This window comes from Hypanus sabinus, chromosome 4, assembly GCF_030144855.1.
Source record: "Hypanus sabinus isolate sHypSab1 chromosome 4, sHypSab1.hap1, whole genome shotgun sequence".
In the NCBI taxonomy this organism is placed as follows: domain Eukaryota; kingdom Metazoa; phylum Chordata; class Chondrichthyes; order Myliobatiformes; family Dasyatidae; genus Hypanus; species Hypanus sabinus.
This window is the reverse complement of record NC_082709.1, coordinates 88,081,338-88,143,408: the sequence shown is the minus strand read 5'-3', so window position 1 is coordinate 88,143,408 and position 62,071 is coordinate 88,081,338. Positions and strand designations below refer to the sequence as shown.

The 62,071-nt window shown below is 43.3% G+C and overlaps 1 protein-coding gene across 1 annotated transcript; it reads left to right on the top strand.

The window, feature by feature from the left end:
* Window positions 1–9,331: 9,331 nt before the first annotated feature.
* LOC132392143 (solute carrier family 23 member 3-like) lies at window positions 9,332–39,402 on the top strand. The gene is made up of 6 exons (XM_059965992.1): window positions 9,332–9,616; window positions 19,815–19,907; window positions 22,105–22,265; window positions 25,999–26,093; window positions 36,804–36,889; window positions 39,217–39,402. The coding sequence occupies exons 1-6, from the start codon at window positions 9,506–9,508 to the stop codon at window positions 39,400–39,402; spliced, it is 732 nt and encodes a 243-aa protein (XP_059821975.1). The 5' UTR covers window positions 9,332–9,505.
* The last annotated feature ends 22,669 nt before the right edge of the window (window positions 39,403–62,071 follow it).

The window sequence follows — 62,071 nt, the reverse complement described above, 5'->3', positions numbered from 1 at the left end:
AAGCATGGTAAAAACACAGACCCGGTGTCATCCAGAAGGGTCTCAGCATTAGTCAGTAGACTCTTTCACGTGCTTATGTTGGAGGCCTTGCTGACTGTGAAAAGAGGAGGAATTATGCACCGTTGCCTGGCTGAATGTCAGCCATTTTAGCAAACTCTTTTACGGGTGTATGAGTGAGGGCTATGCAAACTTGATCAGGCATTTGCTGCATAAAGATTTCTTTAAAAATAAAATGATGGCAGTTTCCCAGGGGAGACAGTATGTGGTCCATTAGCTCTGATGGCTTAGCATCACCGAGGCCAGGCACGGAGAGCAACTGTTTGGCATGTTCAGACCCTGAAAGTCCAAAAGTCCGTAAAAGGTGAGTTTTTAGTAATCAAATTTATTGTGTTCAGGTGGATGTTCTAGTAGACTCACCATTCTCACAGCCGTGGAGTTGCTGAGTGAAGCTACCACATAGAAATATTTGGTGTTGTGGGCAGTGATTTCTCACAAGGAGAAGTGGGCCCTGGCTTGTACAAACTAAGCAACAGTATTTGTTCCCAAAATTCTGGCAGTTTCAAAATCACTGTAGGCCGACATGTTCAATTTCTCTGGAATTGTCCTGAAGCATCAGGGTTACCAAAGTAGGTGTTCGCAAATAAAATAATGTGAGGCATTGTATATTTAAGAAAGATCGTGACAACTCATTTATTGTACTCCAAAACCTGAACACAAAAAGCACAGTAACAGAACTTTATGTAATAGTTGTCAGACCTGCCTCTTAAAGAATACCCTACCTCAATGTCGGTAGTTGTGAATTATGTACATTTCCCCCCAATTCCATTACCCTACAACAGAACTGGAATCAGAATCAGGTCTTTTATCACTGAAATAGGACATGAAATTTGTTGTTTTGTGGTAGTGTGATACATAAAAATTACTAAAAGTTACAATAAGAATTGGAAAAAAATATATCGTACAAAATAAAGCAAAAAGTGGTCCATTCAGAAATCTAATGGCGGAGAGGGAGAAGCTGTTCTTTAGACATTGAATGTCTCTCTTCAGACTCCTGTCCCTCCTCCCTGATGGTAGCAATGAGAAGAGGGTAAGTCCTGGATGGTTATTGATGGACGCTGTCTTCTTAAGCCATCGCCTTTTGAAGATGTCCTTGATGGTGGGGACCCCATGATGCAGTTGGCTGAGCTTGCAACTTCCTGCGGTTTTTCTGAACTTGTGCAGTGGCTCCTCCATACCGGACAGTGATGCAGCAGTTAGAATGCTCTCCACGGTACTTCAATAACAACTTAGTGAAGTTGTTGGTGGCATACCAAATCTCCTCAAACTTGAAGGAACTATAGACAATGTCCATCTGTAGAAATTTGATATGAAGTGCAGTGCAGGCAGACAATAAGGCCATAAGGAGGTAGACTGTCAGGTCAAGACCCAACAGAGAAAGAACCATGTAACAACAGTGGGGTAGAAGCTGTCCTTGTGCTTGGAGGTATGTGCTTTCAGGCTTTTGTATTTTGCCTGATAGAAGAGGGAAGGAGTGAGAATTTGGAGTGGGTGGGGTCTTTGATTATGATGCATGCTTTCCTGGGGCATCAACAGGCGTACTCAAAGACATAATGGGCAGATTGACCTGTTTCTATGCTATGAGACACCAGGAAAAGCCTCTGCGTGTAGTTATAATTAAGTTACACTTTTCCTGCCATGGCCCAACTTGATGATAGAATGGAAGATGCAAGGATATAATGCTGACACTTTATAAGACATTGCACAGACCTAGAGTACTGTGAGCAGCTTTGAGCTCCTTATCTGAGGAAGGACGTGTTGACATTAGAGAGGGTCTGGAGCAGGTTCACAATAATGATTCTGGGAATGAAAGGGTTAATCTATGAAGAGCATTTGATGGCTCCGAGTCTGTTCTCACTGAAGTTTAGAAGAATGAGTGGTGATTTCTTTGAAACCCTTCGCATATTGAAAGGCCCAGACAGAATGGAAGTGGAGAGGATGTTTCCTATAGTGGGAAGTCTAAGACTAGATGGCACAGCCTCAAAATATAAGGACATCCTTTAGAACAGAGATGAGGAGGAATTTCTTAAGCCAGAGGGTGGTGAATTTGTGGAATTTATTGCCACATACATTTGAAGAGTCATAGAAAAATACAGCACAGAAAAATTCAGCCCATTTACTCCATGCCAAACCATTTAAACTACCTACCACAACCAGTACCTTCCAGCTGCTACCATCCGGAAATGGTACTGCAGCATCAAAGCCAGGACCAACAGGCTCCAAGACAGCTTCTTCCGCCAGGCCATCAGACTGATTAACTCATGCTGACACAACTGTATTTCTAAGTTATACTGACTGTCCTGTTCTACATACTATTTATTACAAATCACTATAAATTGCACATTGCACACTTAGATGGAGATGCAACATAAAGATTTTTACTCTTCATGTGAGGATATAAGAAGGAAAGTCAATTCAATTCAATACTCACATTGATCTGTATCTCCATACCCCTACCATCCATGTAGGGGTATGTACCCAAACTTCTCTTAAATGTTGAAATTGAGCTTGAATGCACCACTGGCAGCTCATTCCACACTCTCCCAACTCCAAGTGGAGTCATGATGTTTTTTTTAGCCAGTTTTCTTGTTTTCACGAGGCTGAGTTGCTACCAGAATGCTACCAGCTCAGACGGAAAGTGTGCAAGGGAGGCGGCTGGATTCGAACTTGGGAACCTTCGCTCCAAAGTCCTGTGCTGATGCCATTACACCACCAGCAGGCTTCAGAGCGAAGAAATTCCCCCTTAAACATTTCACTTTTCATCCTTAACCCATGACCTCTAGTTACAGTCCCACCCAACCTAAGTGGAGAAAGCCTGTTTTCATTTACCCTATCTATACCCCTCAAAATTTTGTAAACCTCTATCAAATACGTTCCAAGGAATAAAATCCTAACATATTCAATCTTTACCTATTACTCAGGTCCTTGCGTCCCAGCAACATCCTTGTAAATTTTATTTGCACACTTTCAATCTTATTTACATCTTTCCTGTAGGTAAGTGACCAAAACCACACATAACATTCCTCACCAATGTCTTCAGAATAGTATCCCATCTCCTGAACTCAATGCATTGATCTTGACCAATGTGCCAAAAGCTTTCTTTACAACCCTATCTACCTGTGATGCCATTTTTAATGAATTATGATCAAATCCCTTGTCCTACCACACTCCTCACTGCCTTACCGTTCACTATGTTAGACCTACTCTGGTTGGTCCTACCGAAGTGCAACCCCTCACACTTGTCTGCATTAAATTCCATCTGCCATTTTTCAGCCTATTTTTCCGGCTGAGGTAGATCCCACTGCTAGTCTTCCTCGCTGTTCACTACACCCCCAATCTTGGTGTTATCCATAAATTTCCTACTCCAGTTAACCACATTATCATTCAGATTGTTGAAGACAAGCAACAATGGACGAGCACCAATCCCTGCGACACACCACTAGTCGCAGGTCTCCAGTCAGAGAGACAACATCTACAATTACTCTCTGGCTACTTCCATGAAGACAATGTTTAATCCAATTTACCACCTCATTTTCAATACCAAGTGACTGAACCTCCTTGACCAACTTCTCATCCGTTACTTTGCTAAAGGATTTTAGGTATATTTAAACAATATTTATATTTAATTATACCCAATAATGTACTTTGGCTATATTTACAGTGGAGTTTGATAGGTCAATAGACTTTTGATTAATAAAAGCCTCAAAGCTTACGGGACAATGCAGGAGATTGTGTTGATGGGGATAATACATCATCCAGAATGGAATGGTGGATCAGTCTCGATGGGCCAAATGACCCAATTCTGCTCCTCTGTCTTATGCTCAGGATGCTGTGCTAGCCTGTTAACCTACTCTAACCCTTCCCTCCCCCATATCTCTCCATTTCTCCTTCATCCATATGCCTATCTGAGATTCTCATAGATGTCCCTAATCTATCTGCCTCTACCTCCACCATTGGTAGCACATTCCATGCACACAGCACTCTCTGTGTAAGCACCTAACTCTGACATCCCCCTTAACTTTCTTTCAATCACCTTAATATTACACCCCGTCATATTTGCAGTATTAGCCCTGAGAAAACACCTCTGGCTGTCCACTCTGTCAATGCCTCTTATCATCTTGTACAACCCCATCTAGTTATCCTCCTTCCTCCTTCTCTCTAAAGAGAAAAGCCTCACCTATCAACCTATCTGCATTAAACTCTAATCCAAGCATCATCCTGGTAAATCTCCTCTTCTCCCTCTCTTAAGCTTCCAGATCCTTTCTATAATGAGGCACTAGAAATGAATGCAATCAAAGAATGCAAATAAGATGTAACAGCTACAAAGCAAGTGCTGTGCAGGTAAACAATAAGATACTTGCTTACTTACTGCCCGTCACACCACTGCCGTTTGGGCAGCAATGGAAGTCCACCATCTCTGTCTGTCCTTGGCCATACCAGTTTTGGTCTTGGTGTCAGTGGTGTTCAGGGCTTCCTTCATCCTCTTGGCTTTCATTACTGTCAGCCATTCAAGTCCCGGGTGGAGACTCAGGAATACCGTTGCACTCATATGTAGAAGGATTCTTCATTGTTGATTCCATAACAGTTTTGTTTGACTGGTCAGGGACATTAGCCCTGAGCTGAACCTCTGAAGCTGGAGGACTGGTTGACCACTTTTCATCTGACCTCGACCCTTTGACCTGTTTGGCATGAGTGACCCTACCAAGAGGCAAAGCATAAAGCCCTGACTCCAGCCAACATAGCTCTCTGGGTCATTGTGGCCCACGATCCTCCTAACATTGACAAGGTTGTGGTTCTCTTGTAGGAGACAATAAGGTGCAAGATTGTGATGTCAAGAGTCCATCTGACCATACTAGGGAACCATTCAATGTTCTCCAGGGCAGAAGCCACCCTGGAGCCTGGTGGTATGTGCTTTCAGGCTTTTTTTAAGCTACTGCCCAATGAGAGAGAAGAGAGAATGTTTGGAATGGGTGGGGTCTTTGATTATGTCAGCATCAAATGCAAACAAGTGGGACTAGCATAAATCTCTGTCAACATGAAGGAGTTGGGCCAATGGGCCGCTTTCTATGCTGTCTAGCTCTATGAATCTAAATAGCCAGACCAGTTTTTACAGGGCACTCAATTATTCTAATTTCTCTCTTACCCAATACTGTCCAATAATTGTCTATCAAGAAGAGAGATCTTATTCTGCTGTAATAAAACTGATTTAATTTCTGATAATTTATCTTTCCACATAAAATCATTTTGGAAAATCCACAGATCACAATATAGGATAAGCTAAAAAATAGATAAAGCAAAGAAAGGCAAAAATAAAACATTTCAGATGCTGAAAACCCCAGATAAAAACAAATTAAATGCTCAGCAGGTCAGGCAGTATCTGTGCAGTTACCAGACTGTCATCAGAGTTGGAAAAAATAAGTAATAAAACAGCACTACCTACCACCCCACCAGCACTCTTGTCCAGCACAAACTTCTCAGTAACTTCAACCATCTCCAACGGGATCCCACCATCAGGCACATCTTTCCCTCCCTCCCACTTTCTGCTTTCTACAGGGACCACTTCCTATGCAACTCCCTTGTCCAGTCGTCCCTCCCCACTGATCTCCCTCCTGGCACTTATCCTTGCAAGTGGAACAGCTGCTACACCTGCCCCTACACCTCCTCCCTCACTACCATTCAGGGCCTTAAACAGTCCTTTCAGGTGAGGTGATACTTTACCTGTGAGTCTGTTGGGGTCACCTGCTGTGTTTGGTGCTTCCAGAGTGGCTTCCTGTATATCGGTGGGACACAATGTGGATTGGGAGACTGCTTCACCGAGGACCTACTCTCTGCCCGTCAGAAAAACTAAGATCTCCCAGTGACCACCCATTTCAATTCTACTTCCCATTCCCATTCCAACATATCAATCCATGGCCTCCTATACTGCTGCGATGAGGCCACACTCAGGTTATATTCCGTCCGTGTAGCCTCCAACCTGATGGAATGAGTGTCAATTTCTCAAACTTCCGGTAATGCCCCTCCCTTCACCATTCCCCATTCCCATTTCCCTCTCTCACTTTATATTACCCGCCCGTCACCCCATTTGATGCTCCTCCCTCTTCCCTTTCTTCCATGGCCTTCTGTCCTCACCTATCAGGTTCTTCCTTCTCTAGCCCTTTATCTCTTTCACCAATCGACTTCCCAGTTCTTTACTTCACCCCTCCCCCTCTTCCTCTCCCGGTTTCACCTATCCTCTACTGCCTTGTATTTCTTCCTCCCTTCACCCCCCCCCCCACCTTCTTACTCTGACTTCGCATCTTCTTTCTCCAGTCTTGAAGAAGGGTCTCGGCCTGAAATGTTGACTGTTTATTCATTTCCATAGATGCTGCCTGACCTGCTGAGTTTCTCCGGCATTTTGTGTGTGTTGCTTGTATTTTCAGCATCTACAGATTTTCTCTTGTTTGCAATAAAACAACATTTAGGTTGAGGAGGAGGAGTGGAGGAGAGGATAGAGGAGGATTAACAAACAGATTAGAGAACATGACTTGTGAGGAAAGGTTGAGTGAGCTTGGAATGAAGCAGGATGAGAGCTGACTAAATAGAGGTGTATAAGATTACAAGAGGCACAGATAGTGTGTTCAGCCTGGGTCTTTCTCCCTGGCAGTACAGACTAATACCACAGAGCCTCCTTCTAAGGTGAATGGAGGAAAGTTTAGGGGAGATGTCAGAGGTAGGTAGGTTTTGTAACTCCAAATCATAAAAATTAATTGTAAGGAAAGTAAGACAGGCAGGAGATAGCTCATGCACTTTCGTTTTTACTTTAAGCGAGGAGTGCATGTATCACAGGGTGGTGTGATGACGTATGCCATTTACGTACTTTTACAGATAGCCCAAACTGCATTATGTAACCAATCAAGGCTGTTTAATCAAACTATATATTAACAATATCACTCACCTATTACTGAAATATTAAATACACAACACTCCTCCCTGTTTAGCTCAAAACTCCAACTCAGTATAGAATGCAACTCAACTATATACACAATATGCTATATAATACAAGTACTTATAGGCATCCACAGCATAGTGAACTTTAAATTGTCCCATTCAGGGCTAAAGATTTAATCGCTGTGCAGGAATTCTTGCTATTGACAAGGGAGGTCACTCTGCTCAGCTGGTGAGACGTGGCAGTGAAAGCAGTCCCAGGTTCTAGGGCCTCCTTTGTGCTGGTTCTAGGAGTTGACTCTGGGACTGCAGGAAATAATTCTGACAGCTCTCAACAACTTACTTCCTTTCTTTTTCTTTGGCTAGTTCTAATATTCTAAACCTCTCTTAAATGTTGCAATCAAACCCACATCGACCACTTCCACTTGCAGCTTGTTCCCCACTTACGCCACTCTCTGAGTAAAGAAGTTCCCCTTAAATATTTCACCTTTCACCCTTAACCTACGACCTCAACTTGTAGCTTCACGCACCATCCGTGGAGAAAGCCTGCTTGCATTTACCCTCTCTATACCTTAATAATCTTGCATGCCTCTATCCAATCTCCCCTCATTCATCAAATCATCCTGGGAATAAAGTCCTAGCCTATTCAGTCTTTCCCTATAACTCGGTGCTCAAATCCCAGCAACATCCTTGTAAATGTTCTCTGTACTCCTTCATTTTTATTGAAATGTTTATTGCATGAACTTCAGGTGGGAGATGGAAACTGCTCGTAAAAGCCCAGGTTGATGAATGGAAGGTGAAAGAAACCTCTGGCTAAAGAAATTCCTCCTCATTCCAGCTCTGGAACATCCTTGGTATTCTGAGGCTATGCCCTTTGGTTCTAGACTCACCCACTGTAGGAAACTTCCCCTCCCATCCACATGACCTAGGCCTTTCAGTATTCAAAAGGTTTCAATGAGATTTCCCTCTTATTCTTCTAAACTCCGGTGACTAGAGGCCCAGAGACATCAGGAAACACAGATAGGAGGGTTATGGTGCAGTGCAGGTTGATGGGACTAGCAGTTCAGCATGGACTGGATGGACAGAAGGGCCTGTTTTTGTGCTTTATGACTCAGTGACGGTGTCAGTGATTCTGATTGTCTCCCTGCACTGCACACTCTCTGAATGTTAGCGCTATATTCTGCATTCTGTTCCCCCTCCTCTCCTGTATAAGCTCAGGACACTGATTTGGAGAAATGATCTGTATGAGTGTCATGCAAATCAAAGACTTTCACTGAACCCCAGTACGGGTAACAATAATAAGCCAAATACCAATTAGACCATGGCCCACCCTTAACCACCTTGGTCCTAGATTCAGAACCAGGTTTACTATCACTGACAAATGTCATGAAATGTGTTGCTTTTTAGCAGCAGTACAGTGCAATACATAACACTTACTATAAATTACAATAGGAAAGATGAAAAATAACTAAGTAGTGCTGAAGGAGAGCAAGTTAGTGTCCGCGGGTTCAGATGGCGGACAGGAAGAAGTGTGTGTCTTCAAACTCCTGTACCTCCTCCCGTTCAGTAGGAATGAGGAGAAAGCCTATCCTGGGTGTTGGGGGTCCTTCACTATGCACAATGTCCTTTTGAGGCATCGCCTTTTGAAGATGTCCTCGATAATGTCAAAATGACGAATACAAGTCCTTGCTCACTGACAGTTGCCATGAAACTAGATAGGCCGGTAAAGAAGGCAACTTACATGTTTATATCATATGCATACATGCATATATGAACTTCTGCCATGGATGACATTGAGTATAAGTATCAGGAACTCATGTGCCGAACAGGTCACCCAATTACAGGATGTCGAGGATTTAGAGAGTGTGCAAATTCAAAGTCAAATTAGGTTTATGATCAAAGTACGTCCATGTCACCTTAGATTTTGCAGACATTTACAGGAAAATAAAGAAATACAAAAACAAAGACCACCAGACAGTCAATGCGCTCGATATCCAAGACAAATCTCGTGATGTAACGGACCCTGACCAAAAGCATCTTTCTGTGACAAGTATCTTGCAATTACTGACCTTCTCCCCAGCATTTCCCATCCAATTGCAGACTGGCAGATAATGTTAAGAAGCATGATAAGAAAAGTAAATTAACAACAGAACTGAGATGGGGACAATGTGATATAGTTAATCAGGCTGTCTAGTGCTTACTAGGACTGTAATCTTGATATAGTTAAGCAGACTGCCCAGAGAAAAGCAGAGAAGTCTCAATCTTCAGTGAAAAATGAAACGAGTTTAGATTACCCAGTCAGATCACCCAGGTTAATGGTAAATTTATTTGTGTCTTATCCCACACAAAGGGTGCAAAGGTAACTCAGAGTGTATAACGCTGCCCAGAAGATCAGCAAAGTCATCTCTCACCCCTTGTCCTCTCTCCCTCTCTTTTCTGCTCAAGCCCAGGCCTGTGTGTATCTGAGGTACGTTGGCCAGCTCAAACATCGTCTGTGGAAGCGGACCGATGATCACTGGGTGTAATGGAGGACACTCAGAGCTCAGAGCAAAGCCCGGCCAGGAAACCAGTGATCGCTCGCTACCCATTACACCAACAACCTCCCTGGATATTTAGTGCCTTGTTTGCAGTGCAGGTATGTAAGAATTGAGCAAGAAAAACCACAGGCATCGTACATTCCTATCGATTTACCCTCAATTTGGATTAAAGGGGAGCCTCTGCACTCAGAGGGTGGTGAGGGTGTGGAACAAGCTGCCAGTGGAATTGGTGGATGTGTTCGAATGCAATATTTAAGAGAAGGTTGAATAGGTATATGGACAGGAGGGGTGTGGAGAGCAGGTCAATGACACTGAGCAGTACAATAGTTTAGCATGGACTGGATGGGCCAAAGGGCCAGATTCTGAGATGTATGAGTCTACTGAGTTCCTAAACTGGACTTTCCGTTGAAAGGAGTGGCTCAGGTGGTAGGGCTGTTGCCTCACCACTCCAACAACATGGGTTCCAGCGCTGTCTATCTGGAGTTTACATCCCATCCCTCCCTCCTCACATCTTCCAGCTTTTCTCCCACATCCCATGGGTAGATGGATTGTTGTGTTAATTTACTTTTATTATTTGCGCGATTTCTCTTCCTGCACATTGGTTGTTTGCCAGTCTATGGAAGTGAATAAACAATCGACAGTTCGGGCTGAGACCCTTCTTCAGGACAAGTTTTTCGTAAATTTTATTTTATTTCTTATTTTCCTGTAAATGCCTGCAAAAAGATAAATCTCAAGGTAGTATGTGGTGACATATACTTGCTTTAATAATAAACCAGCTTTGAACTTTAAACTTAATTGGCTGCTGTTAATTGCCGACCTGGGGTAATAGTGAGTAAGAGAATCTGGGAAGAGTGAATGGCCATGTGTAGAGCTTAAAAATAACATTGGAGCTAACGTCAGCACAGATTCGATGGGCTAAAGGGCTTTTCTCCATGTTGTGAATTCTATAACCTTTTCACCAACTAAGATTGTCCTTAAAGCTTATTCCTTCATTCAATGTTCTCACAATGCCTCACACCATTTAGTATTAATCTATTGTATTTATTTTCCTGTAAATGCCTGCAAGAAGATGAATCTCACTCAGGGCAGTAAATATAAGCACATTGGTAACAAATTAACTTTGAATTTTGAACTTTGATAGCTTTTCTTTTATATTGAAGCTGTTATATATAGGTTGTGTTTTTAACGGAGAGGATACCTGTTTCATAGAAACATAGAAAATAAGTGCAGGAGTAGGCCATTTGGCCCTTTGAGCCTGCACGACCATTCGGTATGATCATGGCTGATCATCCAAACTCAAAACCCTGTACCTGCTTTCTCTCCATACCCTCTGATCCCTTTAGCCATATCTAACTTCCTCTTAAATATAGCCATTGAACAGGCCTCAAATGTTTCCTGTGGCAGAGAATTCCACAGATTCACCACTCTCTGTGTGAAGAAGTTTTTCCTCATCTCGGTCCTAAAAGGCTTCCCCTTTATCCTTAAACTGTAACCCCTCGTTCTGGACTTCCCCAACATCGGGAACAATCTTCCTGCATCTAGCCTGTCCAATCCCTTTAGAATTTTTTACGTTTCAATAAGATCCCTCCTCAATCTTCTAAATTCCAGGGAGTATAAGCCTAATCAGTCTTTCTTCATATGAAAGTCCTGCCATCCCAGGAATCAATCTGGTGAACTTTCTCTGTACTCCCTCTATGGCAAGAATGTCTTTCCTCAGATTAGGGGACCAAAACTGCACACAATATTCTAGGTGCGGTCTCACCAAGGCCTTGTACAACTGCAGTAGAACCTCCCTGCTCCTGTACTCAAATCCTTTTGCTATGAATGCCACCATACCATTTGCCTTTTTCACCGCCTGCTGTACCTGCATGCCCACCTTCAATGATTGGTGTACAATGACACCCAGGTCTTGTTGCATCTCCCCTTTTCTTAATTGGCCACCGTTCAGATAATAATCTGTTTCCCTGTTCTTGCAACCGAAGTGGATAACCTCACATTTATCCACATTAAATTGCATCTGCCATGAATTTGCCCACTCACCTAACCTATCCAAGTCACTGCCTGCTATTCTGAAAAAGTCCCATTTACTCCCACTCTTTGCTTCCTGTCTGCCAACCAATTCTCTATCCATATCAATACCATACCCCCAATACCGTGTGCTTTAAGTTTGTACACTAATCTCCTGTGTGGGACCTTGTCAAGAGCCTTTTGAAAATCTAAATATACCACATCCACTGGCTCTCCCCTATCCACTCTACTAGTTACATCTTCAAAAAATGCTATAAGATTCATCAGACATGATTTTCCTTTCACAAATCCATGCTGACTTTGTCCGATGATTTCACCTCTTTCCAATTGTGCTGTTATCACATCTTTGATAACCGACTCTAGCATTTTCCCTACCACTGGTGTCAGACTCACTGGTCTATAATTCCCCGGTTTCTCTCTCCCTGCTTTTTTAAAAAGTGGGGTTACATTAGCCACCCTCCAATCCTCAGGAACTAATCCAGAATCTAAGGAGTTTTGAAAAATTATCACTAATGCATCCACTATTTCTTGGGCTACTTCCTTAAGCACTCTGGGAGGCAGACCATCTGGCCCTGGGGATTTATCTGCCTTTAATCCCTTCAATTTACCTAACACCACTTCCCTACTAACATGTATTTCCCTCAGTTCCTCCATTTCACTAGACCATCGGTCCCTTACTATTTCCGGAAGATTATTTATGTCCTCCTTAGTGAAGACAGAACCAAAGTAGTTATTCAATTGGTCTGCCATGTCTTTGTTCCCTATGATCAATTCACCAGTTTCTGACTGTAAAGGACCTACATTTGTCTTGACCAATCTTTTTCTTTTCACATATCTATAAAAGCTTTTACAGTCAGTTTTTATGTTCCCTGCCAACTTTCTCTCATAATCTTTTTTCCCTTTCCTAATTAAGCCCTTTGTCCTCTTCTGCTGGTCTCTGAATTTCTCCCAGTCCTCAGGTGTGCCGCTTCTTCTTGCTAATTTATATGTTTCTTCTTTGGACTTGATACTATCCTTAATTTCCCTTGTCAGCCATGGGTGCACTACCTTCCCTGGTTTATTCTTTTGCCAAACTGGGATGAACAATTGTTGTAGTTCATCCATGTGATCTTTAAATGCTTGCCATTGTATATCCACCATCAACCCTTTAAGTATCATTTGCCAGTCTATCTTAGCTAATTCACATCTCATATCTTCAAAGTTACCCTTGTTTAAGTTCAGAACCTTTGTGTCTGAATTAACTATGTCACTCTCTATCTTAATGAAGAATTCCACCATATTATGGTCACTCTTACCCAAGGGGCCTCGCATGACAAGATTGCTAACTAAACCTTCCTCATTGCTCAATACCCAATCTAGAACGGCCTGCTCTCTAGTTGGTTCCTCCACATGTTGGTTCAGAAAACCATCCAGTATACGTTCCAAGAAATTCTCTTCCTCAGCACCCTTACCAGTTTGGTTCACCCAATCTATATGTAGCTTGAAGTCACCCATTATAACTACTGTTTCTTTATTGCACACATTTCTAATTTCCTGTTTAATGCCATCCCCAACCTCACTACTACTGTTAGGTGGCCTGTACACAACTCCCACCAGCGTTTTCTGCCCCTTAGTGTTATGCAGCTCTACCTATATCAATTCCACATCCTCCAGGCTAATGTCCTTTCTTTCTATTGCGTTATTCTCCTCTCTAACCAGCAATGCTACCCCACCTCCTTTTCTTTCCTGTCTATCCCTCCTGAATATTGAATATCCCTGGATGTTGAGCTCCCATCCTTGGTCACCCTGGAGCCATGTCTCTGTGATCCCAACTATATCATATTCATTAATAACTATCTGCACATTCAATTCATCCACTTTGTTACGAATGCTCCTCGCATTGACACACAAAGCCTTCAGGCTTGTTTTTACAACATTCTTAGCCCTTATACAATTATGTTGAAAAGCCGCTCTTTTTGCTTTTTGCCCTGGATTTGCCTGCCTGCCACTTTTACTTTTCACCTTACTACTTTTTGCTTCTACCCTCATTTTACACCCCTCTGTCTCTCTGCACTTGTTCCCATCCCCCTGCCACATTAGTTTAAAGCCTCCTGAACAGCAGTAGCAAATGTTCCCTCTAGGACATTGGTTCCAGTCCAGCCCAGGTGCAGACCATCCTGTTTATACCGGTCCCATCTCCCCCAGAACTGGTTCCAATGCCCCAGAAATTTGAATCCCTCCCCCTTGCACCATTTTTCAAGCCACGTATTCATCTGAAATATTCTCCTATTTCTACTCTGACTAACATGTGACACTGATAGTAATTACCTTTATGGTCCTACTTTTTAGTTTATCTCCTAACTCCCTAAATTCACCTTGTAGGATCTCATCCCATTTTTTTACCTATATCATTGGTACCTATGTGCACCATGACCACTGGCTGTTCACCCTCCCATTCCAGAATGTCCTGCAGCTGCTCAGAGACATCCTTGACTCTTGCACCATGGAGGCAACATACCATCCTAGAGTCTCGTTTGCGGCCACAGAAACGCCTATCTACAATCGAATCCCCTGTCGCTATAGCTCTCCCACTCCTTTGCCTTCCCTCCTGTGCGGCAGAGCCACCCACTTCCTTTGCATTCACACTTTCCCGAGGAGTCGTTACTGTGCTGCTGGGGAAGTCTGTAAAAATTTAACCTGCAATTACTGACTGGCATTTAACTTAATGCTTAGCTAGAGTCAGCAAGGAATGTTGGAATGCCTTGTCATAGAGTCATTGAGCACTACAGCACAGAAACGGGCTCTTTGGCCCTTCTAATCCATGCAGGACTGTTACTCTGCATAGTAGCCTCAAGCTACATCTGGACCATAGCCCTCCATACCCCTCCCATCCATGTACCTATACGATTTTCTCTTAAATGTTGAAATCAAAACCACATCCACCACTTCCACTGGCTGTTCATTCCACACTCTAACCCCCACTTTGAGTGAAGAGATTCTACCTCATGTTCCCCTTAAACACTTCACCTTTCACCCTTGACCCATGACCTCTAGTTCTAGTCTCACCCAACCTCGATGGAAAAGGTCTGTATGCATTTACCTTACTTATATCCTCATAATTTAGTATACCTCTCATTGTAGATCTCCCCTCATTCTCTTAAGCTCCACTGAATAAAGTCCTAACCTATTTAACCTTTTTCTATAACTCCAGTCCTCAAGTCCCAGCAACATCCCTGTAAATATTTAACTTTTGCCCCTCACCTATTTCTAGTCTCACCCAACCCGAGGAGAAAAGCCTACATACATTCACTCTGTAACCTCATAATTTGGTATACCTCTGTAAGATCTTCCCTCATTCTCCTATGCCCCAGTGAATAAAGCCCTGACCTCAGTTAGAATCAGAATCAGGTTTATTACAAGTTTATCACATTGGGACCAGTACATTTTGGTCCAATTAAGCGACTGCCCCAATTAGCCAAAGTTTCATGGAAATAGTTAAAAAGCATAAAAAAGACAAATTACATTTAACTGAGTAAGAATTTATGTATTTAAATGAAATAAAGAAAATAAGAACAAAACCTCTACAGAACTATAAAACAATGTATTAGTTTCTAACAGTTATCAATGGAGAAATTCATCCAGTGTATGCTGCCATGTTCCTGTGATTAATTGTAAATGAACAAAATCAGCGCAGATACTTAGTTCTGATAATGGTCTGCCTTTGTACAATTCTTTAAACAATTGCATCCTCTAAACCTTTATTCTCATCTGTCCACAGAACACGGTCCCAGAAGCACTGTGGAAAATAAAAATGGTCTTTTGCAGACTTGAGCTGTACGGCAATGTTTTTTTTGAGAACAGTGGTTTCCTCTGTGGTGTCCTTCCATGAACACCATTCTTGTTCAGATTTTCTCCTGATTGTCCACAGATCTCTGCAGGTCTTTTGTTCTTACTCCTGGGTTCTCTTCCATCCCCTTCTGCTTTGCTCTTGGTGTGATCTTTGCGGGACACCCACTCCTCGGGAGAGTAGTAACAGTACTGAATTTCCTCCATTTGTAGATAATTTCTCTTACTGTGGACTGATGAGCAGTCAGTCCTTTATAAATGTTTTTGTCGCCTTTTCCAGTTTCTTGAGAAGAGGAGGTTCTGTCAGTTACCTGACTTTATGTGCGTTTTTTATAGGGCAGGGCACCTCTACGACGCACACCTCCAATCTCATCTCATTGACTGGAACACCTGACTCCACATAGCTTTTGTCGAAGGCATGACCCCAAAGGTTCACGTACTTTTTTGAACCTAGATTGTGATTGTTTAAGTGGTGTACTCAGTATTGACGAGAAGATGTACAATTGTTTGTGTGTTATTAGTTTAGGCAGATTATGTTTGTCTATTATTGTGACTTAGATGAGATCAGACCATGTTTTATGAGTGATTTTATGAGTGAGTGTTTTATGATTAATGCAGAAAACCAGATAACTGCAAAGGGTTCAAAACTTTTTCCATATATATATATAAATTAATTAATGAAAAAAGAAAGGAAAAAAAGTGATGTGTTCATGGATTGAAATTGAAATCATATCTCCTAGTTGTGCTAGCAGCTCATTCCACACTCTCACTGCCCTCTGAGTGAAGACTTTTCCCCTCATATTCCCCTTAAACCATGATCTCTAGTTGTACTCCCACCCAACCTCAGTGGAAAAAGCCTGCTTGTATTTACCCTATCTATGCCTCTCATTATCTTGTATACTATCAAATCTCTCCTCAATTTTCTACGTTCCAAGGAATTAAGACCATAAGAGAGAGGAGCAGAAGTAGGCCATTCAGCCCATCGAGTCTACTCCACCATTCAATCAGGGCTGATCCAATTCTTCCAGTCATCCCCACTCCCCTGGTTTTACCATATACCCTTTGATGCCCAGCTAATCAAGAACCTATCTACAAACGTTTGTATCTCTGCCTTAAATACACCCAATGACTTGGTCTCCACATCCACTCATGGCAACAAATGCCACAGATTTACCATGGTGGCATCCGTCGGTCTCGAGGGACCATGGATCTGCGCCTGGAGTTTCCAGGGTGCAGGCCTGGGCAGGGTTGTATGGGAGACCGGCAGTTGCCCAAGCTGCAGGCCTTCCCCTCTCCACACCACCGATGTTGTCCAAGGGAAGGGCACTAGGACCCGTGCAGCTTGGCACCGGTGATGTCGCAGAGCAATGTGTTGTTAAGTGCCTTGCTCAAGGACACAAACACGCTGCCTCAACTGAGGCTCGAACCAGTGACTTTCAGGTTACTAGTCTGATGCCTTGCCCACTAGGCCACGTGCCAACACAGATTTACCACCCCCTGACTAAAGTAATTTCTCTGCATCTCTGTCCTAAATGAACATCCTTCACTCCTGAAGTTGTGTCCTCCTGTCCTAGACTCACCGACCATGGGAAATAACTTTGCCATATCTAAACTGTTCAGGCCTTTTAACATTCGGAATGTTTCTATGAGATCCCTCATTCTCCTGAACTCCAGGGAATACAGCCCAAGAGCTGCCAGACGTTCCTCTTACAGGAACCCTTTCATTCCTGGAATCATTCTCATGAATCTTCTCTGAACCCTCACCAATGTCCATATATCTTTTTTAAAATAAAGAACCCAAAACTGCACACAATACTCCAAGTGTGGTGTACTAACCTATTCATTTTTTCCCTTATAACTCAAGTCCTACAGTTCTGACAACCTTATTTACATTTTTCCTGCAGGTAGGTGACCAAAACTCCACACAGTAACCCTAATCAGGTCTCACCAATGTCTTATACAATTTCAACATAACATCCAATCTCCTGTACTCAATACATTGATTTAGGAAGGTCAATGTGCCAAAAGCTTTCCTTGTGACCCTCTCTACCTGTGCTGTCACTTTCAATGGATGATGGACCTGTATACCCAGACTCCTTTGTTTTACCACACTCCTCGATGCTGTACCTTTCATTGATTAGGACCTACCCTGGCAGGTCCTACCAAAGCACAACACCTCACACTTGTCTGCATTAAATTCCATCTGCCATTTTCAGCCCATTTTTCCAGCTGGTCAGATCCCGCTACAAGCCATAATGTTCTTCCTCGCTGTTCATTACACACCCAGTCTTGGTGTCATCTGCGAATTTGCTGATCCAGTTAACCACTTTATCCATTCAGAGAGGCAAGCATCTACTACCACTCTCTGGCTTCTCCCAAAAAGCCAGTGTCCAATTCAATTTATTACCTCATCTGAATGCAAAGTGACTGAACCTTCTTGACCAAACTTCCATGCGGGATTTTGTCAAGTGCCTTGCTAAAGTTCATGTAGGCAACTTCCACAGTCTTGCCTTCATCGACTTTCCTGATAACTTCCTTGAAAAACCTGTCTCCAACAGCAGAACAACATTAGCCATCCTCTAATCTTCCAGTACCTCATCTACCACTAAGGATGATTTAAATGTCTCTGCTAGGGCCCCTGCAATTTCTGCACTTACCTCCACTGGATCTGAAGGAACACCTGGGGATTTATCCACCCAAAGACAGCAAACGCCTCCTCCCCCATAATCTGTATGGGGTCCATGACTTCACCGCTGCTTTGCCTCATATCTACAGACTCTGTGACTGTTTTCTGGGTAAATCCATTTAAGATCTCCCCAGTCTCTTTTGGCTCCATACATGGATTACCAGAATCAAAATCAGGTCTATTATCACTAGCATGTGATGTGAAATTCGTTAACATGGCAGCAGCCATTCAATGCAATACATAATCGAGCAGAGAAAATAAATAAATAAATTAAATTTTACAAATAATAATTAATAAACAAGTAAATCAATTACATATATTGAGTAGATTAAAAAAATGCAAAAACAGAAATACAGTATATTAAAAAAAAAGTGAGGTAGTGTCCAAAGATTCAATCTCCATTGAGGAATCAGGTGGCAGAAGGGAAGAAGCTGTTCTTGAATCACTGAGTGTGTGCCTTCAGGCTTCTGTACCTCCTACCTGATGGTAACAGTGAGAAAAGGGTGCTGGAGGTCCTTAATAATAGATGCTGCCTTTCTGAGACACCGCTCCCTGAAGATGTCCTGGGTACTTTGCAGGCTAGTGCCCAAGATGGAGCTGACTAGATTTATAACCTTCTGCAGTTTCTTTCAGTCCTGTGCAGTAACCCACCCCCATACCAGACAGTGATGCAGCCTGTCAGAATGCTCTCCACGGTACAACTATGGAAGTTTTTGAATGTATTTCTTGACATGCCAAATCTTTTCAAACTCCTAATAAAGTATAGCTGCTGCCTTGCCTTCTTTATAACTACATCAATATGTTGGGGCCAGGTTAGATCCTCAGAGATCTTGACACCCGGGAACTTGAAGCTGCTCACTCTCTCCACTTCTGATCCCTCTATGAGGATTGGTATGTGTTCCTTTGTCTTACCCTTCCGGAAGTCCACAATCAGCTCTTTCGTCTTACTGACATTGAGTACCAGGCCAATTACAGAGGGAGGTACAGAGGCCCAGGTTCTGCAACTTCTCAATCAGGTTTTGTGGGAATGATGGTATTAAATGCTGAGCTATAGTCGATGAACAGCATCCTGATGTAGGTGTTTGTGTTGTCCAGGTGGTCTAAAGCCGTGTGGAGAACCATTGAGATTGCATCTGCCGTTGACCTATTTTGACGATAGGCAAATTGCAATGGGTCCAGGTCTTTGCTGAGACAGGAGTTCAGTCTAGTCATGACCAACCTCTCAAAGCATTTCATCACTGTCAATGTGGGTGCTACCGGGCAATAGTCATTAAGGCAGCCCACATTATTCTTCTTTGACACTGGTATAATTGTTGCCTTTTTGAAGCAAGTGGGAACTTGCACCTGTAGCAGTGAGAGGTTGAAAATGTCCTTGAATACTCCCACTAGATGGTTTGCACAGGTTTTCAGAGCCTTACCAGGTACTCCATTGGGACCTTCCACCTTGTGAGGGTTCACTCTAAAGACAGCCTGACATCGGCCTCTGAGACAGAGATCACAGGGTCATCAGGTGCAGCAGGGATCTTCACAGCTGTAGTTGTGTTCTTCCTTTCAAAGTGTGCATAGAAGGCGTTGAGTTCATCTGGTAGTGAAACATCGTTGCCATTCATGCTATTGAGTTTCGCTTTGTAGGAAGTAATGTCTTGCAGACCCTGCCAGAGTTCTCATGCATCCGATGTCACCTCCAACTTCATTCAAAATTGTCTCTTTACCCTTGAAATAGCCCTCCACAAATCACACCTTGTTTTCTGGTACAGGCCTGGGTCGCCAGACTTCAATGCCACAGATCTAGCATTCAGCAGACGATGTACCTCCTGGTTCATCCACAGCTGTTGGTTTGGGAATGTACGGTAAGTCTTTGTGGGCACACACTCATCCACACAGGTTTTAATGAAGTTGGTAACAACTGCAGCATACTCATCCAGGTTTGAAGATGAATCCCTGAATACAGTCCAGTCCACTGATTCAAAGCAGTCCTGTAGGTGTTCCTGTGCTTCCCTTGTCCATACCTTCCTGGTCCTCATTTCTGGTGCTGCAGTCTTCAGTCTCTGCCTGTACTCAGGGAGTAGAAGTACAGCCAGGTGATCAGACTTCCCAGAGTGAGAGTGTGGCATAGCATGATAGGCATTCTTGATGGTGCTGTAGCAATGGTCCAGCGTGTTGTTTCCTCTGGTATTGCAAGTGATCTACTGATGGTAGTTGCTTAGTGATTTTTTCAGACTGGCCTGGTTAAAATCTCCCAAAACTATGGTAAAGGCATTGGGGTGCACTGTTTTGTGCATGTTGATCCCAATGCTCAGATCATCTAAAGCCTGCTTGACATTGGCCTGAGGTGGAATGTAAACTGCTACCAGAATAACCCCAGAGAACTCCCGTGGTAGGCAAAAAGGATGTGATAACTCGGGCAATGGGTGAAATATCCCTCTAGTGTTTGTAGATCTCGTACTGGAGATGCAGTATCACTTCACCCTGCCACTTTGTTTTTGGCCCACGTTGTCATCACCTAGGTCCCTGACTTGTCTTTATTGAAATTGTCCTCCTCGTTAACCTCCATTCTGGAGTTTAAATTACAATGGTGTTATTGCTTATGGTTAGTGTTGGGGGCTGGCTGTTTATAGATGCTGTGATCTGGAGGTTGTGCATTAGCTATCAGCTGCTTCCAAAGTCAGTACTGTCAACAAAGATGTCTTAATGTGTTTAAACAAACTATTTGTCCTATCTATCAACCTCTCAGCCTCCTGAATGATCTGGAGTTCACCCATTTCCAGATCCAGCTCCTTGGAGTGCTTGAAGCTGCAGCTGGAGGCACTTCTTGCAGGCGTAGTCATCAGGGACACTGAAGGCAGGGAGCCTTCCTGCATCTTGCAAGAGGAGCATTCAGTTATCCTGCCTGACATCCATACTGTTCAAACTGTGTAAATATAAAGAAGGAACCAAAAACTAAACTGGGGAGAAAATAATCTACCTACAGCTTTTATGCCTTCTCTGACTCAAGTCTCTCTGTGCTGAAGCCTCAAAGAGTTAAAGCCTCAAATAACCACTCCCACACTATCCGTTCCCACAATGGCCGCTCTGCTTGCTCCTACCTTATTTTTATCTGTTCTTGCCAATCATTTCCGACTGGTGATTGACTGTTGCTCAAAACAGAAAACTATTGTGAATCAATGGCTTATGTACTCAATCTGCAAATCTGAGTGAGTTACGCCCTCTCTCATTTTCAATCACTGATTGGCTGCTGTTCAGAAGTAGGTTCTTGATTAGTAAGATCATCAAAGGTTTTGGGAAGAAGGCAGAAGTCTGCTCCTCTATTCCATCATGGCTGGTTATTATCCCTCTCCACCCCATTCTCCTGCCCGTATCCTTTAACACCCTTACTAATAAAGAACTTATCAATCTCTGCTTTAAATGACTTGGCCTCCGCAGACATCTGTGGCAACGAATTCCACATATTCACCACTCTGGCTAAAATAAGTTCTCCTCATCTCTATTTTAAAGGGACATTCTTGTACTCTGAGGCTATGCCCTCTGGTCCTAGACTCCCCCACTATTGGAAACATCCTCTCCACATCCACTCTATCTGTGCCCTCTGGTCCTAGACTCCCCCACTATAGGAAACATCCTCTCCACATCTACTCTATCTGTTCCCTCTGGTCCTAGACTCCCCCACTATTGGAAACATCCTTTCCACATCCATTCTATTTAGGCCTTTCAAAATTTGGTAGATACCCCCTCATTCTTCTAAACTCTATTGGTTACAGGACCAGCACCATCAAATGCTCCACATACATGAACTCTCTCATTCCTGGGGATCATTTTTATAAACCTCCTTTGGTTTAAAGCATCTAATACATGCTTTCTTAGATATGGGGCCTAAAACTGTTCACAATAGTTCAAGTGTGGTCTAACCAATGCCTTGTAAGACCTCAGGATTACATCGTTGCTTTCAGATTCTAGTTGTCTTTTCTTTGGGAAACAATGGTATGCATTCACTCTCACGGTTTGTTTAATCATACTCATCTGAAGGTTACTTTTCATCTCTCTCCACAGCATTTGCTGACACAGGCAGCCCTTCTCCAGATAGTTCATTGGCTACTGATCGAAGCTCTTCCAGCCAATCAGAGGGCACGGCAGCACGGCTACCAGTTTATGGCGACCAGCCTCTTCTCCACTGGCGTTTGCACACTGTTACAAACCACACTGGGCAACAGGTAAATCTGCCTACTGAATATTGAAAGACCTAGATAGAATGGATATGGACAGGATGCTTCCAATAGTGGAAGAGTTTAGCACCAGAAGGCACAGCCTCAGAATAGAAGGATGTCTCTTCAGAACAGAAATGAGGTGGAATTTCTTTAGCCAGAGGGTGGTGAATATGTGGAATTCATAGCCACAAATGTCTGTGAAGGCCAACTCATTGGGTATACTGTATATAAAGCAGAGTTTGATAGGTTCTTGATTAGTCAGGTCATCAAAGGTCATGAGGAAAAGGCAGGAGAATCTGGTTGAGGGGGATAATAAATCATCCATGATTGAATGGCAGAGCAGACTCAATGGGCCGAATGGCCTGATTCTTTATGGACTTGTGTACAAGGTGATCAATGATGGGGCTGTAGAAAGTGAGGAGCAGAGTCCTTAAAGAAAAAGTCAAAAGCCAATCTGAATTTATTATCAAAGAATCAAGATTCAAGATTGTTTCATGTCATTACCAGTACACACATAGAGGAGAACAAAAGAACTGTTACTCTGGATCTGATGCAGCACAAAAAAACACAATTTAATTAGGAACACCATAATAAAAACGCTTTGAATATAAATACATAAGATTGATTATATTTACATAAAGTGACGCTAGGTGCAGGAGTGTCTGCACACAAGGTGACTCTGGCAGTAATGATGAAGTGGTGGTGGTTGGGGGTCTGGAGTGCTGAGTTATGAGGTGAAGGTGTTAGTCAGCCTTACTGCTTGGGGACAATAACTGTTTTTGAGTCTGGTGGTCCTGACATGGATGCGATCTGGCTTCCTTCCTGATGAGAGTGGGACATGAGCAAGGCGAGTAGGATCCTTCATGATTTTGATGGCCTTTTTAATGGCACGTTTCTGTATCTAGGTCCTTGATGGTGGGTAGAATGGTGCCTGTGATGCGTTGGGCTGTTTTGGCTACCCATTATAAAAGCTTCCTGTCTGGTGGAGAGCTGTTTCTGTACCATGCAGTGATGCAGCAGGTTAGGATGCTCTCAACTGTGCATTTGCAGAAGCTTGTCAATATTGACATATGCACAAAGTACACAAATATCACCAGAATTAGAATCAGAATCATGTTTATTATCATGTGTCGTGAAATTTATTAACTTAGTCTTGAGGTACACTGTCTTGAGATTCATTTCTTCCAGATATTTACAATGAAATAAAGAAATACAGTACAATTTATGAAAAATTATACATAAAACCTGACAGCCAATGTGCAAATAAAAAAATATTGAGAACATGATTTGTAAAGTTCTTGAAAGTGAGTCTTATGTTACAGAAAGATATTGATCAGTTGTTAGACTGAACAGAACAATGGCAGATGGGATTTGGTTCTGCTAAATACAACGTGCTGTACCTGGGCAGGATTGATAGGGTGCAACATATGCTCGGGTCTTTGGGAATATTGAGGATCAAAGTGACATCGGTGTATGAGTTCGAGGATCCCTGCAGGTATTAACAGTGATGAGGTGCTGATGAATACATAAAGGATTCTTGTCTTCATTACCTAGGGCATGGGTAGAGTACCTTTTTGAGAGCATGTACCCAAATTGGCGAAAACCTGCTGAAAGATTCTCTTGCTTGAGCAGAGATTATCAGTGATTAACAGATTAGTAACAATAATTATGAACTTTTTAAGGAAAGAAGATTCCTGTTGCTTATTTATGTCTATTTAGTGTATTGCAATGAACAAAATTATAACTGACACTAATTGAAATACATGAAGCATTTTAGAAAACCTGTTCAAAATCATTAATATTAATCTTTTAAAAAAGACAATTGAAAAATAACAGAATTTCTAAATGCAATTTTTATTGTAACTGTATGCTATCCAAAGACTAATATGCACTCCAGGTCTGTGAGGATTTCAAAACATATCATCCAAGGACATATGTTCTCACAAGTGTCTAGCCTGCACCTAGCTGATCTGAGACATCTGAGAAAATACCTCACTGCTCTCAGGTTGTAAAAATTCTTTTCTGCTTCATAAGACCATAAGACATAGAATTAGGCCATTTGGTCCATTGAGCCTGCTCTGCCATTCCAATGTAGCTGATTTATTATCCCTCTCAATCCCATTTTCCTGCATCTGCCCAGAACCTTTGACGCCCTGACTAATTAAGATTCTCTCCACTTTCACAGAAATATGAGAGAATCAGAGGGCAGAGTGAATGTAGTTGCTATTACTCAGGAGAAGGTGCTTGGGCAGCTGAAAGGTCTGAAGGTGGATAAGTCACCTGGACTCCATCCCAGGGTTCTAAAAGAGGTAGTTGAAGAGATTGTAGAGGCATCAGTAATGATCTTTCAAGAATCACAAGATTCTGGTATGGTTCTGGGGCACTGAGAAATTGGAAAAAAAAGGAAGGGGGCAAAATTGGTAGTAATGACCATTTTTAATATATATTTTTAAAAATTATGTGTGAGGGTTTAAAGCATTGTGGGACAGCTTTGCATGTCATATGCCAGGAAAGATTTTGTGTGTACCATCTTGAACTCAGGTGCCATAGGTTTGACACCCCTGAAGTAGACAATAGAATCATGAAACATAGATGTTACAACTTGAAACTTTGTGTAGGCCATGGCTGTAGTATTGAGTACAGTTTGGGTCACCACCATTATAGGGAGGACTCATGGCAATGGTGAAGGTGCAGAGGAGATTCACCAGCATGTTGCCTGCAATATGGAGCATTTAACAGAGCCATCAAGCTGTAGAGTACTACAACACAGATACAGGCCCTTCAGCCCATCTTTTCTGGGTCAAGCTATTAGTCTGCTTAATCCCTTCGTCCTGTACCTGCATCACAGCCCTCCATATCTCTCCCAACCATGTACCTATCCAAACTTCTCGTAAGTGCTGAAATCGAACCTGCATCCACCATGTCCACTGGCAGCTCGTTCCACTCTCACCTCCCTCTGAAGGAGGAATTCCCCCCCTCAGGTTCTCCTTAACCCATGACCTCCAGATCTAGTCTCAACCCTCGTATGCCCCTCATAACTTTATATATCTCTATCAAATCTTCTCTCATTCTCCTACGCTTCAGGGAATAAAGTCCTAACCTATTCAACCTTTCCCTTTAACTCGACTGCTCAAGTGAGGGTAACAACCTCGTAAATGATCTCCATATTCTTTCAATCTTACTGATATATTTCCTGTAGATAGGTGACCAGAAATGGGCACAACATTCCAGATTAGGCCTCACCAACATGGTATACAACATCAACATAACATTTCACTTGTGGAGATACTAAAGCTGTTTTCCTGGAAGCCGGTGAGGTTGAAGAGGTATGCCTGACTGAGGTAAACTAATTTATGAGGGGCATGGACAAGATAGGTAGTAGGAATCCTTTCCTTAGAACAGAGGGACATGAGTTGAGGGTGAGGGGAAAGAGGTTGAGAGGGGATTTGAGGAACTGTGGTAGGAATCTGGAATAGTGTAAAAGGGTGGTCAATGGTCAGTGCAGACATGTTGGGCTGAAGGGCTTAGCTCTGTGTGCTATATGAGTCTGTGGCCTGATCCCAAGGGAGTGCCAATGAAGCAGAAGATTTCTCCAACCAATTAGTCTGGCCAGAGACTCAAGAGAGTGTAGATGCTGGAATCTGGAGCAAAGCACAAGATGCTGGAGGCTCTCTGTATGTTCACTGATAAGGACTGTGGTCCAACACCACCCATCTCTCTCTTCCTTTGTCTTTCCCAGATTGCCGCTGGTCCAGGCTCCATCTTTTGAATACTTAATCCCTGCTATGATTCTTATTTCGCACCCCATGGAAGCCAGCGTCACTCATTATAACGGTACAGTGTGGCTCTTCTGTAATATCTCAAGTTCAGTCATTGTCTCAGCGGAATTTAGCCGATTATGGAGTTTAGCCTGGCCAAAAGTAGGAGATCAAATATAAAGAAGCAGTACACCAAGGCTCTTAGCAATATGACAAGGTGGCGTAGCAGACTGGAATTCAGAAGAATGAGAGGGAATCTGATTGAAACATATAAGACTATTTAAGGGATTGGACACACTGGAGGCAGGAAGCATGTTCCCGCTGAGTCCAGAACTAGAGGCCACAGTTTAAGAATAAGGGGTAGGCCATTTAGATACGGAAAAACTTTTTCACCCAGAGAGTGGTGGATATGTGGAATGCTCTGCCCCAGAAGGCAGTGGAGGCCAAGTCTCTGGATGCATTCAAGAGAGAGTTAGATAGAGCTCTTATAGATAGCGAGGTCAAGGGATATGGGGAGAGGGCAGGAACGGGGTACTGATTGTGGATGATCAGCCATGATCACAGTGAATGGCGGTGCTGGCTAGAAGGGCCAAATGGCCTACTCCTGCACCTACTGTCTATTGTCTATTAATGTAATACTTCACAGCACCAGTGATCTTGTAAGGAGTTTGCATGTTCTCCCTGTGACTGCATAGGTTTCCTCCAGGTGCTCCAGTTTCCTGCCATATAGGCTAGGGATAACGAATCGTGGGCACCAGAAGCATAGCAGCACTTGCGGGCTGCCTCTGGCACAACCTCTGACTGTGTTGGCTGTTGGTGCAAACAGTGCTTTTCACTGTATGTCTCAATGCTTCAATGTACACAAAACAAGTAAAGGTCATCTCTAATATTTTTAACAGTGTTGATATATAAAGAGATTTTGAGGTCTAACTCCCTGAAAGTAGCTACCCAAGTTGATAAGGTGTTGAAGAAGACATATGGCGTGCTTGTCTTCATTAGTCAAAGCACTGGAGTTGAAGAATCAGGAATGTATGTTTCAGATTATAAAACTCAGTTTAGGTCTCATCTAGAGTATTGCACTGAGTTCTGGTGCCCCATTATATGAAGGATGTTGAGGTTTTGAAGGGGGTGCAGAAGAATTTTTTCCAGGATGCTGCTTGGATTTGAGGGCCTGTGCCTATGAGATGAGCTTAGAGAAACGTGGGTTGTTTTCTCTGGAGTGGGGAGATCTGATAGAGGTTTATAAAAACCGAGAAGGGGTAAATTCAAAGATGTTTGGGGCAAATATTTTGCACAGAGAGAGGTGGTTGCCTGGGATGTGCATTCAGGGTTCAATTCCACTGCTGTCTGTTTGTTCTCCTCGTGACCACGTGGGTTTCCTCCCATGTTCCGAAGATGTACGGTTAGGGTTAGTAAATTGTAGGGATGTGATGCTGGTGCCGGAAGTGAGGTGACTCTTGTGGGCTACTCCCAGCACATTCTCAGACTGTGTTGGTCATTAATGCAAACGCACACAAAATGCTGGAGGAATTCAGCAGGCCAGGCGAAGAGCACAGTCAACATTTTGGGCCAAAACCCTTTGGCAGGACTGGATTAAAGAAATAGCTGAGAAGTAGATCTGAAAGGTGGGGAGGGAAGAGAGAAATGGCAGGTGATAGGTGTGGTGAACTATGTGCCTGTCGGGACACGCCCCTGCTGACTGCTCCTGTGGCTCCTCCCACAGGCCCCTGTATAAAGGAGATCTGCGGCCTGACGCTCGGCCTCAGTCTCCAAGACCTTGTATGATAGACACTCACTCCTGGTTCCTTCTTCCAGTCAATAAAAGCCGATATCTCACCTACGTCTCAGTGTGAGTTATTGATGGTGCATCAATAGGTGAAACTAGGAGGGGGAAGGATGAAGCAAAGTGCTGGGAAGTTGATTGGTGAAAGAGACAGAAGGCCATGGAAGAACAAAGAAAGGGGAGAGTGGGGGAGGGAGGAGCACCAGAGGGAGACGATGGGCTGACAAGGAGAGCACATGAGAGAGGGTAAGGGGATGGGAAATGGTGAAGGCATTACTGGAAGATTGAGAAATCAATGTTCATTATCAATAATGATGCAAACAATGCATTTCACTGTATGTTTCGATGTATGTGCCAAGTAAAGCTAATCTAATCTAATTGAATCTGATTACTATTTTAACTAGTTCAGCACAGAATTATGGTCTGAAGGCTTATTCCTGTACTGTACTGTTCTATGATCTATGATAGAGGTCACTTTCTTGTGGAAACATAGAAACATAGAAAATAGGTGCAGGAGTAGGCCATTCGGCCCTTCGAGCCTGCACCGCCATTCAGTATGATCATGGCTGATCATCCAACTCAGAACCCTGTACCTGCTTTCTCTCCATACCCCCTGATCCCTTTAGCCACAAGAGCCGTATCTAACTCCCTCTTAAATACAGCCAATGAACCGGCCTCAACTGTTTCCTGTGGCAGAGAATTCCACAGGTTCACCACTCTCTGTGTGAAGAAGTTTTTCCTCATCTCGGTGCTAAAAGGCTTCCCCTTTATCCTTAAACTGTGACCCCTCATTCTGGACTTCCCCAACATCGGAAACAAGTGTGGAAGTGTGATGTCCACCATCTTCATCAAGAGCAGACACATTACAGCCAAAGGCAGCCAATGGTAGAGCAGTGTTTATTGAAATTAACCAATAGAAAAGCAGTGATGAGTGAAGGTGGCCAATAGTAAAACAACACTGCGGTTAGCTAGTCTAATGGTGAAACATCAACACATGAAATTTGAAAATAGATGATTTTCTGTTGTCACTGTTGAAACTGTTACAGGCTCACTTACAAAATGGATTGCAATGAGTGCATTATAAACGTGCAAAGGTATTGCATGGAAACACGTTTTTCAACATACCGATCAAGATACCCATCAAAGCTGGTACCATTTGCTCCCATTTGTCCCTTATTTCTCTAAACCTTTCTTATCCATGTGGCTGACTAAATATCTTTTAAATGTTGTTACTGTGCCTGCCTCAACTACTTTTGTGTGGGTGTTGGGGGTGGGTGGTGAAGGAAAGTGGTTTGTTTTGTTGTTTGTAGTGTTCTGTTTTACGGTGATCTGTGTTGTTCTGCCGAGCCCCGTGGGCATGCTGTGTTGGCACCGGAATGTGTGGTGACACTTGGGGCTACCACTAGCACATCCTTGGGCATCTGAGTTTTTGGAATACATCTATCTTGCACCTTCCTCATTTTTACCAGAAACTCGTGCCAGTGCTTTCAGCTGTTGTCTCTGCCAGCATCTCCTTTCAATTTACTTCAGGCAAATCATCTCTCATGACACTGCAATTTCCTTTACTGCACTGAAACACTGCTACGTCAGACTTTCTCCCTATCAAATTTCAGGTTGAACTCAAACATATTGTGATCAATGCCTCCTCAGGGTTCTTTTACCCTAAGCTCCCAAATCACCTCTAGTTCATTAAAGAACATCCAGCTAGTATAGCTGATCCCCTAGTCGGTTCAGCTACAATCTGCTCTAAAAAACCATCTCATAGGCTTTCAACAAACTCACTCTCTTGAGATCCATTTCCAACCTGATTTTCCCAATCGACCTGCATGTTGAAATTTCCTGTAACTATTGTAACATTGCCCTTTTGACACATTTTTTCTATTTCATATTGTAATCTCTGGTCCATATCCCAGCTTCTGTTTGGAGGCCTGTGTATAACTGCCATCAGGGTCCTTTTACCCTTGCAGTTTCTTAAGGATTCAACATCTTCCAATCCTATGTCACATCTTTCTACCGATTTGATGCCAGCAGAGCCACACCAACCCCTTTGCCTCTCTTCCAACCACTCCAATACAACGTGATACCTTGGTCATTCCATTCAAATGGTTGTTAACACATTTCACTGTATGTTTCGATATATATGGATAAATAAATATTCAAATAAATCCTCTGGCAGCTCATCCACGTAACGGCTGCTGCCTGGATGAAAATTATCTCTACCCTTTCACTGTAAACCTGTGCCTTCTAGTTCCTGATTCCCCAGGAAGAAGACTGCGTGCAAGCGCCCTATGTATGCCCACATAATTCTCCATTACCCTTCATAATCTCCATCACCCCTCATAAATCTCCATTACCCCTCATAATTCTCCACCACCTCTCATAATTCTCCATTACCCCTCATAATTCTCCACCATCCCTCATAATTCTACATTACCCCTCATAATTCTACATTACCCCTCATAATTCTCCATCACCCCTCATAATTCTCCATCACCCCTCATAATTCTCCATTACCCATCATAATTCTCCATCACCTCTCATAATTCACCATTACCCATCATAATTCTACATTACCCCTCATAATTCTCCATCACCCCTCATAATTCACCATTACCCATCATAATTCTACATTACCCATAATGTAGAATTCATAATTCTCCATCACCCCTCTTAATTCTCCATTACCCCTCATAATTCTCCATCACCCCTCTTAATTCTCCATTACCCCTCATAATTCTCCATCACCCCTCATAATTCTTCATTACCCATCATAATTCTCCATCACCTCTCATAATTCTCCATCACCCTCATAATTCTATATTACCCCTCATAATTCTCCACCACCCCTCATAATTCTCCATTACCCCTCATAATTCTCCATCACCCCTCTTAATTCTCCGACCCCTCATAATTCTCCACCACCCCTCATAATTCTCCATTACCCCTCATAATTCTCCACCACCCCTCATAATTCTCCATTACCACCATAATTCTCCATTACCCATCATAATTCTCCATCACTTCACATAATTCTCCATCACCCCTCATAGTTCATTACCCTCATAATTCTACATTACCGCTCATAAATCTCCATTACCCTTCATAATTCTCCATGACCCCTCATAATTCTCCATCACCCCTCATAATTCTCCATGATCCCCCATTATTCTCCATTACCCCTCATAATTCTCCACCACCCCCACAATTCTCCATTATCCTCATAATTCTCCATCACCCCTCATAATTCTCCATCTCCCATCATAATTCATCATCTCTCATAATTCTCCATCATCCTCATAATTCTCCGACCCCTCATAATTCTCCACTGCCCCTCATAATTCTCCATGACCCCTCATAATTCTCCATCACCCCTCATAATTCTCCATTACCCCTCATAATTCATCACCCCTCATAATTCTCCATTACCCCTCATAATTCTCCATCACCCCTCATAGTTCATTACCCACATAATTCTCCATTACCCTTCATAATCTCCATCACCCCTCATAAATCTCCATTACCCCTCATAATTCTCCACCACCTCTCATAATTCTCCATTACCCCTCATAATTCTCCATCACCCCTCATAATTCTCCATTACCCCTCATAATTCATCACCCCTCATAATTCTCCATTACCCCTCATAATTCATCACCCCTCATAATTCACCATTACCCATCATAATTCTACATTACCCCTCATAATGTAGAATTCATAATTCTCCATCACCCCTCATAATTCTCCATTACCCCTCATAATTCTCCATCACCTCTCATAATTCTTCATTACCCATCATAATTCTCCATCACCCCTCATAGTTCATTACCCTCATAATTCTACATTACCCCTCATAATGTAGAATTCATAATTCTCCATCACCCCTCATAATTCTCCATTACCCCTCATAATTCTCCATCACCCCTCATAATTCTTCATTACCCATCATAATTCTCCATCACCGCTCATAGTTCATTGCCCTCATAATTCTACATTACCGCTCATAGTTCATTGCCCTCATAATTCTACATTACCGCTCATAGTTCATTGCCCTCATAATTCTACATTACCGCTCATAGTTCATTGCCCTCATAATTCTCCATCACCGCTCATAGTTCATTGCCCTCATAATTCTCCATCACCGCTCATAGTTCATTACCCTCATAATTCTACATTACCGCTCATAATTCTCCATTACCCTTCATAATTCTCCAAGACCCCTCATAATTCTCCATTACCCATCATAATTCTCCATTACCCCTCATAATTCTCCACCGCCCCTCATAATTCTCCATTACCCCTCATAATTCTCCATCACCCCTCATAATTCTCCAAGACCACTCATAAATCTCCACCACTCCTCATAATTCTCCATTACTCCTCATAATTCTCCATCACCCCTCATAATTCTCCATTACCCCTCATAATTCTCCACCCCTCATAATTCTCCATGACCCCTCATAAATCTCCACCACCCCTCATAATTCTCCATTACTCCTCATAATTCTCCATCACCCTCATAATTCTCTGTTACCTTTCATGCTCCTGTGAAAGAAAGCCCAACCTGTTCAACCTCTCTCCATAATTCTGTCCCTCCTTATAAATCTCCTCTTCACTCTTTGCATCTTAATTTCATCCTTCCTGTAGCAGGATGAGCAAAACTGAGCACAATATTCCAGGAGTTGCCTCACCAACGTCTTAAACAACTGCACCAGAATATTCCCAACTCCTATCATGATCTGAAATGTCAGCATTTCCTGCCACAGATGTTGCCTGACCTGCTGAGTTCTTCCAGTAAATTATTTATTGCTCCACATTCCAGTATCTCCTGTCTCTTGTGTTGCAGCTGCTATGCTCAATGTCCTGCCATGTGCTTGTACTCCTGGGTTCCTCTGTTCAAATGCCCCAGGGTCGATGCTCTTACAAATCAAGAATCTATTAACCTCTGCCTTAAATATACCCAATGACCTGGCTTCCACAGCCTCCTGTGGTAATGATTTCCACAGACTACCCCCCGCCACCCCCGGCTAAAGAAATTCCTCCTCTTCTCCGTTCTAAAGGGACACTCTTCTATTCTGAGGATGCGCCCCCTGGCCCCAGACTCTTCCACTATGGAAACATTGCACCAATGCACCTCCAGCAGGGGTGCAAGGGTGAGAAAAGGCCGTGGTATCAAATTCCTGAAGCGGTTTACAACCTGTTTTTAATTTGTTAAAATGATATCTCAATTTCTATGCTGATATCTCAGTGACTTGAGTTAACAGCCTTTTCTTACCCTGTTCACCTTAGAGGGAACACAGAGGTCACATCTAGGTACAGAACCTCTAGAAACCAGGAATGGAGCCAAGGAACCTACTTTAGCATGCACCTTATTGACTGCATCTTCCCCAACTGCAATAAAATGCTCATGAGGAAGTCCTACCCTCATCAAATGTGGAAAATGTGGGCAAGGTTCCTTTAGCTGGCACAGAAAGGTTTTCGAATAACTTGGAAATATGAACCTTTGGCAAACTGTTCCATTCCTTCACCCTGTTTCACACACAATTAGACATTAACTAAACTGCTTAGAGGATTGGGATTGGTTTGATGCAATACGCAGAATAAAGTGTAAAAGTTACTAAAAAAAAGTGACATATGACATATTTTCCCTTCCTTTATGAAGGGTTTTGACAGGAAATGTTGATTGGTTGTCCATTTTTACTTTATTTAGAGATACATCATGGTAACAATGCTTTCCAGCCCAACAAACCCATATGCATGAGACCCATTAATCTACTCACCTGAACACAAGGAAATCTGCAGATACTGGAAATTCAAGCAGCACACACAAATTGCTGGTGGAATGCAGGTCAGGCTGAATTCCATAGATGCTGCCTGGCCTGCTGCGTTCCCCCAGCAATTTGTGTGTGTTGCTTGAATCTACTAACTTGTATTTCTTTGAAATGTGGAGGAGACCAGAATGCCTGGGAGAATGTATAAACTCCTTACAGAGAGCGGCAGAATTGAACCCCGGGTCACTGGTGCTGTCATAGCGTTATGCTAACCACTACCATACTGTGCACCCCCAAGATTTATATACCTCTATAGCTGCTGCCTGACTTGCTGAGTTCCTTCAGAATTTTGTGTGTGCTGCATTAGATTTCCAGAACTTCTTGTGATTGTGAACATATTTTCCTTGTCCTCACTCTCAACTCGCTTGGACAACGACCATGGCCAGGAGCTCCACCCCATGGCACACCGCGGGACTGCAACAGTCCTCAGCTTCTGCTTTTGAACACAACAGATTCTGCAGACGCTGGAAATCCAGAGCACACGCACAAAATGCTGGAGGAACTCAGCAGGTCTGGCAATATCTCTGGAGAGGAATAAACAGTTGATGTTTTGGCCATAAATCCTTCATCAGGAATCAAAAGGAAGGGGCCAGAAGAAGGTGATGGTGGGGGCAAGGGGAAGGATTATAAACCGGCAGGTGTTTACAGTGAGGTGCAGTGGAAAGTTTTGTCTGTATGCTCTCCAGACAGACCACACCATACGTAAGTACATTACAGTAGTAAAAGGAAGACAGAGTTAACATTTGAGAGAATATGCAGTGCAGGTAGACAAATAAAGTGCGAGGGCCATTCCAAGGTAGATTGTGAGATTAAGTATTCATCTTTTAGTGTGCATAGAACAAAGAACACAGGTCCTTCAGCCCATGACGTAGTGCCGATACTTAACCTACTCTACGATCAATCCAACCCTTCCCTCCCACAGATCCTTCCATTTTTCCCTTCTCCCATGTGTCTACAGAGTTTCTTAAATGTCCCATTGGAATCTGCATCTACCACTATCCATGCACGCAGCACTCTCTGTGCAAAAAGCCCCCTGGCATTCCCCTGATATTTCCCTCCAATTACCTTAAAATGGTGACCTCACTCAAGCCAGCTCTCATCCTCCTTGGCTCCAAAGCAAAAAGACCCAGCTTGCTCATAAGGCATTCTCTCTAATCCAGGCAGCATCCTGGTAAATATCTTCTGCACCCTCTCTAAAGCTTCCACATCCTTCCTATAATGAGGTAACCAGAACTGAACACAATACTCAAACTATGGTCTAACCAGAGTTTTATAGAGCTGAAACATTACTTCGTGGCTCAAACTCAACTCCCTAACTAACGAGCGCCAACACAACATATGCCTTCTTAAGCACACTATCAACTTGCATAGCAAATTGAGGGATCTATGGACACAGAGACCCCAAGATCCCAGGGCTCCCTATACAAAGAATCCTGCCATTAAGCTTGTACTCTGCTTTCAAGTCTGACCCTTCAAGGTGAATCACCTCTCACTTTTCCAGATTGAACTCCATCTACCACTTCACAGCACAGATCTTCATCTCGTCTATGAAACCTGCAACAACTTCATACACCACCTGGAGAGCAAGTGAGACTGCAGACACTGGAAATCTGGTGTAACACACACAAGAATGCTGGAAGAACTCAGCAGGTCAGGCAGCATCTTTAGAGGGAAATGGACAGTTGTTGTGGATCAAGGCCTTTCCACAGGACTGGAAAGAAAGAGGAGTGATGGCCAGTATCATTTCCCCTCTCCTTAATCCCTCAGCTGCCTATCACACTCCTCACCTGGTTCCACCTATCACCCGCCAGCTCTTGCTGCACACCCTTTCCCCATATTTATACACTGATGGTCTCCCCGTTTTCCAGTCCTGATGACGGGTCTCGACCCAAATGTCGACTGTCCATTTCCCTTCACTGTTGTTGCCTGACCCATTGAGTTCCTCCAGCATTTAGTCTACGTTGCTATAGATTTCCAGCATCTGCACCTCCCGCGGGTGCAGTCTGTGGACGAAAGGCAGATGGAACCAAGCAGGAAAAGCAGACTGGATCAGTTTGAGGCATTGAGGCATTTGGATAGGTACATGGAGGCGAAGAGCTCTGAGGGTTACACACCTGATATGGGCAACTGGGACAAGCAGTGAGGTTGCTGTGGTCACGGGAAATTCTGCAGCACTCACAAAATGCTGGTGGGACTCATCAGGGAGCATCTATGGAGAACCCCCTCAGCTGGTCTCCCCTATCATCTGCCAGGTAATACTCCTCCCACTCCCCCTGTCCTCTTAATCATCCTTTTCATTCCTGAAACTTGAGGGTTTCAAGTTGGCCTGAAACGTTGAGGGTTTATTCCCCTCCATAGACGCTACCTGACCTGTTGAGTTCCTCCAGCACTTTGTGAAGGACGCTGCGGTCAGCAGGGACCAAAGGGGTGTCTCGGTGCTGTTTTATTCTACGACTGTGGAAGGCAGGAGTGGATGGAATCATGGAAGAGAGAAAGGGCACAGGGAATGTGTGTTTGTTGAAGTTGGAAAATTTACATTCATACTATGGGACTGTAGACTAGTCCAGGTGGACTATGAAGTGTTGTCCTTATAGAACAGCTCTTGCTCTAACCATTAGGTAAGGATCCCACGACGGTGTTCTAAGATGAGAAGAGGGAAAGGTCCCCAGTTCTTTGGCTAACACTATCCTTCCACCAACTGCTTTCGAAACTTCTTATTGAGACATTTTGCAAGAAATTCTCATAATGTTTTTACTATTCTTTTTTCATTTAATTACAACTTATTTCTCTTGCTTCCTGCCCACAGCCAGACAGATTCAAGTCAATGGGTATATTTAAAGTGCATGCTGATAGCTTCTTGATTAGTAAGGGTGTCGGTTATTGGGAGAAGGCAGAAAAATGGGGTTGAGAGGGAAAATCAATCAGCCATGATGGAATAGTAGTGCAGACCTGATGGGCCAAATGGCCTAATTCTGCTCCAATGTCATGGTTTTATGTTTAAACTCATCATAGATCCCTTTGCTGGTTGTTGGTTCTTACTGGGCACGCATTGGTTACCTCTTCCTCTGAATCTACACTTCAAGGAATACACTGTGTTGCTGTGAAGCCCTGGGACCTTGGAAGTCCATATATTAACCACTGACTTTCTTTCAATGTTGTGCCATGTCTGATACAGGTACGGACCTGGTGTTCTCATGTCCTGGAACACAGTGCCCTGAGACAGAATTCGGTCTGCAGACATGGAGAAGTGCCCTCAGTGAGGTAAGGCGCCTAAAGTTGCCCAGTTTTACCCTGTTAGGATTCAAAGCGAAAAAGTCCACCTGACTTGGATTGCTAATGCCACATGTACCAAGAGAGAGTGATTCCGATTCGAAATTAGGTTTATTTATTGAAGGGGGTGCCACGGTAGCGTAGCAATTAGAGTGATGCTGTTACAACTCAGGGTGTCTGAGTTTGGAGTTCATTTCCGGTGTCCTCTATAAGGAATTAGTACACTCCTTCCTGTGTGCACGTGGGTTTCCTCCCACAGTCCCAAAGATGGACTGTCTGGTAGGTTAATTGGTCATTGTAACTTGTTCTGGGGTTAGGCTAGAGTTAAATAGGCAGTTTGCTGGGTGGTGCAGCTCAGAGGGTCGAAAGGGCCTGTTCTGTGCAGTACCCCTAAACATAGAGACATAGAAAACTGACAGCATAATACAGTCCCTTCGGCCCACAAAATTTTGCCGAACATGTCCCTACCTCAGAAATTACCAATAGCCCTTTATTTTTCTAAGCTCCATGTACCAATCTAAAAGTCTCTTAAAAGACCCTATCGTAACCGCCTCCACCACTGTCACCAGCAGCCCATTCCGTGCACTCACCACTCTCTGCATAAAAAACTTACCCTGACATCTCCTCTGTACTTACTCCCCAGCACCTCAAATCTGTGTCCTCTTGTGGTCACCATTTCAGCCCTGGGAAAAAGCCTCTGACTGTCCACACGATCAATGCCTTTCATCATCTTACCTGAGGAAAAACTTCTTCACACAGAGAGTGGTGAATCTATGGAATTCTCTGCCACAGGAAACAGTTGAGGCCGGTTCATTGGCTGTATTTAAGAGGAAGTTAGATATGGCCCTTGTGGCTAAAGGGATCGGGGGTATGGAGAGAAAACAGATACAGGGTTCTGAGTTGGATGATCAGCCATGATCATACTGAATGGCAGTGCAGGCTCAAAGGGCCGAATGGCCTACTCCGGCATCTATTTTCTGTCTTTCTATGTTTCTACACCTCTATCAGGTCATACATAGTAAAATAAAAGGTTCACGATTCAAGATTGTTTATTAAAAATTTTCAGTACACAAGAGTAAAGAAGAGCAAAATGGTTGTTACTCCAGATATGATGCAGCATAAAAAACACAGTAAGCCTAAAGAACACAATAAATATAAAAACAATCAGATGAAACACAATGTACAAGTTATAAACCATACATAGGCTGACTGTATGTACATAAATTGACACTAGTTGAGGTGTAAGTAGTGGGTTAATAGGTGGAAGTGTTGATCAGCCCGATGGCTTGGGGGAAGTCATTGTTTTTAAGCCTAGTGATCCTGGCATAGATGCTATGTAGCCTCTTCCCTGATGGGAGTGGGACCAACAGTCCAGGAGTCTTAGAACACACAGAGGAATGTATTAACAACCAACACAGCCTGGGGATGTGCTGGGAGCAGTTCACAACTGTCATCAGCAGAGCATGTCCACGACATCCAGCAGAACAATACAGAACACAACAAAAACCAGAACAAGTAACAACAGCAAAACAGTGAAAAGCTTGTCTTGCATAATGTACACACAGATTAATTCCATTCAAAAAGATGAGAAGTGACTTGATAGAGGTGTACGATGTTAAGATAGAGTGGTCAGGATGAAATATGAGGGGAGCATAATTTTCAGATGATTGGAGTAAAGCGCGAGGGTTAGGTTTTCTACACATAGAGTGGTGGCTGCACTGCCAGGGATAGTGGTAGAGGCAGATACACCAGGGACATTGAAGGAACTCCTTGATAGGCACATAAATGAAAGAAAAATGGAGAGATATGTGGAGGGAAGGGTTAGATTGTTTTTAGTGTAGGTTAAAAGTTTGGCTGAAGGGCCTGTACTGTGCTGTACTATGTTCAATGTTCTATCACACAGTGCATTGAGGTGGAAAAAGATAAAACATAACAATGCAGAAGAAACTCTGCAGATGCTGGAAGCCCAGAGTAACACACACAAAACACTGGAGAAGCCCAGCAAATCAGGCAGCATCTATGGAGGGATATACACCTCATAACGGTCTGTGTAACACTGTAAGCCACATGGGTTTACTCCTGGTGTTCCAGAGGCGTAGGGTTAGTCGGTAAATTGGGTATAATTGTGTAGAGCAGCCTCATTGGGCTGGAAGAGCACCTTATCGTGCTGAATCTCTAAATTAAAATTAATTTAAAATTTATAAATTAAGGTCGATCATGTTTTTCAGAGAAGGGTTCATGGAACCGAGGAGGAATGGAAAGTGTTAAGCTGCAGATCAGCCATGATCTAATTAAATTCTTGATTTGACTGGTTCCAGGTACGAGGAGCGGTGGTTGTATCGGGAATAGTCCAAGTCCTGCTGGGACTGTCAGGCATCCAGGGTCTATTCACCCAGCGCTGTGGTCCAATGGTGCTAGCGCCCATGCTCTCCATTATTGGCCTGAGCTGCCACAAGGTGGCAGCACTGTTCAGCTCTACGCACTGGGGCGTCTCTGCTTTGTGAGTACAACTGGCTTGGGTATTTTAGAGTCCTGGACTTACAGTATTGTAGAACACTACAGCACAGAAACAGGCCTTTCAGCCCAATCAGTCTGTGCTGAACCATTTATCTGCTTCGTTCCATCAGCCTGCATCCGAACCATAGCCATCCATACCCCCAGTCCATGTACTTATCCAAATTTCTCTTAAATGCTGAAATCAACCCCACATCCACCACTTCTGCAATATCTTCCCACAGGGACTGAGGGAGCACATTGTCGGGCCCTGGGATTTATTCTCCTGAATTTGCCTCAAGACCGCAGACACCTCCTCCTCTGTAATCTGTATGGGACCCATGACCTCACATCTATGGACTCTGTCCATTTGCTAAGTAAATACAGATGTAAAAAAATCTATTAAAGATCTTCCCCATTTCTTTCAGCTCCACAGATAAGACTCTGATCTTCCAGAAGACCATTTTTGTTCCTTGCTATCCTTTTGCTTTTAATACACCTGCAGAAGCCCTTTGGATTCTCCCTCATCTTGTCTGTGAGAACAACCTTATATCTCTTTTAGTCCTCCTGGTTTTTTGATTCCTGACTTTGTATGTAGTCTTTTTGCACACCCACTCCACTACTTGTCTTGGTGCCCTGGTTCCCATCCCCTTACATCTTAACTTTACACCCCTCACCCAACAACAGGAGAGTCTTCTGACACGGGAAATCCAGTGCAACGCACACAAAATGAGAGGGATAATAAACCAACCAGGACGGACTGGAGGAATAGACTCAATGGGCTGAATGGCCCAATTCTGCTGCTATGTCTTGTGGAACTCAGCAGGAAATGTAGAGAGAGGTGTGGTGGGATTCAGAAGGGCGAAGAATTCACGTGTTCAAAAGTGCTGCCAGATCTTCCCACCCACCTGTAAGAATACACAGCACCTCAATGTAAAGTCGGATGTGAGCGATGGCAATCGCTAGCAGGGCACCCAGATTCTCAGGTATAGAGAAAGCACTCCGTAAATGGAAATGACAAAAGAAAGTCGAAAATAGACCTAAGCAACACAGACAGCATTTGTGGAGAGGAATAAACAGTCAATGTTTCTAGCTGACAGCATTCATCAGGACTGGAAAGGAAGGGAGACGGTGGGGAAGGGGAAGGAGTACAAATCTGCAGGTGATAGGTGCAAACAGGCTAGGGGAAGGTGGGTATGTGGGGGTGAGATGATGATATAAGAAGCTGGGTGGTGATAGGTGGAAGAAGTAAAGGGCTGAAGAAGGAATCTGATAGGAGAGGAGGGAGGGAGAAAGGGAAGGAGGAAGGACACCAGAGAGAGGAGATAGACAAGGGAACACACACAAAATGCTGGAGGAAGTGCTGAAGAGCCCTGGAGAAGGGTCCTTTCCATAGAAGCTGCCAGGCCTGCTGAGTTCTTCCAACATTTTGTGTGTGTTACTTTGGATTTCCAGTATCTGCAGATTTTCTTGTGTTTGAAGAAACCTGAAAATGGAAAAAAGAGAAAAAGGGGAGGTAGGAGAACTTACTGGAAGTTAGAGAAATTGATGTTCATGTCATCTGGTCGGAGACTACCCAGACAGAACATCACACCTTGCTCCTCCAACCTGAGCCTGACGTGGCAGAATGGCAATTGGCACTGTAGAAACTTTATTTCGAAAATAGTCCTGAGTTGTGAAGCAGGAGAAGCTACAGAACAGAATTTACCAGAATTCAAAACTTTGAGCTATCAGGAAGGAATAGGCCTCTATCAAATATCAGAAGATAGGCTGATGAAATGGTAGTAATGAGAAGAGGACATTTCCTCAATGATGGACGTCGCTTTGTTTAGCCATTGACTCGTGAGCATGATGACAAGGTCAGTGCCCATGATGGATCCAAAATAGTACACAGCCAAGTCCATAGCTCACTGAAGGCTGTCACACAAATAGATATGGCAGTAAGGAAGGCAAGTCGCATGTTTATATTCATACATGAGCATATGACATGTATAAGAATCGTAACTTTATATGGACTATTGTGTGTGTGTACAAGTTGCCCCATTACAGCATGTCCATGTTTCGGAGAGGGTGCAAAATGAAAGTAGATATATTGTCGAAGTACATATGTGTCAGCATACACTACCCTGAGATTCATTTGCTTGCGGGCATGTACAGGAAAATAAAGAAATGCAGAAGTAATTCCAGCAAATAACCAATGGGCAAAACATAAATAAAATAATAACAATACCAAAAACACGAGCTAGAATGCTTGGAAATATGTCTGTAACCTGTGGAATCATTTCAGAGTTGAGGTGAGTGAGGTTGCCTCTTGCCAGTTCAGGAGCCTGATGGAACCCACGGCTCCTGCAAACCCTTCCTGAAGGCAGTAGCTGGCTGCTGCCTGGATTACTGTGTTGAGAGGTTGGGCAAACAGCTTGCTCTTTCTGGAGTGGTGTAGGTTGTTCAAAGTTCAACGTAAATTTATTATCAAAGTGCACATACGTCACCATATCCTACCTTGAAATTTATTTTCTTGTGGGCATTCACGGTAACACTATAGGATCCATGAAAAACCGCATGGTGCAGAGATGGACAAACAACCAATGTGGAAAAAACAACGCACTGCACAAATACAAAAAATGAGAAATAAATAAATAAACAAAGAGACAATTAAATAAGCAATAAATATCGAGAACACCAGTTACAGAGGGAGCCCAGAGATTGTGGAAAGAGTTCAGTGTTGAGGTGAGTGAAGTTATCCCCTCTGGTTTAGGATCCTGATGGCTGAAGGGTAATAACTGTCCCTGAACCTGGTGGAGTGGGACTCGAGGTTCCTGTTCCTTCCTCCTGAAGGCAGCTGTGAGAACAGGGCATGGCCTGACTGGTTTGCGTATTTGATAGTGAATGCTGCTTTCATGCAATGATGCTCCTTGTAGATGTGCTCACTGCTGAAGAGGGCTTTGCCCATGATGGGCTTGGCTGTATATTTCTGCCATTCAAGGGAAGGAGACATGCTAGTGTTTTGTAGAAGCATGCTGAGAGGCATCAATAGGGTTAGACAGTCAGAACGGTGCTCCCATTGTGAAAATATTAAGGAGCAGAGTACATTCGTTTAAGGTGGGGGGGGGGTGTGGGGGGAGTAAAGTGTAAAGGAGACGTGTGGGGCAAATTTTTTTCTGCAGAGCAGTGGAATGGGCTGCCAGGCGGAGTGGTGGAAGCTGTTAAACTAGTGGAGTTTAAGAGGTTGTCCTGATGGCTGCCCAAAATGCCGACTGTTTACTCTTTTCCATAGATGATGAGTTCCTCCCGCAGTTGTGTGTGTTACTTCGATTTCCAGCATCCGCAGGTTTTCTTGTGTTTGAGTTTAAGAGGAAGTTGGACTGATTCATGAATACGTGGGGAATGGAGGGATTAGGATCATGCGCAGGTAGAAGAGATTGAGTTCAATTTGCCGTCCTGTTTGGTGCAGATGTTGTGGGCCAAAGTGCCTGTTTCTGTTCCACAGACATAGTCTGCTTTACATTCACGTTGTCACTTAGTCTGTCCGACCATGGTATTGTCCTAATGCACTCTATGTACAAGGCTCCATTGTTGTTTCACAAATCCCAGTCCCAGGTCAGATTCGGATTCATCTCTCAGCTCTACGTTGAAACATGCAGTGAAACGCATTCCGTTCAGCAGCACCTCACACCCCAGTCCCCTCCCCCCTTTGTGCTGGCTGCACTGAGCTTCAAATTTCAAAGTAAATGTATTATCATGGTGCGCGTATGTCACCATGTACCACCGAGATCCATTTTCCTGCAGGCATTGACAGTGGAACAAAGAAACACAATGATAAACCAAACATGAGGACTGACAAACAACCAACTGAGCGAATACAAAAAGACTAAATTATAAATAAACAAGTAAGTAGTTGGATAGATAGATAGATAGATAGATAGATAGATAGATAGATAGATAGATAGATAGATAGATAGATAGATAGATAGATAGATAGATAGATAGATAGATAGATAGATAGATAGATAGAGAAAGAAATGTGGTGGTCGGTGCGATGCTGTTAGAGCTCAGTGTTCGGAATCCAAGGAGGTTGTATGTTGTCCCTGTGACTGTGGGGTTTCCTCCAGGTGCCTCAGTTTCCTCCCACATTCCAAAGATGTCAGTTAGTAGGTTAATTGGTCATTGTAAATTGTCCCGTGATCCGGCGAGGGTTAAATAAATGGGTTGCTGGGCTGGAACGGCCTGTTTCACACTGTATCTATAAATAAGTAAATGCTGCAGATATTAAGAAGCTGAGTTGTAAGTGAGGTCATAGATTGTGTTGAGGGGAGTGAAGCGACACAGTGCGTCTCTTTGCGCGTACTCCTGCAGCCTGGAATGTGCCAGTCAGCAGGATTCCCTTACGGAATTCCTTTACCCTGCTGAGGAGGGGGTGGGAATGAGGTTGAAGGAAGATTAAGGAGACCTCTTTCCTCTTCCTTGTCAAGCGAAGGTGGTGTGTGCTTGAAGAGGAAAGGAACGGAGGTCAGGGCAGGAAAAGTTAATTAGACAGCAGGAAACTGATCTGGGAGTATAAACACCAGTACAGACCCACTAGACCCCTGTAAAAATTGTGTACAAACAGAAACAGGTTTATTATCATTGACGTATCATTGACATCTGAAATGTGTTGCTTTGCAGCAATAGTACACTGTAATGCATACAAATACCGTAAGTAATACAAAAAGAGTGCAAATCGCGTTCATGGATTCATGGAGCATTCAGAAATCTGATGGCAGAGGGGAAGAAGCTGTTCATGGCTCTTCAGGCTCACTGATGGTAGCAACGAGGAGAGAGCATTTATTTGTTTGTTGAATAGGCCATTCTAGCCCTTCAAGCCTCGCCACCCAGCAATTCCCTGATTTAACCCTGTCCTAATCATGGGACGATTTACAATGACCAGTTAACTTTGGACTGTTGGGAGGAAACCCATGTGGTCATGGGGAGAACATACAGAGTCCTCACAGGCTGGCGGGAATTGAACTGGGTTCATCTGCACGGTAGAGAGTTATGCCTGGATGCTGGAGATATTCTTATGAATACTACTTCTGTGATACTATGCATCCATGATGCTACTGCAAGCGAGTTTTTCATTGCACCTGTGCAGACTTGTACTCCTGTGTATGACAAGAAACTTGAATCCGACTTTGACCTGGACCAAATTTCACCACCAGAGATGCTGCTGCAGTTCCAGTAGGTTCCACTAGGTGGAACATTTGTTTCACACTTACTGTGGAATCAGAATCAGCATCAGATTTATTATTTTATTTTTATTTCGAGATCCAGTGAGGAAAGGCCCTTCCAGCCACACCACCTAGCAACCTCCAGCATCCCTGATTTAAGCCTAACCTAATGCCGGGACAGTTTACAATGACTAATTAGCCTGTCTGTTACATGTTTGGACTGTGGGAGGAAACTGGGGGGCCTGAGGAAAACTCACACATTCCATGGGGAGGGTATACAGAGACTCCTTACAGAGGACACCGGAACCGAGCTCCAAATTCTGATGCCCCGAGCTGTAATAACACAACGCTGCTGTGGCACCACTCAGCACTCGCCTTATAAAGCATGAAATTTGCTGTTTTGACGTAGTGATACAGTGCAAAGTCATACAATAAATTACAAAATAAATAAATGGGACCAAATCAGGTGGTGTTCATCAACTGTTCAGAAATCTGATGTCAGTGGGGAAGAAGTTGTTCTTAAAGCACTGGGTGTGGGTCTTCAGGCTCCTGTAGCTCCCCCTGAGGGTAGGAATGCGAAGGAGTCATGAGCTGAGGCTCCTTAATAATGGGTGCCTCTTCCTTAATGCACCGCCTCTTGTAGGGTTGTACCCGTGATGGAGATGGCTGAGTCTACAACCCTGGGCAGCCTTTTGCAATCCTGTGCATTGGAGCCTCCACACCAGGCAGTGGTGCAGCCAGTCAGAATGCTTTCTACAAAATGTCTATACAAATTTCCAAGAGTCTTTGGTCACCCACGTATCAAATACTGAAAGCCTAGAAAGAGTGGATGTGGAGATGACATTTTCATCTAGGAACAGAGGGCACAGCCTCCGAATTGAGGGACGTCCCTTTACAACAGAGATAAGGAAGAATTTCTATAGCCAGAGGGTGGTGAATCTGCGGAGCTCACTGCCATAGATGGCCGTGGAGGTCAAGTCATTGGGTATATTTAAAGTAGAGATTGGTATGTTCTAGATTAGTAAGGATGTCAAAGTTTATGGGGAGAAGGCAGGAGAATGGGATTAAAAGGTAATAAATCAGGCATGATGGAATGACAGAACAGACTTGATAGACTGAGTGGCCGAATCCTGCTCCAGTGTCTATGGTCTTATTCTGAATGCTTCACAAAGTAAATGAGGTTCAAAGCAGGAGAGTCAAAGTACACAGATTGACCTAATGTGGCCGATCAAATGAATTCCATTCCCTCTTCTTCCTCCAACTTAGTGTAATGTTTTCCTTCACTCAAAGGTTTTCTATAACCTTTTGAAAGTTATTCCTGAATTTGATCCCACAAACAGTTCATCCCAGGACATGGAAACATGTTGGGTTGAAACAGTCCTTCTCTCAGCTTTATTTTGTTACCTAACTCACATCTGTATTCACTGTTTGCTGGTCATCGGATTTCTGGAACAGCAGCTGCTTGTAGAGGGTGCAGAGAGGTTTCGCAGGACTCCATCCAGATTAAAACTGTATAGGACCCTGGTCAGACCCCATTTGGAGTACTGTGCTCAGTTCCGGTGGTCTCACTACAAGAAGGATGTGGAAGCCATAGAAGGGGTGCAGAGGAGATTTACAATGACGTTGCGTCGACTGGGGAACATGCCTTATGGAAGTCAGGTAGCATCAGGAGCCTTAAATCCCACAGCACCAGGTTCAGGAACAATTATTACACTACAACTGTCAGGTTCAGGAACATGTATTAAGCTACAACCGCCAGGTTCAGGAACAGTTGTTACCCTACAATCACCAGGTTGAGGAACAGTTGTTACCCTACAATCACCAGGTTCAGGAACAGTTGTTAACCTATAATCACCAGGTTGAGGAACAGTTGTTACCCTACAATCACCAGGTTCAGGAACAGTTGTTAACCTATAATCACCAGGTTCAGGAACAGTTATTACCATAGAACAGCCAGGTTCAGGAACAGTTGTTACCCTACAATCACCAGGTTGAGGAACAGTTGTTACCCTACAATCACCAGGTTCAGGAACAGTTGTTAACCTATAATCACCAGGTTCAGGAACAGTTATTACCATAGAACAGCCAGGTTCAGGAACAGTTTTTACCCTACAATCACCAGGTTGAGGGACATTTATTACCGGACATCCACCAGGTTCAGGAACAGTTATTACCCTACAACTGCCAGGTTCAGGATCAGTTATTACCCTACAACGGCCAGGTTCAGAAACAGTTATTACCCTACAATCATCAGGTTCAGGGACAGTTGTTACTCTACAATCAACAGGTTCGAGAACATTCGTTAACCTACAATCACTAGGGTTCAGGTACAGTTATTACCCTACAATCACCAGGATCAGTAACAGTATTTACCCTACAATTAACAGGTTGAGGGACAGTTATTACCCGACAACCTCCAGGTTCAGGAACATTTGTTAACCTAAAACGACCAGGTTGAAGAACAGTTATTAGTGTACAATTACCAGGTTCAGGAACAGTTATTACCCTACAATCAACAGGTTTGGGAACAGTCGTTAACCTATAATCACTAGGGTTCAGGGACTGTTATTACCGGACAACCACCAGGTTCAGGAACAGTTTTTAACCTACAACCACCAGGTTCAGGAACAGTTATTACCCTACAACTGCCAGGTTCAGAATCAGTTATTACCCTGCAACGGCCAGGTTCAGAAGCAGTTATTACCCTACAATCACCAGCTTCAGGAACAGTGATTACCCTAGTATCATCAGGTTCAGGAACGGTTGTTACTCTACAATCAACAGGTTCGGGAACAGTCGTTAACCTACAATCACTAGGGTTCTGGTACAGTTATTACCCTGCAACCACCAGTTTCAGGAACAGTTGTTAACCTACAACCACAAGGTTCACGAACAGTTATTACCCTACAATCACCAGGATCAGTAACAGTATTTACCCTACAACCACCAGGTTCAGGAACAGTTATTACCCTGCAATCACAAGGTTCAGCAACAGATATTACCCTACAATAACGAGTTTCAAGAACAGTGATTACCCTACAATCATCAGGTTCAGGAACAGTTGTTACCCTACAATCACAAGGTTCAGCAACAGATATTACCCTACAATAACGAGTTTCAAGAACAGTGATTACCCTACAATCATCAGGTTCAGGAACAGTTGTTACCCTACAATCACCAGGTTAAGCAACAGTTATTACCCTACAATAACGAGCTTCAGGAACAGTGATTACCCTACAATCACCAGGTTAAGCAACAGTTATTACCATAGAACAGCCAGGTTCAGGTACAGTTGTTACCCTACAACCGCAAGAATGAGGAACAGTTGTTAACCTACAACCACCAGGTTCAGGAACAGTTATTACCCTATGATCACCAGCTTCAGAAACAGTTATTACCCTACAACAGCCAGGTTCATGAACAGTTGTTACTCTACAATCACCAGGTTCAGGAACAGTTGTGAACCTACAAACACCAGGTTCAGGAACAGTTATTACCCTACAACTGCCAGGTTCAGGATCAGTTATTACCCTACAACGGCCAGGTTCAGGAACAGTTGTTACCCTACAATCACCAGGTTCAGCAACAGTTATTACCCTACAATAACGAGCTTCAGGAATAGTGATTACCCTACAATCATCAGGTTCAGGAAAAGTTGTTAACCTATAATCACCAGGTTCAGGAACAGTTGTTGACCTACAATCTACAGGTTCAGGAACAGTTATTACCATAGAACAGCCAGGTTCAGGAACAGTTTTTACCCTACAATCACCAGGTTGAGGGACATTTATTACCGGACATCCACCAGGTTCAGGAACAGTTGTTAACCTACAACCAACAGGTTCTGGAGCTGTTATTACCCTACAACTGCCAGGTTCAGGATCAGTTATTACCCTACAACGGCCAGGTTCAGAAACAGTTATTACCCTACAATCACCAGCTTCAGGTACAGTGATTACCCTACAATCATCAGGTTCAGGAACAGTTGTTACTCTACAATCAACAAGTTCGGGAACAGTCGTTAACCTACAATCACTAGGGTTCAGGTACAGTTATTACACTACAACCACCAGGTTCAGGAACAGTTGTTAACCTACAACCACAAGGTTCAGGAAGAATTATTACCCTACAACCACCAGGATCAGTAACAGTATTTACCCTACAATCAACAGGTTGAGGGACAGTTATTACCCGACAACCTCCAGGTTCAGGAACATTTGTTAACCTAAAACCACCAGGTTGAAGAACAGTTATTAGCGTACAATTACCAGGTTCAGGAACAGTTATTACCCTACAATCAGCAGGTTCAGGAACAGCTATTACCGGACAACCACCAGGTTCAGGAACAGTTGTTAACCTACAAACACCAGGTTCAGGATCAGTTATTACCCTACAACGGCCAGGTTCAGAAACAGTTATTACCCTACAATCACCAGCTTCAGGAACAGTGATTACCCTACAATCATCAGGTTTAGGGACAGTTGTTACTCTACAATCAACAGGTTCGGGAACAGTCGTTAACCTATAATCACTAGGGTTCAGGGACTGTTATTACCGGACAACCACCAGGTTCAGGAACAGTTGTTAACCTACAAACAACAGGTTCAGGAACAGTTATTACCCTACAACTGCCAGGTTCAGAATCAGTTATTACCCTACAACGGCCAGGTTCAGAAGCAGTTATTACCCTACAATCACCAGCTTCAGGAACAGTGATTACCCTAGTATCATCAGGTTCAGGAACAGTTGTTACTCTACAATCAACAGGTTCGGGAACAGTCGTTAACATACAATCACTAGGGTTCTGGTACAGTTATTACCCTGCAACCACCAGTTTCAGGAACAGTTGTTAACCTACAACCATAAGGTTCAGGAACAGTTATTACCCTACAATCACAAGGTTCAGCAACAGTTATTACCCTACAATAACGAGCTTCAGGAACAGTGATTACCCTACAATCATCAGGTTCAGGAACAGTTGTTACTCTACAATCATCAGGTTAAAGAAAGTTGTTAACCTACAATCACCAGGTTCAGGAACAGTTGTTAACCTACAATCTGCAGGTTCAGGAACAGTTATTACCATATAACAGCCAGGTTCAGGAACAGTTGTTACCCTACAATCACCAGGTTATGCAACAGTTATTACCCTACAGTCACCAGGGTCAGGAACAGTTATTACCCTACAATTACCAGGTTCCGGAACAGTTATTACCCTACAATCAGCAGGTTCAGGAACAGTTATTACCCTACAATCGCCAGGTTGAGGTACAGTTATTACCATACAATCACAAAGTTCAGGAACAGTTTTCACCCTACAATGACCAGGTTCAGGGACAGTTATTACCGGACAACTGCCAGGTTCAGGATCAGTTATTACCCTACTATCACCAGGTTGAGGGACATTTATTACCGGACATCCACCAGGTTCAGGAACAGTTGTTAACCTACAACCACCAGGTTCAGGAACAGTTATTACCCTACAATCACCAGCTTCATGAACAGTGATTACCCTACAATCATCAGGTTCAGGGATAGTGATTACCCTACAATCATCAGGTTCAGGAACAGTTGTTACTGTACAATCAACAAGTTCAGGAACAGTCGTTAACCTACAACCACTAGGGTTCAGGTACAGTTATTACCCTACAACCACCAGGTTCAGGAACAGTTGTTAACCTACAATCACCAGGTTCAGGGACATTTATTACCGGACATCCACCAGGTTCAGGAACAGTTATTACCCTACAACAGCCAGGTTCATGAACAGATGTTACCCTACAATCACCAAGTTCAGCAACAGTTATTACCCTATAATCACCAGGTTCAGGAACAGTTGTTAACCTACAAACACCAGGTTCAGGAACAGTTATTACCCTACAATGGCCAGGTTCAGGAACAGTTGTTACCCTACAATCACCAGGTTCAGCAACAGTTATTACCCTACAATAATGAGCTTCAGGAAGAGTGATAACCCTACAATCATCAGGTTCAGGAAAAGTTGTTAACCTATAATCACCAGGTTCAGGAACAGTTTTTACCCTACAATCACCAGGTTGAGGGACATTTATTACCGGACATCCACCAGGTTCAGGAACAGTTGTTAACCTACAACCAACAGGTTCTGGAGCTGTTATTACCCTACAACTGCCAGGTTCATGATCAGTTATTACCCCACAACTGCCAGGTTCAGAAACAGTTATTACCCTACAATCACCAGCTTCAGGTACAGTGATTACCCTACAATCATCAGGTTCAGGAACAGTTGTTACTCTACAATCAACAAGTTCGGGAACAGTCGTTAACCTACAATCACTAGGGTTCAGGTACAGTTATTACACTACAACCACCAGGTTCAGGAACAGTTGTTAACCTACAACCACAAGGTTCAGGAAGAATTATTACCCTACAACCACCAGGATCAGTAACAGTATTTACCCTACAATCAACAGGTTGAGGGACAGTTATTACCCGACAACCTCCAGGTTCAGGAACATTTGTTAACCTAAAACCACCAGGTTGAAGAACAGTTATTAGCGTACAATTACCAGGTTCAGGAACAGTTATTACCCTACAATCAGCAGGTTCAGGAACAGCTATTACCGGACAACCACCAGGTTCAGGAACAGTTGTTAACCTACAAACACCAGGTTCAGGATCAGTTATTACCCTACAACGGCCAGGTTCAGAAACAGTTATTACCCTACAATCACCAGCTTCAGGAACAGTGATTACCCTACAATCATCAGGTTTAGGGACAGTTGTTACTCTACAATCAACAGGTTCGGGAACAGTCGTTAACCTATAATCACTAGGGTTCAGGGACTGTTATTACCGGACAACCACCAGGTTCAGGAACAGTTGTTAACCTACAAACAACAGGTTCAGGAACAGTTATTACCCTACAACTGCCAGGTTCAGAATCAGTTATTACCCTACAACGGCCAGGTTCAGAAGCAGTTATTACCCTACAATCACCAGCTTCAGGAACAGTGATTACCCTAGTATCATCAGGTTCAGGAACAGTTGTTACTCTACAATCAACAGGTTCGGGAACAGTCGTTAACATACAATCACTAGGGTTCTGGTACAGTTATTACCCTGCAACCACCAGTTTCAGGAACAGTTGTTAACCTACAACCATAAGGTTCAGGAACAGTTATTACCCTACAATCACAAGGTTCAGCAACAGTTATTACCCTACAATAACGAGCTTCAGGAACAGTGATTACCCTACAATCATCAGGTTCAGGAACAGTTGTTACTCTACAATCATCAGGTTAAAGAAAGTTGTTAACCTACAATCACCAGGTTCAGGAACAGTTGTTAACCTACAATCTGCAGGTTCAGGAACAGTTATTACCATATAACAGCCAGGTTCAGGAACAGTTGTTACCCTACAATCACCAGGTTATGCAACAGTTATTACCCTACAGTCACCAGGGTCAGGAACAGTTATTACCCTACAATTACCAGGTTCCGGAACAGTTATTACCCTACAATCAGCAGGTTCAGGAACAGTTATTACCCTACAATCGCCAGGTTGAGGTACAGTTATTACCATACAATCACAAAGTTCAGGAACAGTTTTCACCCTACAATGACCAGGTTCAGGGACAGTTATTACCGGACAACTGCCAGGTTCAGGATCAGTTATTACCCTACTATCACCAGGTTGAGGGACATTTATTACCGGACATCCACCAGGTTCAGGAACAGTTGTTAACCTACAACCACCAGGTTCAGGAACAGTTATTACCCTACAATCACCAGCTTCATGAACAGTGATTACCCTACAATCATCAGGTTCAGGGATAGTGATTACCCTACAATCATCAGGTTCAGGAACAGTTGTTACTGTACAATCAACAAGTTCAGGAACAGTCGTTAACCTACAACCACTAGGGTTCAGGTACAGTTATTACCCTACAACCACCAGGTTCAGGAACAGTTGTTAACCTACAATCACCAGGTTCAGGGACATTTATTACCGGACATCCACCAGGTTCAGGAACAGTTATTACCCTACAACAGCCAGGTTCATGAACAGATGTTACCCTACAATCACCAAGTTCAGCAACAGTTATTACCCTATAATCACCAGGTTCAGGAACAGTTGTTAACCTACAAACACCAGGTTCAGGAACAGTTATTACCCTACAATGGCCAGGTTCAGGAACAGTTGTTACCCTACAATCACCAGGTTCAGCAACAGTTATTACCCTACAATAATGAGCTTCAGGAAGAGTGATAACCCTACAATCATCAGGTTCAGGAAAAGTTGTTAACCTATAATCACCAGGTTCAGGAACAGTTGTTAACCTACAATCTCCAGGTTCAGGAACAGTTATTACCATAGAACAGCCAGGTTTAGGAACAGTTTTTACCCTACAATCACCAGGTTGAGCGACATTTATTACCGGACATCCACCAGGTTCAGGAACAGTTGTTAACCTACAACCACCAGGTTCAGGAACAGTTATTACCCTACAATCACCAGCTTCATGAACAGTGATTACCCTACAATCATCAGGTTCAGGGACAGTGATTACCCTACAATCATCAGGTTCAGGAACAGTTGTTACTGTACAATCAACAAGTTCGGGAACAGTCGTTAACCTACAACCACTAGGGTTCAGGTACAGTTATTACCCTACAACCACCAGGTTCAGGAACAGTTGTTAACCTACAACCACAAGGTTCAGGAACAGTTATTACCCTACAATCACCAGGATCAGTAACAGTTATTACCCTACAATAACGAGCTTCAGGAACAGTGATTACCCTACAATCATCAGGTTCAGGAAAAGTTGTTAACCTACAATCTCCAGTTTTAGGAACAGTTATTAGCATGGAACAGCCAGGTTCAGGAACAGTTTTTACCCTATAATCACCAGGTCATGGACAGTTATTACCGGACAACCACCAGGTTCAGGAACAGTTGTTAACCTACAACCACCAGGTTCAGGAACAGTTATTACCCTACAACTGCCAGGTTCAGGATCAGTTATTACCCTACAATCACCAGCTTCATGAACAGTGATTACCCTACAATCATCACGTTCAGGGACAGTGATTACCCTACAATCATCAGGTTCAGGAACAGTTGTTACTCTACAATCAACAAGTTCGGGAACAGTCGTTAACCTACAATCACTAGGGTTCAGGGACAGTTATTACCGGACATCCAGCAGGTTCAGGAACAGTTATTACCCTACAACTGCCAGGTTATGGATCAGTTATTACCCTACAATCACCAGCTTCAGGAACAGTGATTACCCTAGTATCATCAGGTTCAGGAACGGTTGTTACTCTACAATCAACAGGTTCGGGAACAGTCGTTAACCTACAATCACTAGGGTTCTGGTGCAGTTTTTACCCTGCAACCACCAGTTTCAGGAACAGTTGTTAATCTACAACCACAAGGTTCAGGAACAGTTATTACCCTACAATCACCAGGATCAGTAACAGTATTTACCCTGCAATCACCAAGTTCAGGGACAGTTATTACCCGACATCCTCCAGGTTCAGGAACATTTGTTACTCTACAATCAACAAGTTCGGGAACAGTCGTTAACCTACAATCACTAGGGTTCAGGTACAGTTATTACACTACAACCACCAGGTTCAGGAACAGTTGTTAACCTACAACCACAAGGTTCAGGAAGAATTATTACCCTACAACCACCAGGATCAGTAACAGTATTTACCCTACAATCAACAGGTTGAGGGACAGTTATTACCCGACAACCTCCAGGTTCAGGAACATTTGTTAACCTAAAACCACCAGGTTGAAGAACAGTTATTAGCGTACAATTACCAGGTTCAGGAACAGTTATTACCCTACAATCAGCAGGTTCAGGAACAGCTATTACCGGACAACCACCAGGTTCAGGAACAGTTGTTAACCTACAAACACCAGGTTCAGGATCAGTTATTACCCTACAACGGCCAGGTTCAGAAACAGTTATTACCCTACAATCACCAGCTTCAGGAACAGTGATTACTCTACAATCATCAGGTTTAGGGACAGTTGTTACTCTACAATCAACAGGTTCGAGAACAGTCGTTAACCTATAATCACTAGGGTTCAGGGACTGTTATTACCGGACAACCACCAGGTTCAGGAACAGTTGTTAACCTACAAACAACAGGTTCAGGAACAGTTATTACCCTACAACTGCCAGGTTCAGAATCAGTTATTACCCTACAACGGCCAGGTTCAGAAGCAGTTATTACCCTACAATCACCAGCTTCAGGAACAGTGATTACCCTAGTATCATCAGGTTCAGGAACAGTTGTTACTCTACAATCAACAGGTTCGGGAACAGTCGTTAACATACAATCACTAGGGTTCTGGTGCAGTTTTTACCCTGCAACCACCAGTTTCAGGAACAGTTGTTAATCTACAACCACAAGGTTCAGGAACAGTTATTACCCTACAATCACCAGGATCAGTAACAGTATTTACCCTGCAATCACCAAGTTCAGGGACAGTTATTACCCGACAACCTCCAGGTTCAGGAACATTTGTTAACCTAAAACCACCAGGTTCAGGAACAGTTATTACCCTACAATTACCAGGTTCAGGATCAGTTATTACCCTATAATCACAAGGTTCAGCAACAGTTATTGCCCTACAATAACGAGCTTCAGGAGCAGTGATTACCCTACAATCATCACATTCAGGAACAGTTGTTACTCTACAATCATCAGGTTCAGGAAATGTTGTTAACCTACAACCACCAGGTTCAGGAACAGTTATTACCCTATGATCACCAGGTTCAGAAACAGTTATTACCCTACAACACCCAGGTTCATGAACAGATGTTACCCTACAATCACCAGGTTCAGCAACAGTTATTACCCTACAATCACCAGCTTCAGGAACAGTGATTACCCTACAAACATCAGGTTCAGGAACAGTCGTTACTCTACAATCAACAAGTTCGGGAACAGTCGTTAACCTACAATCACTAGGGTTCAGGTGCAGTTATTACCCTACAACCACCAGGTTCAGGAACAGTTGTTAACCTACAACCACAAGGTTCAAGAACAGTTATTACCCTACAATCTCCAGGATCAGTAACAGTATTTACCCTACAATCACCAGGTTGAGGGACAGTTATTACCGGACAACCACCAGGTTCAGGAACAGTTATTACCCTACAACTTCCAGGTTCAGGATCAGTTATTACCCTACAAAGGCCAGGTTCAGAAACAGTTATTACCCTACAATCACCAGCTTCAGGAACAGTGATTACCCTACAATCATCAGGTTCAGGGACAGTTGTCACTCTACAATCAACAGGTTCGGGAACAGTCATTAACCTACAAAAACTAGGGTACAGGTACAGTTATTACACTACAACCACCAGGTTCAGGAACAGTTGTTAACCTACAACCACAAGGTTCAGGAACAATTATTACCCTACAACCTCCAGGATCAGTAACAGTATTTACCCTACAATCAACAGGTTGAGGGACAGTTATTACCCGACAACCTCCAGGTTCAGGAACATTTGTTAACCTAAAACCACCAGGTTGAAGAACAGTTATTAGCGTACAATCACCAGGTTCAGGGACAGTTATTACCGGACAACCACCAGGTTCAGGAACAGTTGTTAACCTACAACCACCAGGTTCAGGAACAGTTATTACCCTACAATCACCAGCTTCATGAACAGTGATTACCCTACAATCATCAGGTTCAGGGACAGTGATGACCCTACAATCATCAGGTTCAGGAACAGTTGTTACTGTACAATCAACAAGTTCATGAACAGTTGTTAACCTACAACCACCAGGTTCAGGAACAGTTATTACCCTACAACTGCCAGGTTCAGGATCAGTTATTACCCTACAATCAACAGCTTCATGAACAGTGATTACCCTACAATCATCACGTTCAGGGACAGTGATTACCCTACAATCATCAGGTTCAGGAACAGTTGTTACTCTACAATCAACAAGTTCGGGAACAGTCGTTAACCTACAATCACTAGGGTTCAGGGACAGTTATTACCGGACATCCAGCAGGTTCAGGAACAGTTATTACCCTACAACTGCCAGGTTATGGATCAGTTATTACCCTACAATCACCAGGATCAGTAACAGTATTTACCCTGCAATCACCAAGTTCAGGGACAGTTATTACCCGACAACCTCCAGGTTCAGGAACATTTGTTACTCTACAATCAACAAGTTCGGGAACAGTCGTTAACCTACAATCACTAGGGTTCAGGTACAGTTATTACACTACAACCACCAGGTTCAGGAACAGTTGTTAACCTACAACCACAAGGTTCAGGAAGAATTATTACCCTACAACCACCAGGATCAGTAACAGTATTTACCCTACAATCAACAGGTTGAGGGACAGTTATTACCCGACAACCTCCAGGTTCATGAACATTTTTTTAACCTAAAACCACCAGGTTGAAGAACAGTTATTAGTGTACAATTACCAGGTTCAGGAACAGTTATTACCCTACAATCAGCAGGTTCAGGAACAGCTATTACCGGACAACCACCAGGTTCAGGAACAGTTGTTAACCTACAAACACCAGGTTCAGGATCAGTTATTACCCTACAACGGCCAGGTTCAGAAACAGTTATTACCCTACAATCACCAGCTTCAGGAACAGTGATTACTCTACAATCATCAGGTTTAGGGACAGTTGTTACTCTACAATCAACAGGTTCGAGAACAGTCGTTAACCTATAATCACTAGGGTTCAGGGACTGTTATTACCGGACAACCACCAGGTTCAGGAACAGTTGTTAACCTACAAACAACAGGTTCAGGAACAGTTATTACCCTACAACTGCCAGGTTCAGAATCAGTTATTACCCTACAACGGCCAGGTTCAGAAGCAGTTATTACCCTACAATCACCAGCTTCAGGAACAGTGATTACCCTAGTATCATCAGGTTCAGGAACAGTTGTTACTCTACAATCAACAGGTTCGGGAACAGTCGTTAACATACAATCACTAGGGTTCTGGTGCAGTTTTTACCCTGCAACCACCAGTTTCAGGAACAGTTGTTAATCTACAACCACAAGGTTCAGGAACAGTTATTACCCTACAATCACCAGGATCAGTAACAGTATTTACCCTGCAATCACCAAGTTCAGGGACAGTTATTACCCGACAACCTCCAGGTTCAGGAACATTTGTTAACCTAAAACCACCAGGTTCAGGAACAGTTATTACCCTACAATTACCAGGTTCAGGATCAGTTATTACCCTATAATCACAAGGTTCAGCAACAGTTATTGCCCTACAATAACGAGCTTCAGGAGCAGTGATTACCCTACAATCATCACATTCAGGAACAGTTGTTACTCTACAATCATCAGGTTCAGGAAATGTTGTTAACCTACAACCACCAGGTTCAGGAACAGTTATTACCCTATGATCACCAGGTTCAGAAACAATTATTACCCTACAACACCCAGGTTCATGAACAGATGTTACCCTACAATCACCAGGTTCAGCAACAGTTATTACCCTACAATCACCAGCTTCAGGAACAGTGATTACCCTACAAACATCAGGTTCAGGAACAGTCGTTACTCTACAATCAACAAGTTCGGGAACAGTCGTTAACCTACAATCACTAGGGTTCAGGTGCAGTTATTACCCTACAACCACCAGGTTCAGGAACAGTTGTTAACCTACAACCACAAGGTTCAAGAACAGTTATTACCCTACAATCTCCAGGATCAGTAACAGTATTTACCCTACAATCACCAGGTTGAGGGACAGTTATTACCGGACAACCACCAGGTTCAGGAACAGTTATTACCCTACAACTTCCAGGTTCAGGATCAGTTATTACCCTACAAAGGCCAGGTTCAGAAACAGTTATTACCCTACAATCACCAGCTTCAGGAACAGTGATTACCCTACAATCATCAGGTTCAGGGACAGTTGTCACTCTACAATCAACAGGTTCGGGAACAGTCATTAACCTACAAAAACTAGGGTACAGGTACAGTTATTACACTACAACCACCAGGTTCAGGAACAGTTGTTAACCTACAACCACAAGGTTCAGGAACAACTATTACCCTACAACCTCCAGGATCAGTAACAGTATTTACCCTACAATCAACAGGTTGAGGGACAGTTATTACCCGACAACCTCCAGGTTCAGGAACATTTGTTAACCTAAAACCACCAGGTTGAAGAACAGTTATTAGCGTACAATCACCAGGTTCAGGGACAGTTATTACCGGACAACCACCAGGTTCAGGAACAGTTGTTAACCTACAAACACCAGGTTCAGGAACAGTTATTACCCGACAACTGCCAGGTTCAGGAACAGTTATTACCCTACAATGGCCAGGTTCAGGTACAGTTGTTACCCTACAATCATCAGGTTCAGGAAAAGTTGTTAACCTATAATCACCAGGTTCAGGAACAGTTGTTAACCTACAATCTCCAGGTTCAGGAACAGTTATTACCATAGAACAGCCAGGTTTAGGAACAGTTTTTACCCTACAATCACCAGGTTGAGGGACATTTATTACCGGACATCCACCAGGTTCAGGAACAGTTGTTAACCTACAACCACCAGGTTCAGGAACAGTTATTACCCTACAATCACCAGCTTCATGAACAGTGATTACCCTACAATCATCAGGTTCAGGGACAGTGATGACCCTACAATCATCAGGTTCAGGAACAGTTGTTACTGTACAATCAACAAGTTCATGAACAGTCGTTAATCTACAACAACTAGGGTTCAGGTACAGTTATTACCCTACAATCACCAGCTTCAGGAACAGTGATTACCCTACAAACATCAGGTTCAGGAACAGTCGTTACTCTACAATCAACAAGTTCGGGAACAGTCGTTAACCTACAATCACTAGGGTTCAGGTACAGTTATTACCCTACAATCACCAGGTTCAGGAACAGTTGTTAACCTACAACCACAAGGTTCAAGAACAGTTATTACCCTACAATCTCCAGGATCAGTAACAGTATTTACCCTACAATCACCAGGTTCAGGAACAGTTATTACCCTCCAACTGCCAGGTTCAGGATCAGTTATTACCCTACAACGGCCAGGTTCAGGAACAGTTGTTTCCCTACAATCACAAGGTTGAGCAACAGTTATTACCCTACAATTACGAGCTTCAGGAACATTGATTACCCTACAATCATCAGGTTCAGGAACAGTTATTACCCTATGATCACCAGGTTCAGAAACAGTTATTACCCTACAACAGCCAGGTTCATGAACAGTTGTTACTCTACAATCACCAGGTTCAGGAACAGTTATTACCCTAAAACTGTCAGGTTATGGATCAGTAATTACCCTACAATGGCCAGGTTCAGAAGCAGTTATTACCCTACAATCACCAGCTTCAGGAACAGTGATTACCCTAGTATCATCAGGTTCAGGAATGGTTGTTACTCTACAATCAACAGGTTCGAGAACAGTCGTTAACCTACAATCACTAGGGTTCTGGTACAGTTATTACCCTGCAACCACCAGTTTCAGGAACAGTTGTTAACCTACATTCTCCAGGTTCAGGAACAGTTATTACCATAGAACAGCCAGGTTCAGGTACAGTTGTTACCCTACAATCACCTGGTTAAGCAACAGTTATTACTCTACAGTCACCAGGTTCAGGAAATGTTATTATTCTAGAACCACCATGTTCAGGAACAGTTGTTTACCTACAACCGCAAGGTTCAGGAACAGTTATTACTCTTCAATCACCAGGTTCAGGAACAGTTTTTATCCTACAATCACCAGGTTGAGGGATAGTTATTACCCGACAACCACATGGTTAAGGAACAGTTGTTAACCTACAACCACCAGGTTCAGGAACAGTTATTACCCTACGATCACTAGGTTTAGAAACAGTTATTACCCTAGAACAACCAGGTTCATGAACAGATGTTACCCTACAATCACCAGGTTCAGCAACAGTTATTACCCTACAATCACCAGGTTCAGGAACAGTTGTTAACCTACAAATACCAGGTTCAGGAACAGTTATTACCCTAGAACTGCCAGGTTCAGGATCAGTTATTACCCTACAACGGCCAGGTTCAGGAACAGTTGTTACCCTACAATTACCAGGTTGAGGTACAGTTATTACCCTACAATCAGCAGGTTCAGGAACAGTTATTACCCTACAATTACAAGGTTCAGGATCAGATTTACCCTACAAACACCAGGTTTAGGAACAGTTATTACCCTACAATTGCCAGGTTCAGGAACAGTTGTTACCCTACAATCTCCAGGTTCAGGATCAGTTATTACCCTACAACGGCCAGGTTCAGAAACAGTTATTACCCTACAATCACCAGCTTCAGGAACAGTGATTACCCTACAATCATCAGGTTCAGGGACAGTTGTTACTCTGCAATCAACAGGTTCGGGAACAGTCGTTAACCTACAATCACTAGGGTACAGGGACAGTTATTAGCAGACAACCACCAGGTTCAGGAACAGTTGTTAACGTACAACCATCAGGTTCAGGAATAGTTATTACCCTACAACTGCCAGGTTCAGAATCAGTTATTACCCTGCAACGGCCTGGTTCAGAAGCAGTTATTACCCTACAATCACCAGCTTCAGGAACAGTGATTACCCTAGTATCATCAGGTTCAGGAACGGTTGTTACTCTACAATCAACAGGTTCGGGAACAGTCGTTAACCTACAATCACTAGGGTTCTGTTACAGTTATTACCCTGCAACCACCAGTCTCAGGAACAGTTGTTAACCTACAACCACAAGGTTCAGGAACAGTTATTACCCTACAATCACCAGGATGAGTAACAGTATTTACCCTACAATCACCAGGTTCAGGGACAGTTATTACCCGACAACCTCCAGATTCAGGAACATTTGTTAACCTAAAACCACCAGGTTCAGGAACAGTTATTACCCTACAATTACCAGGAATAGGAACAGTTATTACCCTATAATCAGCAGGTTTAGGAACAGTTATTACCCTACAATTACAAGGTTCAGGAACAGTTTTTACCCTACAACCACCAGGTTCAGGAATAGTTGTTAACCTACATTCTCCAGGTTCAGGAACAGTTATTACCATAGAACAGCCAGGTTCAGGTACAGTTGTTACCCTACAATCACCTGGTTAAGCAACAGTTATTACTCTACAGTCACCAGGTTCAGGAAATGTTATTATTCTAGAACCACCATGTTCAGGAACAGTTGTTTACCTACAACCGCAAGGTTCAGGAACAGTTATTACTCTTCAATCACCAGGTTCAGGAACAGTTTTTATCCTACAATCACCAGGTTGAGGGATAGTTATTACCTGACAACCACATGGTTAAGGAACAGTTGTTAACCTACAACCACCAGGTTCAGGAACAGTTATTACCCTACGATCACTAGGTTTAGAAACAGTTATTACCCTAGAACAACCAGGTTCATGAACAGATGTTACCCTACAATCACCAGGTTCAGCAACAGTTA

Excerpts from the sequence above, each read along its gene's own strand:
- LOC132392143 (XM_059965992.1), top strand. The coding sequence starts at position 9,506 with ATGGAGGACACTCAGAGCTCAGAGCAAAGCCCGGCCAGGAAACCAGTG. Across the intron at positions 9,617-19,814 it reads GTGCCTTGTTTGCAGTGCAG|GCCTGGGTCGCCAGACTTCA; the intron begins GTATGTAAGAAT and ends TTTCTGGTACAG. Across the intron at positions 22,266-25,998 it reads CAAACCACACTGGGCAACAG|ATTGCCGCTGGTCCAGGCTC; the intron begins GTAAATCTGCCT and ends TGTCTTTCCCAG.